Raw genomic sequence first — 72,089 nt, forward strand, 5'->3', positions numbered from 1 at the left:
GATTTCGAGAGAGAAGTCAGTGAGTAAAGGAACAAACACTTGGTATGCAATTTTGTGCAATCATCAGGATGAATTCAAGGATGTATTGAGGTGAATCGACACATGTATTTGTCATTGGAAATAGTGATGTTCAATACTCCTTGGGAAATTTTGTGTGTGAGTTTCCTTGTTAGATTTGACATTCACTCTCACAGCTAGAAGTCTCGTACTTTCCTGGCTGTACCGCACACTTCACGACACCGTTCATGAGAGAAGCAATGTAAGATTCCTCCCTCCAGCTTTTGAGATGTAAAGGTGTAAGAACCTCCCCTTATATTCTTATAATCATTCCCCTCTCTGAAATAGAAGAAAGATCTTGTTTTAACTTGTTTTGGCCTAGAGAGTGAAAATATCTAGAGAGTGAAAAAATCTTGTTTTAACTTGTTTTTGGCCTAGAGAGTGAAAATATCTAGAGAGAGGTAATTCAAAATTGAGATATCTTTGGATACAAAAATTCTCCTAGTGTCTAAAATGGATTCCCCTCAAACTGAAGTTCAAAATAAACTTTCCAATGTGCATTAGGAATTAACTAAAAAAAGTATAAGGGACCTTAGTCAGGGTCTACATTTTCAGAAATTTTTGGATTATGGTCCAATTAAGGTTCCAATGGGCCAATTGGATTAATCCAAGTGTTGGGATGAGATAAATCCAAAGAATACAAGGAAATACCCAAAAATGAGTAAATGCTCACATAAGATGAAGAGTTGACTGAGTACAAGGTTTATTAGTTAAAAATTAAGAGATATTACTAAAAAAAATGAGATATTTTGGAGAAATGATCCATTTTTGACACCTTGGTAAGGAGAGGGGGACCTTTGAGGTAGGTGCCTTTTTCACATGTGTGGATGGGTTTTTAATTCAAAAAAATGTGATATTTTTATCTCTCCTCTCTCTTGGATCAAACTAAATCAAAAAGGGAGCCAAACTGGTCCAAATCTTGTCCAAATTGAGTCAAATTGAAGCTAGAAAATTCTAGAACCCATTTGGACTTGGTTAGTGGCCTCCTTCACCTATAAATAGACCCTCATTCCTTTGTATTTTCATATTGGAGCTATACCATGCCAGTATTATATTAAAATAAACATATTTTCTATTATCCCTTAATTTTCCTCTACTTTTGGGGAGCTTGAAGCTTCTCTCTCTCATTCAACAACTCTTGGAGTTCTCTTCTCCTCTTGCTAACCAATTGATTGGTTGGGGGCTTCACTACTAAAGAAAGAATCAGGTAAGATGGATTTTATGATTTTTTTTCAATTTCCTCAAATGACTTCTTCTTCTCAACCCCTCTCAAGCTTGAGAAGCTTTCTAAATGATTGTTTTAATTAAAATCAAGCTTTCCCCAAGAGTCTTGATATTTAAATAAGAGAAAGTTAATCATTATGCTTATTTGTAATGCCTTCTTTAAGTAAATCTCTCTCTCAAAAAGAATAGTCATCTCTATGGCTAATTCTTTAACAAAAGAATGTTTCTCAAAGATAATCTCTTATTTCAAAACTAAACTCTAGGCTTGATGAGTTAGAGATTAAGAAAATGATATTTTCATGATTTTATGCTATTAAAATAATGGTTAATTCTTTTAGATTGCTTATGAGTAGTTGAAAAACTACTTTAACTCATTCTAAATGAGAAATGAATTATCCTAAGAAATTGGGAAAAGAGGAATGTTGAAATTAGCCTAATCTAGTGGGATAATCATAATTATGTTTATAATTATGGTTAAAATTATGATTTAAATTCAAGCTTAAAAGTGAAACTTCTATCATATTTTCATTACAAGCTTTTATTCTTTTAGAAAAAATTGAGAATTATCAGTAATAGCAGCGAGGCTATGGTAAATTTTTTAGAAAATAATACATATCTTATTTTTATGCATAATGCTAAAAGAGGACTGCCTACCATATTCTAGGATTAGACATCCTATGCAAAAAGAATGATTTTTCATCATATTCATGGAAAATAATTTTTTTAGTATTTATGCATAAATATTTAATTAAGAGAAAAGAGGAATTTTTGGTAAATTTATTTTTATGCAAAAAGAGGAATTCCCATAATATTCAAGATCCAAACGATTGAATGTTAAAAGAGGAGTTTTTGGCATAGTTGAAATTATAAGTATTTATCAAAAGTGAAATTTTGAGTATTATTATTTTTATTGAGAAATATGGGTAGAATTGATTTTTATAAATCCCATGAATCTTTTATTCAAAAAGAAGAATATTGAATATATCTTACTTGAGAAATTTAAGAAAGAATGTGAAAATATCCATCGAGAAAACTTGGATAATTCTTATTCAGAAAAGGGAATCTGGAATCCCTAGGAGGATTGAGGATCCAATGAGTAAACGGAAGTTTAGAATTAGTTCTCATTAATGAAGCTTAAAGAATGAAAATGCAATACGTAAATGCTCTTTCTGAGTTTTAACTCTTCAATTCTAATAAGGTTTATTTTCTCTTTTTAAACCTTCAACAACACTGATACTTAGATTTAATGGGATCGAGAAAAAGTACCTTTAACTAGGTCAAGCAATTAGTAGAAACTTAGAAAAGTCTTATCAATATTGAAAGTAGAGAAACTGTACTAAAAGTGGATGTGATAAGATGTGATGTGGATCTGAATAGATGAGATGGATGTGATGAGATGTGATGTGGATCTGAATGAATGTTAATGGATGAGATGGGATGTAAATGGATGTGATGAATGTAAATGGATGTGATGGGATGTAAATGGATCTGAATGAATGTAAATGGATGCGATGTGATGAGATATGAATGTGATGTGATAAGATGTGAATGTGATGTGATGAACGTAAATGGATGTGATGGGATGTAAATGGATACGATGTGATGAGATGAGCTGTGGATGAGATGTGATGTGATGTAAATGGATGTGGATGTGGATGTGGATGTGGATGTGGATGTGGATGTGGATGTGGATGTGGATGTGAATGTGAATGTGATGAGATGTGATGAGATGTGAATAGTTGTGATGAGATGTGAGTGAGATGTGATGATATGTGAATGGATGTGATGTGATGTAAATGGATGAGAATGAGATGTGATGATATGTGAATGAGTGTGAGATGAGATGTGAATGAATGGCTGGATGTGGATGAATGTGATGTGATATGGATAGATGTGGATGTGATGGATGTGATGTGATATGGATAGATGTGGATGTGATGTAATGTGGATGGAATGAAGTGATGTGATGTGGATGGAATGAATGTGAAGTGATGTGGATGGATGTGAACGAGATGTGATAAGATGAGGATGGATGTGACGAGATGTGAATGAATGTGATGTGATGTAAATGGATGTGAATGGGAGTGATGAGATGTGAATGGATGTGATGAGATATGAGTGGATGTGATGAGATGTGAATGGATGTGAATGGGAGTGATGAGATGTGAATGGATGTGATGAGATGTGAGTGGATGTGATGAGATGTGAATGGATGTGATGATATGTGAATGGATGTGAATGAATGTGAATGTGATGTAATGAGATGAGAATGTGATGTAATGAGATGTGGATGCATGTGATGATATGTGAATGGATGTGACGAGATGTGAATATGATGTGATGGATGTGATGAGATGTGAATGTGATGTAATGAGATGAGAATGTGATGTAATGAGATGTGGATGGATGTGATGATATGTGAATGGATGTGACGAGATGTGAATGTGATGTGATGGATGTGATGAGATGTGAATGTGATGTGACGAGATGTGAATGTGATGTGATGGATGTGATGAGATGTGAATGGGTGTGATGATATGTGAATGGATGTGATGAGATGTGAATGTGATGTAATGAGATAAGAACGTAATGAAATGGGATATGGATGGATGTGATGATATGTGAATGGATGTGACAAGATGTGAATGAGATGTGATGGATGTGATGAGATGTGATGAGATGTGGATAGATGTAAATAGATGTGAATGTGATGTAATGATATGTGAATGGATGTGATGTGATGTGAATGGATGTGATGAGATGTGATGAGATGTGGATGGATGTGAATGGATGTGATGTGGATCTAAATGGATGTAAATGGATGTGATGTGATGTGGATGGATGTGATGTGATGTGATGTAAATAGATGTGATGTGATGTGGATCTGAATGGATGTAAATGGATGTGATGTGATGTGGATGGATGTGATGTGATGTGATGTAAATAGATGTGATGTGATGTGGATCTGAATGGATGTAGATGGATGTGATGAGATGTGATGTGGATCTAAATGAATGTAAATGGATGTGATGAGATGTGATGTGGATGAATGTGATGTGATGTGGATAGATATGATGAGATGTAATATGATGTGATTGGATGAGAATGGATGAAGGATGAGAATGGATGAATATGATGAGAATGGATAGATATGATGAGATGTAATATGATGTGATTGGATGAGAATGGATGAATATGATGAGAATGGATAGATATGATGAGATGTAATATGATATGATTGGATGAGAATGGATGAAGGATGATGGGAATAGATATGACTGGATGTGGAATAAGCAATGTGAATTGATGTAGAAGAATGTGGAATAACCGGAAATGATGTGGACAATGTGGAAAGATGAGAGTTCGTTAGAAACTTTATTTATGAAACCTAATTTTAAAAGACTGTTTTATGTCAAGAATGCTAGGGAAGCATTTTGACTATCTTGTCAATTATGCTCATAATAACGACCTAAGTGAAAGTTGCAACAGCTGATGGAGAGTCATTGGAGGACGTCTCATGTGGCATGGTCGGCCGAGGTCTTGACCAGCCTCAGTTCGATTTAAATGGTGAGCTTCCAATACAGTGGATGAGGAACCAAGGAAGCGGCCTATGAGTGAAACACTAGGTGACCTGCGAAGTGCTGACCATATGGTGCTCGGGCTCTGGGTCACCAAAGATACCCACACGTGCGTCGAGGAAGAAAATGGAACAATGAGTTGGAGTTGTTTTTTGAATTCGGGTATGGATCTGGTTGTTTTGCCTTGCTGGTCTTCAACGGATGAGCCCATGGCTCTTTTATATGGATCTGTTGGTTGATCTTGCTGATCTTCAACGGAGAATCCATCTAGATTTTTCTTATGTGATTATATTTCCGGGTACTATGAGCTAGGAACTATTGAAAAGGCCCCTGAGTGAACAGGTTGTGAGCATTCTCGTTGCCAATGATGCCATAGGTACACCGATGAAGGATTGATTGAAAATTAGAATATTTTATTTAAATTCAAAGATAAATTTTAGATAAATTTATTTTATCTATGAGAAATATTTAAATGGTAAAAGAGGAATTCCTACGACATTTGGAATTCAATCATTTAGGTGGGAAAAGAGAAATTCCTAGCATATTGGAATTATTGGATATTTTATTTAAATTCAAAGATGAATTTTAGATAAATTTATTTTATCTATGAGAAATATTTAAATGGTAAAAGAGGAATTCCTATGACATTTGGAATTCAATCATTTAGATGGGAAAAGAGAAATTCCTAGCATATTGAATTAATGGATATTTTATTTTTGATGAATTTATTTTATGAGAAATATTTGATGATAAAAGAGGAATTCCCATGATATTGGAATGCAAATAATCAAATGCAACAAGAGGAATTCCCATGATAATTGAGGTTCAAGAAATTAAATGAGAAAAAGAGAAATTTTTAGTATAATTCAATTTATGATTATTTATCAAAAGTGGAAATATGGTAGAATTGATTTTTGTAAATCCCATGAATTCTTCTATTCCAGAAGAGGAATATTGAATATGATTCATTTGAGAAATTGAGAAAGAATATGGAAATAGTCGTCGAGAAAAAGAACCTTTATCTAGGCCAAGCAATTGGCAGAAATTTAGAAAAAGTCCCATTATCGGTATCAAAGTAGTAAAAACTACTAAATGGGAATAGGATGTGATAAGATGTAAATGAGATGTCAATGGATGTGATAAGATGTAAATGGGATACGATAGGATGTGAATGGATGTGATAAGATGAAAATAAGATGCGATAAAATGTGAATGGGATGTGATAGGATGTGGTGTGATAAAAATAAATGGGGATGAGATGTGAAGTAAATGGATGTGGATGAGAATGATGAGATGAGAGGATATGTGAAAGGGTGAGATGGGAAGTACATGAATGTGGATGAGAATGATGAGATGAGAGGATATGTGAAAGGGTGAGATGGAAAGTACATGGATGTGGATGTGGATGAGAATGATGAGATGAGAGGATATGTGAAAGGGTGAGATGGGAAGTACATGAATGTGGATGAGAATGATGAGATGAGAGGATATGTGAAAGGGTGAGATGGAAAGTACATGGATGTGGATGTGGATGTGGATGTAGATGTGTATGTGGAAAGAATGGATGTGCATGTGTATGTGAAAGAATGGATGTAGATGTGTATGTGAAAGAAGGGATGTGGATGTGTATGTAAAAGAATGGATGTGGATATGTATGCGAAAGAAGGGATGTGGATGTGTATGTGAAAGAATGGATGTGGATGGGTATGTAAAAGAATGGATGTGGATATGTATGCGAAAGAAGGGATGTGGATGTGTATGTAAAAGAATGGATGTGGATATGTATGCGAAAGAAGGGATGTGGATGTGTATGTGAAAGAATGGATGTGGATGTGGATGTGTATGGATAGATGTGGGTAGTCATACATGTGAACAATTGGATGGATGTGGATGAATGAGACATGAGGTGTATGAATGAGACATGGTGTGGATAGATGAGATGTGATGTAATGTGGATAGAATGTATGGAATGGGATGGCGATGAGAATGAATGTGATGGATATGAATGAATGTGATGTGATGGATGTGATGTAAATGTGATGGCGATGAGAATGAATGTGATGTGATGGATGTGATGTAAATGAATGTGATGGACGTGAATAGATGTGATGTGATGTGAATCGGGATGTGAATGAATAAGATATGATGTCATGTGAATCAGGATGTGAATGAATGAGATGTGATGTTTTGTGAATCGGGATGTGAATGAATGAGATGTGACGTCAAAGATAGCTGAATCTGTGACGTCAAAGACAACTGAATCTGTGAAAAAGGCAATTTCATATTGGGTGTGTAAGTGGTGTGACTAGCTTTAAGTTTGCATGAATATCTGGCTAAGGGGCCTGGAAACTCTTTTCCCTGGTACCCAGGACAAAACCTAACCAAATTCCTAATTGGATCCCATCACTATAGTGGTTGGGCGGTTGGCTAACCCATGGGACTGGACTGATGGATCCCTAAAATGAGACTCAATTCTGTTATGGTACGATAGATGAAGTAAATCCCGGATAGAAATTTTTCTATGGAAAAGAATCAACGGCTATGCCTCTCAATGAGGAAAAAAGCATTGGTCTCTATGATCCAAGTGCAAGTCTTTTCCTTGATCTGACCATGGGACTTACGGGTTCAGTCGGATTAGTTCAGTTAGTTAAGGCTCTTGACTACGTTAGAGTAAAAATATCTGTGGAGGAATCGCTCGTGCTTTCCGGGCGAGGGAAGTTTTTTCGGATTCGGTTTTGAAAGAACCGAGGGATTAGTCTCTTGTCCGGATATCTGTGGGCGAGGCCCTGAGTGAGAGACCCTGCCCTGCGCAAGAAGTGCTACTCTCGCTTCTAGCACCCCCGAATTAGTTGCGCGGAGGGGGCATGGATTTTTCAAAAAGCTATAAGCCTCCCTACCCCGCAACTCGTTTAAGCATAAGTTCTGAGTATGGCAAAGGGGTAGTGATCCCTGCATGTGGCAGCATTCACTTTCTTGAGATTAACACACACTCTAAGTTTTCCATTCTTCTTGGACATGACCACAATGGGTAAGACCCATTATGAGTGTTCAATCTCATAGATGAATCCACACTTAAAGAGTTTTGAGTTTTCCATTCTTCTTGGGCACAACCACAGTGGGTGAGACCCATTCTGAGTGTTCAATCTTGTAAATGAATCCACGCTTAATGAGTTTATTGATCTCTTCCTTAACAATGCTTGCATATATTGGGATTCATTGGATAGGGTCATTGTTGGATTGGTTTAGCTTTGGGTACCATGGGGATGGTGTGTTGTACCACCTCTACAGGAACTCCCTTCATGTCATGGTATGTCCACGCAAAGCAGTCCCTATACTCCTTGAGGAGAGCTATAAGTTCAGCCTCCTTGGCCTTATTTAAGTCCTTGGGTTTGTCGATAGGCTGAGGATCTTCTCTTTAGCCAAGTCTACTTCTTTGACCTCTACAAGCCCGTCATAGACTCCTCCACTCTCGCTTGTGGGGTTACATTTGGCATTATCAAACACTAACTTGCATTCCCCTATGATGTATGACTTGTAATGCTCAAGTGTTGGGAATAAATCAGGCTCATTTTCCTTTCTTTTGTTAGCTGCTTTAGCTCTACAGCCTTAGCCTTAACCTTAGCCTCTCATTCGTTCTATGCAAGTTCACAATTTTGCTTTTCTTTCCTTAGCCTTAGCTCCTTTAGCTCTGTAGCCTTAGCCTTAGCTGCTTTAGCTCTGTAGCCTTAGCTACTTTGGCTCTACAGCCTTAGCCTTAGCCTTAGCCTCTCATTCGTTCTATGCAAGTTCACAATTTTGCTTTTCTTTCCTTAGCCTTAGCTGCTTTAGCTCTGTAGCCTTAGCCTCTCATTTATTCTATGTGAGTTCACGATTTTGTTTCCTTCTAGCTGAGAAACTTGGTTTTGGTTCATCAAAGACTTCCACCTTAATTGGGGGTGGTCTACAATGCTTGACCTTTTGTAACTTCTCCTCAATCGTCTATAAACTTTCGATGTAAGTCAAGTGCACCCATGTACTGGAGCCATTGAGCAGTTGTTCTTTCTTGTAACTGCATAACATTTACATCTCCACCATCTTCAGAGATGCTCCTTGGCATCTTGACGAACTTCATACCTTTATTTAGATTGGGAATCCGTAGTATCAGATTTGGAGCTACTCCCTGTAGTTTATTTCGATGTTGTGGGCTCTATTTTTCTTATGGGATTGAGGAGTTGGTGTCACTTTCAGTCTCTCTTTCAGACCCCTCACCATTATTGGTGCTTGAGCTTTAGTCATCCCATGTGGACTCAAGTTCACTATAAGAAATCCCCTCTGTATCAAAAGGTAGAGCACGAATCATTAGTAGGGGCACAACCTTAGGGAGCTCCTCACCATCAGATGTAACCCATGTAAATCCTCTAGCTCTCTATCTATTGATTGTAGCCATCATATGTATTTAGTTTAGATCATGTTCATATAACCCATGTAAATCCTCTAGCTCTCTATCTATTGATTCTAGCCATCATATGTATTTAGTTTAGATCATGTTCAGGCTCAATAGCTTGGTTTTTTAGCATCTTTATAGGGTGGGTTGTTCCCTACATCGGTCTCTTCTCTAAAGTATAGCATTATTGCAATGGGGCTGAATAAGTGGTGGTGTCTGAATAATTTTCAAAAAGTCCTCCACTACCCATAGGATTTATATGGCTCATAAGTTCAACCTTGATGGAATCATCAAATTGGAGGTAGACATTGTTCTTAGACGACCAGTCATGTACTATCTTTGCTTGAAAGATCCCTGCCCCCTCAACGCAACGAATTCAGGGGTGCTAGCAGCGGAAGTAGCACTTCTTGCACAGGTTAGAGTCTCCCACTCGGGGCCTCGCCCACGGATATTCGGACAAGAGACTAATCCCTCGGTTCTTCCAAAACCAAATCCAAAAAAACTTCCCTCGCCCAACAGACATAGGCGATTCCATCAGGAAAAATCTATTCTAACGTAGTCAAGAGCCTTAACTAACCAAACTGATCCGACCGAACCTATAAGTCACATGGTGAGATTAAGGAAGAGACTTGCACTTGGATCGTAGAGACCAACACTTTTTTCCTCATCAAGAGGCACATCCATTGATTCTTTTCCATAGAACAACGGTTATCCGGGATTTTACTTCAACTATCGTAACATAACAGAATTGAGTCTCATTTTAGGGATCCATCAGTCCAGCCTAACCCCATCCAATCCCATGGGTTAGCCAACCGCCCAACCACCGTAGTGAGATAGGATCTAATTAGAAATTTGGTTATGTTTTGCCCCAGGTATCAGGGAAAAGAGTTCCCAGGCCCCCTAGCCGACGCTTCAAGCAAACTTCAAGATAGTCACACCACTTACACACCCACCAATATGAAATTACATGTTTCACAGATTCAACTGTCTTTAAAACAATCTTTTAATGAAACCATAGTATCACTGATCATAATCCTCCCTCTTTTACCATTTAAATATAATTACCATAATTTTTTCATTTCTTAATTATTTAATTATACATAAACTTAAAAATTAGTTTTCCATTGAATGTGACAAAAACCATTCTTTTAACATAGGATATTCAATCCTAGAATATGATAGGAAGTCCTCTTTTCACGTTATGCATAAGAATGAATTATGCATCAATTTCTTAAAAAATTTGCATAGCTCCGCTGCTATTACTGGTAATTTTTAATTTTTATGAAAAGAATAAGACATAGTAAAATAATTATGATAGTATAACTATCTTTTAGCATTAAATATAATTTATGGATTTATCCCATAATATTACCATATTTTTCAAGAATATAAGTATAAAAATTATTTTCTTAAACCTCTAGCTTCACAAGCCTAGAGTTTGATTTGTGAATAGAGAATTTCTCCATGAGAAGCATTAATTGAATATAGAATAGGTCATAGGAATGACCATTCTTTGGGGGAGAGAGAGATATGCCTCAAAAAAACATTTTAATTTAAGCATAAATAAAAACTTTATGTGTTTAATCACTAAATCCATTAGAGAGCTTCGATTGCATTAAAGAGCCATTCAATTGAATACTTCTCAAGCTTGAGAGAGGTTGAGAAGTGAGAAACATTTAGAGATTAAGAAAAAGACCATAAATCACACTTTACCTCTTATTTTGCTTGATTCTTTAGTCTAAGGAGAGGCCCCCAACCAATCAATTGGTTTAGTATGTTGATGAAGACTCCAAAGAAGGTTGAAGAGAGAGAGAAACTCCATTCTCTCCAAATTGTAGACGATTTTTAGAGGATAATAGAAAATATCATTATTTCAATATAATACTGGCATGGTATAGTTCACACACTTTTTTTTACAAAGGGCTAAGGATCTATTTATAGGTGAGGGAGGCCTCTAACCAAGTCCAACTAGTTTCTAGAATTTTCCAGGTTTAGTTTGGCTGAATTTGGACAAGATTTGGACCAGTTTGGCTCCCTTTTTGATTTGGTTTGATCCATGAGAGAGGAGAGATAAAAATATCTTATTATTTTTTAGTTTAAAAGTCCTCCACACATGTGAAATAGGTGCCTCCTTGAAGAGCCCCCTTCTCCTTTACCAAGGTGTCAAAAATGTATCATTATACCCAAAATATCTCATTTTTTTAGTAATATTCATAGTTTTTTACTAATAAACCTTGTACTCAGTCAACTCTTCATCTTATGTGGGCATTTACTCATTTTTGGGTATTTTTCTTTTATAAATTGGATTTATCTCATCCCCACACTGGATTGATCCTATTGGCCCATAGGAACCTTAATTGGACCATAATCCAAAATTTTTTGAAAATCTAGACCCTTAGGCTAAGGTCCTTTATACCTATTTTCAATTAATTCCAATTGTACACTGGAAAGTTCTTTTTGAATTTCTATTTCAGGGGAAACTATTTTAGACAATAGGAGGATTTTTATATCCAAAAATATCTCAATTTTAGATTACCTCCCTCTAGACATTTTCTCTCTCCAAGCCAAAACAGGTAAAAGAGGATCTTTCTTTTATTTCAAAGAGGGGAATAATTATAAGATCAGAAGGGGAGGTTCTTACACCTGTACACCTCAAAAGCTAGAGGGAGGAATCTTACACTTTTTGGATAGATACTCAAGCTATAATCAAATTTCGATCGCACCTAAGGACCAAGCCACAATAGCCTTTGTCACTGAGCATGGTGTATATGCTTACAGAGTTATGCCATTCGATCTAACCAATACACCAGCCACGTTCCAAAGACTTATGAATACTGCTTTTAAGGACTTCTTAAGAAAGTTTCTCAAAGCTTTCTTGGATGATTTATGCATTCAATCTTCTTGGAAAGATCACCTAGCATGCCTAAAAAGGGTGTTTGAAAGGTGTTGATTTTATCGCATATCCTTAAACCATTATAAATGTTAATTTTGGGTGAAACACAGAGTTATTCTTGGGCATATAGTGTCCAAAATTGAGATTTCCACTGATGAGAGAAAAATCAAGGCATCTTGGAATTACCCCCACCAACAAACTACAAAGGGAGTCCAGAGATTCATGGGCCATGTCGGCTACTACCATCAATTTATTATTTTCTATACAAAAATAGCTCATCCTTTGTACAAGCTATTGATTGTATTTATATATGGATCGAGGAGTGTCAACAAGCTTATGATGCACTGAAGCAAGCCTTGGTGAGTGTTCCAATCTTGTGAACACCTAACTGGGATCTCATCTTTCATGTACACATTGATAACTCTAATTTCACAATTGGATGTATCCTAGTATAACCAGGGAAACACAAATTTGACTATCCTAATAGTTTTGCAAGTCAGTAACTAGATGATGTTGAAATCAACTACACCACCACTAAGTGTGAAGGGTTAGCAATGGTTTATGCTATAAATAAATTTCAGTATTACCTTCTTGTGCTAACAAATTTGTTTTCTATGTTGACCATCAAGCCTTTGTTGTATCTGGTAAACAAACCATGCTCCACAGGAAGGATCACAAGATGGTTTTTTATTCTTCATAGGCAACGTTAAAGCACGAAAAATACTCCAATTGGGGTATTGGTGGCCCACGCTCTTCAAAGATTATGCATTATTTGTCAAGGGATGTGATGAGTGCCAATGTTGTGAAAAGCCATAGAAGAAGGACATGATGCCACTGCATCCTGTGAGAGTTAACCAACCTTTTAAAAAATGGGGCGTAGATTTCATTGGCCCTATTAGTCGTGCTACACGTGGCACACAAGCACGCTTCATCATTGTTGCCATAGATTATGGAACCAAATGGGCTAAAGCAAGAGCTTCACCAAAAGAGGATGCCATGGAGACGGCTAAGTTTCTCTATGAGAACATTATTACCCACTTTTGGATGTCCATTTGAGCTAGTGAGTGATCAAGGTAAGCATTTCATCAATGATGTAATAAAAAATCTCACTAACACGTTCATGATTGCTCATCATAAGTCAATACCATATTACCCACAGACAAATGGCCAAGAAGAGAGCACCAACAAGGTTCTTATTTCAATACTGTGATAAAGACTATTGAAGCTCGATGCACTGACTAGAAGTCTAAGCTCACAGTAGCTTTATGGGCTTATCGTCGCACATCATACAAAGTTGCAATTGGTTACACGCCTTTTAAGATGGTGTGTGGACTTGAGATAGTAATGCCTTGGGAGTTCATGATCCCTAGCTTAAGGGTACTTATAAGTGAAAAGCTTGATGGTAATGAATTGGCTGACCGGTTATTTGTTTTATAATAACTTACAAAGGAGAAACAAATTGCAGTGTAAAACATGCTGAGAGAAAAGGACCAAAGAAAGAAGTGGCTTGACCAAAATCTCAAGGACAAGGAGATCGAGGTAGGAGATCTTGTCCGTATGGTCTGTAGTGAAAAGAAAAGGCCTAAATATACTAGAAAGGGACCATTTAGGGTTTGCAAAGCTACTCCGCAATGTACTGTGCATGTTAAGACTCTTGACGGAGTTGAAACTCTTGGTTTCCTTAATGGTAGTAAGTTTAAAAAATACTATGGACCTCTTACCGACCGAAGAATCCTTACATGCTTCTCATGAAAGCTGCCAAGGAAAGGACCGCTCAAAAGAAGACCCAAGCCCAAGAGGAGGAAAGGGAAAGATGAGCCAAATTGCAATAACGTCGAGAAGAAAACCTTAAACCTACTGCACAAGCCTTTGTGGGAGAGGTTGAAGGAGACACAGAGGAACACATAGCACCTCTACAAACATCCATTCAATTGCACAATCCTTTGTGGGAGAGGCTGAAGGAGACACAAAGGAGAACATAGTACCTCTATAAACATCCATTCAATTTCCTAGCCCTTATGGTAAAGTTCTTTATAATACATTACTTGATACGGGGGCTAGTCACAATATAATTTCCTTCAATGCATGGAACCAATTGGGAAAACCCGAACTCATAGATACCTCCTTAAAGGTGAAAGGTATCCATAGTAGAAATACCTGTTGAAATTAGAGTAATGTGATGAGCTATGGTGGATCAAATACTAGAATCAACATCATTAACAAAGTGATTAGCAAATAATTAAGACATGATTAGTGAGTAATTAACAAATAATTAAGACATGATTAGTGAGTAATTAACAAATAGCTTAATGTAGGCATGGATAATCAAAAACTAGCAAATTCTCATTAGGCCAATGCCTCAATTTCTAGTGTTTACATCAAAGCATCAAATCCCACTGATTTCTCCTTGATTCACTCCACCTCTTTTGCTTGATTCTCTCCACCTCTCCCAGAATATCTCCACACTTCCTAAATCTTCTCATGCTATCCTTTATTCTCTCCTAGTAGATTCTTCTCACCTTTTCACAGGTTCTCTCACATTTACAGATTCTCTTTTACAGCCTCTAACCAAGGGCTTGTTCCCGCACACACCCTATTCACTTATATATTTCAACACCTCCCCTCAAGTGAATACTCCTAGTACACCTAGACCCTATACCAAGTTTCCCTCTTACTTGATAGTCCGCGAGACCAGTGCCTAGCACACCTCCCCTCAAGCTAACTTAGCACACCTGGACCCTATACCAAGTTTCTCTCTTACTTGATAGCCCGCGACCAATGCCTCAAGTCCCTAAACTCATAGTCCTTGACACTCTCTCTCTCTATGTGTCCAAGGCTTACTATAAGTGCCCGCGACCTTGACTAAAGTGCTCACACATACATCTATCCACCACGTGGCCTACATCATCGGTGGCTCAGAGGTGGTTTTACTTTGTTGGGGCAGATTACATTGGGTTGTGGGGTCTCTCTCTCTCTCTCTCTCTCTCTCTCTCTCTCTCTCTCTCTCTCTCTCTCTCTCTCTCTCTGAGATTTTCACATGGCTCCTGACTCTTTGGAGCCTCACATCTTCTCTTGTCTTCAGTCTTCTTGTCGTGGCAGCTTCTCTTCAAGCGTCCATGTCTTCCTCTTCTTTCAGTCTTCTTGTGGGCAGCTTCTCTTCTCGTGTCCGTCTTCCTTCAGTGCTTCCTCTAGATCTTCTTCTCGATGTGGATCTTCCTCTTGGAAAGAGATGTTCTTCTTCTTTCATGGCTGGGGCCATGAGCTTGTCTGTCAGGTCTTCTTGCTCCATGTGAGCAACATGTTTAAACATTTTGTTGACAGTTCTTTTGGGCTTTTGAAATTTATCTTGTGTCATTATGCAATGCGAACCCAAATTTATGTCATTATGTAATGCAAACTCAAATTTATGCGGGAGGTCTTACCTCTTGCATTATTCTGGACAAGGGCAGTGTCTGATCCCATTTTTACACTGATGCAATGTACCCAATATATAATGCGTATAGCATTCATTCTTATGCACATTTCCAAATGCAACTCTAGCTGTGAATAATCTTGAATTTGAGTGAGATTTACAGGCATTAACCAAGGGTTAAATGCAAAATGATGATTATCACAAATTTATCAACATAATTTTACCATTAAAGGGTAACCAATTTGTACGGAATGGTTGGAGTATCAAACCAACTCCGAATTGCAATCTGAAGTTATAGGGATCTGTATCAGATACCTAATGGTTAATTTGAACCCTCAATTGTACCAAAATATAGTGATTAGCACTGATTAGCAAATTAATCCTCTATTTTGTGTGCAAAAAACAGAGTATGCAAGGAGTCCAAATTTGGTGCCTTAGACTTCAAATGAGCTCAAATGCTTTCAAGGCCATCAATAGCAATGAGTCTGGTAGAGGATTAAGCCAAGAAACACAAGATTTGACCAAACATTGAATGCTTAATCTCTGTTTTACCAAAGTCACCTGCAGATTTGATGAAGAGCTTGGATCTCATTGTAGACTTGATCAAATTGAATTCTGACTTCACCAGCTTGTAGAGCATGCTTGAAAACCCCTAGAGCTATGAGGACTTAGAGCAATTTGATTGGATGAAGACAAGATCTGTAAATTTCTCAAAAAAAACTACGCTGAAGAAAAACGTGATTTCTCCTTCGTTCGGGCGACGGTTTGTGCTTCTGTTTTGACTGGCTGGAGCTCCTATGGGTTGGCTATGTATGGCTAGAAGCAATGGGCCTAATTTTAAGTGTGCAAGGAGAGGGAGCTCCTCCACTGGTTGGGGGTACAGAGGTGAGTTGAAAAAAGAGGGAAAATTATAATTAGCTACTAATCCTAATTAGCAAAATGATTAGAAAGATGATGGGCTCACAAAATGATGGATTCTAGGCTTAGCTCTGATACCATGTTAAAATTAGAGCAATGTGATGAGCTATGGTGGATCAAATACTAGAATCAACATCATTAACAAAGTGATTAGCAAATAATTAAGACATGATTAGTGTGAGTAATTAACAAATAGCTTAATGTAGGCATGGATAATCAAAAACCAGCAAATTCTCATTAGGCCAATGCCTCAATTTATAGTGTTTACATCAAAGCATCAAATCCCAATGATTTCTCCTTGATTCACTCCACCTCTTTTGCTTGATTCTCTTCACCTCTCCCAGAATATCTCCACACTTACTAAATCTTCTCATGCTACCCTTTATGCTCTCCCAGTAGATTCTTCTCACCTTTTCATAGGTTCTCTCACATTTACAGATTCTCTTTTACAGCCTCTAACCAAGGGCTTGTTCCCACACACACCCTATTCACTTGTATATTTCAACAATACCAAGGTTCTTGGGCTATTACAAATAGAGATATTCTATGATGGCAATAAGCAACTGGTGGGAGACTTCTTGGTTGTGCCTGTTAAAACATTCCCTAAACCAATAATACTTAGATGTAAGTGGATGAAGGCTGCAGGATGTATGATTGACTAGTCATGATAGGGTGTGTCTGTGGGTGAAACCACAGCTGAAAAACTTACTCTCCCCTTGCAACCTCTCACTATTATCAAGGGACGCAACAAGGAGGAAGCTTCAACATCCACAAAATCTATGGAAACCCCCTCCACTTCAACGTCCACTATTCAAAAAACTCTTGATTATTCTATCTCCACACAAAAAACACCTGCATATCATAAGAATGAACACATGTGACGAGTTATAAAGTAGCAACCCAAATCTACCTTGAAATGGGTTCCCAAGATTTTTCCATCCATACCACCTCAACTAACCAAGCAAGGATGACCTCAACACAAGAATCGCACAGGAAGTCCAAGTTATACAAGTTACCCCAAAATGGATCCCCAAACGCTTATTAAAAGCTCAAGGCTACCATGAGGGTAACCATTGTATTTGGATACCAAAACATCAAATTATAGCACTAGTCTCACTACTGCCACTTACAAATTCCCAAAACTCCTCATCAATAATGAATAAAGGCTTCAATAGCTCAAATGCCAACAAAGGGAAAACTATTGTAAATGAACCTTCACCACCAATGCCCCAAAAATGTGTGGATCCCAAAGAGAAACCCTATCACACGAGACATGGTAATTGATGGTGAAGCTTCTATATCACTAAAGGTTACAAAACCATTGTTGGCTATCCAAACCCCAACCCCATTAATTTCCCTAGAGTGACCCACTATGTAAATGTCAACTCCATTGTTCATCTATAAGGGTGAACCCATAACCTCATCTATAAGGGTGAACCCATAAGCTCCATCCAGTCTTATGAGAGCCCTTTGCTCACCATTAAAGCTAGAAGTTGACATGCCACAATAAGTAACAAAGGGAGCACCTAGCCAAAAAACACTGATGGAGCAAAGTTGGAAGAAATGGTTACAAAAAAGCTACAATATCTTTCGACGAGATCACGGTATGATAGAAAGCATGAAGGGAGGACTTATGCTAATATCATTACTTTTACCCTCCACCTTTTGCTCCTTGACAAAGTTCATGTCCATATCAAGAGGGAGGCTGTTTGAAAAATATACCCCATGAACAATATGGCTTGCACCAACATGTATAATAATATAGCACCTATACACATACTAAATATATGACTAACCATTAAAAAAAAGATAATGAGAAAGAGCGCATGTCAAAACAAGATAATGAAGTACGGCTCTGTTATAGGCCGCCGTGAGCATGGACTTTTCGTGGACCGACACAAGTGACTCTATCCAGGACCTGGATTGCCAAGAATGGTACTATCGTGAGGGGAGCTAAGTATTTCTCCTTTCCAGACCCACTCATGCTATTTTTATGCACCCCTAGGGGAGAGATGTTGTGGAGCCACCTTTGTGGACCTATTCTACCTACAGTTCCATTCCCTTTCACCATGCATTACATGTAGGCACCGCATGTTATACGTAACGTGTCCTACTTATGTTGCCACTGTAGAAATTGTTTTAGGCGCTATGGGACATGACTATCGTAGTCCAAGGTAGGAGAGACACCACAACGACATGATTACGTGAGTGTATGTTACCCAATAAGAGGACCCTATCAAGATAGAACTACACAAGAACAACTTGTAGATCAGGGAAGGAGGGTAAGAACTTATGGACTTACACTGTCATTTATGGCAGCAATATTTCTACTTCCTTGTCCCTTAGGGAGCATGGTGGGTAATTTCCTAGACAGCTTAGCTCAACGAATAGCTACTTAGCCCACTTACCTACAGTACCCATGCTATATCACAATGAGGATGCACTTATACCATTGCCTAGCTTACCAGAGGACACATATATATATGAAGCACACCCAAGTGAGGGTGAAAATCAATGTAGTGACGAAGAATCAGAGCATGCTTACATACTATGGTTATCTAACGATGAGCTTGATTTATAGGTTATTAAGGTGCAGTCATCTAGACCAGATCTAGATTTACAACATGCAGTGGATGTATATGGACATGATTTACCTCTCATTGCCCGGGTGTATTCCAACCCATCCTCACCTTTTGCTATTGTTTTAATCTTTTTTATGATTCTCCATTTAGCGTTTGTTTAAGTGCTTGCTTGCATCGTTAAATAAGTAATTGGTCTTTGTAGGGTGGTGCCCTACTTTTATATTTTTAAAATCAAAATGAAAACTTATAATAATCACTTTTAACAGTTTCATTTATGAGGCTAGATAATAGCTAGAGATGGTTTCACCAAAGTGATAGTGTGTCGAGAGACTAAGGTCATAACTAGAGGCATGCATTTTATTCCATCTTAGTTTAGATCGATTTTGGACCAACCTTAATATTACCCTTATCTTAACTAGAAAATTTGACCAATTGTAAAAATATTTCGTCATTGCTTGATTGATCTTTGCATTATTCTTGATGTTTCCGTAAGAACAACTTCCTCGCTATACCATCTTGCCTTGCAAACCTCCCAAAACCTTCAACATTTCCAACGCCAACATGCAACTAGAAATAGCTTTAATGAATCTTCATCGACATATTATGAGGACGGACTCTATTAGGAAGGGAGGCATGCTAACCCTCATTGGACACCTCTCCAGCGTCGACGTCATCCATTGGCAACCGTCACTTCATTTGGTTGTTGACATTAAAAATGCTAACATTGTATATTTTACATGTGCGATCACCACTTGTCTATAAAAGGCATGCCACGAGATTAATTATGGAGATTGCATTATTAGATTAAGTGTTTGCACAAGCCTAGGTGACCCTGAATAGCCATGGACCTATATTTTAAGTATGCCCGACCAAGGTGTGAAGGATGGGGGCCAAGATAAGGGTCAATTTGTATTCTCTCCATTCATTCTCTTATGCAACTATAATAGAATGCTCTTCTTCTCTACTCTCTTTCTCTCTTGTGTGTCTTGCTTGCTTTCCTAATTCAATTAGAGCTAATATATACTCATTATGTATGTGTGAGTGAATGTGAGAGAGGGAGATTGAGTGAGAGGAGGGTCGAGCTTGTGCAGTGGGCAACATTGGAGTGGAGCTTTAGAGTATGACTACATGGCAACATCATCTCCTACAAGAATCTAAGCACAAGCGTTCGAGGTGAGTAACACACCTTGCCCATATAATTGTGAGCTAGGTTATAGAAGATTAACTTCTCGATTTGAGCTATTTTATGCTCCCAAGTGCGATTGCAAAGCCCCATGACCTTGCTTAGTTCCTTCACTCTTTCTATGGTACAAGGGATTCCCAAGGTCTATGGTAAAAAGGTATCATCATAATCTATGCCCTTCTTTTGAGCATAACCCTTTGTAACAAGCCTTGCCTTGTCAACGCTACCACATCAACTTTATGCTTAAGATTATAAACCTACTTCATACCAATGACCTTTTTACCATGAGGCAAATCTGCTAAATACTGTCATTTTTGAGGATTGAGTCATACTCATCTTGCATGGCCTACATCCAATGATCATTTTCCTATGCTTTCTCAAGGAAAACAAGTTCCTCTTCCATGCATATATTGGCAATGAGAGCATGATCCACAAAAGAATAAGATGCATGATGATGAGAACCTACACGTGTCTCCTGCTACGTAAGGGAATAACTAATTTGTTGTCTCATAATGTCTGCTTCACTAGCCATTTTAGCATACTCTTGGATGCTTGTATGGCTACCCTTTCCTTATCCACTACATCATCCACAATTGCCTCATCATCAATAGGATGATCTATGGGCTGAAATTTGAGTTGATTTTTCTAGCCGGTATGGGTTGATTTGTAGTGAGCAATTATTTGCAACACATATAGCTGCTCGAAATTGTACAAAGGTAGGAGTGTATGAAAGACATCATGTAAATATACATTTTGTTGTTTTTTAACATAAGAGCATGGGCTAAATTGAGTTCTCAACAAAGACAACATCTCTACTTACCAAAGTCTCTTTGTGGCCGGATGGTAGAGTCTATACCCTTTGCATGCTGAGTTGTATCCCACAAAAATACATTTATCACCTTATCATCCAACTTATTGTTGGAAATCATGGATCTAGGACTAGGCTAGCCTATGGAGGCTCAAACATAATGCTAAACATGATTATAAACAAATGACAAAAGCAATACAAAGCAACACAAGATGCACTTACTTGACCAAGAGATTGTGTACTTGAGAATGAATTGTTGTGTGACATTACATTGAAATGACCCTTTATATAGGTCCAAGTACCATATGGGCTTTGCCTTTGCATGTGGGATAACTCCTAGCCTTCACCACATTCATCCACATCCCTTTGACCTTGTCTATGATATGACATAGATCACTTTTTCTAACACCCTTCCTTGATCATGGCATATCATAATGCCCTTCCTTGCTTCAAACATTACATGAAAGAAAAACCTTAACTCATAAGGAGTATAGCTCTACAGTACATAAAAGAAATTAGCATCGCTCATAAGGAGCATAGCTTCTACATTGCGAAAAGAAAATGACATGACATGAAAAACATTCCTCTCCCATACCCCATCATCATCATAGCATCATCATCATCATATCCATGGGCATCATCATCATCATTTGTTGGTCATGGAGACCCAACATCCCCCCTTGAGGGCTACATGGCCTACTGAGAGATATTGTGAGCATCATAGAAACACATAACCTACACAATCGGTGGTTAGAGGTGTCCATACATAAACATTTGGATAAGAGAGGGCATAATTCATTCGTCATTATGACATGACATAATAATCAACATAGACAGCATCTTGTTCATCTTCATTGACATCTTCATCTTTGTCTCCATCCATTTTTGCGTCTTCATCTGCATCTTTATTTTTGCATAGCATCTTCTTCGTCCTGACATTGCTCATAGACTGTGCGTGCATTCCCATCCTTGAGGCAACTTCATAATGCATAGAATTTTCCAAAAAAAGAGGTAAAAGAACATCCTTTTTAAGTGCCATAGGAACAACCTCTTAAAGGTTTTTTTAAACCTTAGTCTCATTAAATAGAGAATAAATCCTTTATTTTCAAATGAAAACGGCCAGATTTGATTCCACCGGCGGTCCCGTTTATTGCTGCGCTGATTCCGGATCTGTCCACGCTGCGCTCTCTGATCTGGTCAACTGCATCGCCTGCTTCTCTTCAAGCACTTCCTCTGTTTGTCGTCACTAGGAGCTGTGCAACTCAGTCGCCGTCGTCAGCAGCCACAGCAAGTCCTCAGTTCCCTCACGAACAGCAGCAGTTCTCCTCTCTCACACCTGTGGTGGCTGCTGCCACCTTCTCTGCGCCTGCTCTGCAGATCACCCCCGAGGCGTCCTCTTTGCAGTGGATGAGGGTCACTATCTTTCTGATCTTCTGCCACCTCAAAGATCTCCACTATACGTGGCTGCCATTTTGAGCTGCTCTGAAATTCTCTCTGGAGATCTAGTGCAAACCTAATGAGAAAGCTATAGTGTAACCCTAATAACACATGGTGGAGAGACCTAATCTTGAATAGAGAAAAATGCTCACTACTAATGCAAGAGGAAAACAATGGAAACCCTAAATGAAGACTAATGCAATCTTGTTAAGTAACGCTTCACTTATGGGCATCACTTCACAAGAGAAATAACCCTAATGCAAAGCTCTAAAACTAAGTAAGGTCTTAATCACCTCGTAATCCTAGACCCACCATTAATCTAAACACTAACCTAAGCTCTGATACCATGTTGGAAATCATGGATCTAGGACTAGGCTAGCCTATGGAGGCTCAAACATAATGCTAAACATGATTATAAACAAATGACAAAAGCAATACAAAGCAACACAAGATGCACTTACTTGACCAAGAGATTGTGTACTTGAGAATGAATTGTTGTGTGACATTACATTGAAATGACCCTTTATATAGGTCCAAGTACCATATGGGCTTTGCCTTTGCATGTGGGATAACTCCTAGCCTTCACCACATTCATCCACATCCCTTTGACCTTGTCTATGATATGACATAGATCACTTTTTCTAACACTTATTACATTGTTGCTCAGGAGCAAGAGCATAAGCATGACAACCAGAAACATGAAAATGAGCCACAAAGGGCTTCATGCCATTCTAAACTTCACAAGGGGTGCAAAGACTTGGTGGGACATCTATTTAACACATAAGTGGCATACATAATTGCCTTTAACCAAAAAACATGAGGCAAATCTTGGCCTTTAACCATGCAACATGCCATCTCCATGAGAAATATGCTCTTCCTCTCTATCACACCATTTTACTGAGGTGAATAAGGCACTGTGTATTGATGTTTTATGCCTCTTTCAACAATATACATATATATGAAACTCAAGCATGTAAAAACCTTTAACTTTACATTCAATCAATGAACCCAAGTGTGCCTAGAATAGTCATCATTAAATTCACAAAGTAGAGATGTTGCTTGATCGATGGTGTCCTCATGAGACCGCATACATCACTATGTATAAGCTGTAATTTTTGAATAGCCCTAGTTGTCCACCTTTAAAGGAATGATAACATTTTTCCCAAAATGCACCCCTTATATACATGTTTTATAGGGACCTCAAGATTTGGAAACTCTAACACCATCTCTTATCACCTTTTAATGTGAAACAAATTGCCAAAATTCAAGTGAACAAAGAGTGGGTATGCCATAGCTCCACATCACTCATAGCACATGTGTTAGTAATAACTGGGCAAGAATTTTGTGCCAATCTCTATCTATCCACCTACAAATCCTATAGCTTAGCATACGAGATACCATAGTGATGTCTCCATCACTTTGGTCATGAACTCTACACCTATCATCAACAAATCTGACCATAGGCCTACCCTAGCAATGGTAAAGATTAATAAAGCAAGTTTTTTTTAATGACTAGCACAAATAAGACTTCTAAGAGAGTGATTATCCTACCATTTTCAGTAGTGAGAACAACCTTCCCAACTTCTTTTACTAGATACGAGGAGTTTCTTGCATATATGAGTATGCCTCCTTAAGGAGTAGAATCAAGGGAGGAAAATAAATCACGTTGAGAAGTAATGTGCTAGAACCACTATCAAAGTACCAGACATGATTCTGACATGCATACATCATGGATAAAAGGATCATAACTACAATGCACAATGAATGCCCAATTATCATGCACATAGTTTGATGACTCCTTCTTTTCAACACTTGGCATGTTGATGCAACAACCACACCATGCATGGCTCCTTCTCTAGCCTTTTTTGTATTCATTAATATAATGTCATGGCTCTCAATAGTAGTTACATTTTCCTTTCTTCTTAGGCTTACCCCCCCCCCCTTCTCGACATTCTTTCCAAAAAATTGTGTTGATTCTATCTTTGCCACCTTGAGAAAAGGCTTTAGCTGGTAGCAAATTCTTGATCTTCCACACACCTATTATAGTTCAATTTTGCCTAGATTTCTTTGCAAAACCAACTCACTAAAAGTAAGGAGGGAGTTGGGGTTACCCTTTATCATGAGCCAAAGTCTAGATATAAAACCCTAGTATGAATCTAATAGAGCTATGAGAATTATAAACACTAAAGACTGTCCTGATAGGCCTCATACATACATGCTCCTCCCTTAAATATTTAATCCTTATGATGACAAACTCATCCATTAAATCTCCCTCATTCATATGCTTGGACTCTAGCTGGTTACATAAATAAGCCATTCGTGCCTCCTACGCACTTAGTAAAGCATAACAAGCACATCCCAAGCATGCTTCACACATTTATATGCTTGGACTCTAACTAGTTACATAAGTAAGCCACTTGTGCCTTGTTACGCACATGGGGTAAAGAATAATAAGCACATCCCACGCATGCTTCATAGTTTTACATTTGTGAATATGAGGAATAATGCTCCTTTTTACTAAAAGTGCCACTAATACATATGCATATGCATCCCAGCCATCCCATTTAGCTTATTTCACTATGGGAGGTGCAAAGGCATATCACATTTATATTTGAACTAGTGTCGCCATATCCAAAGTACTTATACTATCCTGTGCTTAATGAGATAGGGCATGCCTCAATGCCAATGATGATGTTTCAAATCCCTTTAACAACCAATACATAACACATCGTACATGACCACAAAGGGTAGTTGCTCCCATTTAGTATCCACAATGGAAAGCATCCCAAAAACATCATTGCCTTGTTAGTACGTATTTAATGCCCACCTCTCAGCATGTATCTCACATTAATGTATGGTGCACATTTGTACAGCCCCCATTATGAGGAGAAGCCATTGGTGCACATATCTTTAGTGGGAACCCTAGCCTAGATGCTAGAAGGGATCGTAGTGGTGACCATTAATGGTTAGGAGATGATGAGGGGTACAAGCATTAGCTGGGGTCCCATGAATATTCCCATGAATATTCCCTCAGATACTAATTCCATCATTAGTAAGGCGATAGTGGGTTGGGCTTCATTATGGGTATGCGGGCGGTGAGCCGTGTCAATGTAGCATAGCCGTCCACATCTTAGATGCATCCACCGCACTACCTATGAACGGACATAGTTTGCACAAGCTAAGGTATCCAATGCTTGTGAACATATATTCCCTATACTCTCAGTATGCCCACCATCCAGACTCTATCTAGATCGCCATCTAAGGTCTGCACTAAAGCGCACAGGTGGACAACACCATCATATTATACCTATCTCTTATTTGGTATAATCAAAATTTTAAAATTCTTTCCATTGTCTCCGTTGTGTTATCTAGTGTGTACTTTCTCTTGCTATATCTCTCTCCGCTGTATCATATTCTTACATGCTTGTCATTTTAGCCTAACACAGAATGTAAAAACCTGTAAAGTGTAAAAAAAATTTGCTGAGTGTAGAGTGTGGAAACAATACTTAGCAAGACTACAAAAATCGATGATAATGTTAATGATGATATTGAAGATGAGCTTGAAGGTGTGATGTCAAAGACAAGGACGGTCCTAGATTTGCATAGTAATTCCTACTGCCTGCTGTGTAGAATACCCAAAATTGAACAACAAAAATTAAACTAACACTCCTTTAGATGCTTGCAGAAATTTTACATGCAAACAAGACCCGAGACACACCCAAACTGACACTCCTCTCTAGGATGCCTATGAAAACTTTATAGCATGCAAACGAGCCCCCAAGACACACTCAAAAACTTGCTAAAAGTGTGTTAACATATTTATTACATAGTCAATAGAACACTATAGGAGGGTATACCTTCTCCACCTAAGAGGATAGCTCAATCTGAAACAATCAAAAGAGAAACTCAAGGAGAAGATGACAAGGGGTGAGTGCAAAGAGAACTTGCTCTGGTACCAATTATTGGATGAGAGATCAAAGTAGTAACACACACATAGATGCAACACAAGGAAGAAGAGACGAGAAAAAAGAGACAAATGGAAGCACAATTCTCAAAGTAGATTGATAAGAATGAGTGAAGGATAAGTGAAGTGGCATGATAAGGTCATTTACACACACTCATAAGAGTGCATATATATGCTCGGGGGGAAACCCCTCCTAAAGTGAGCCTCGAACCATTATTAGCTTACGTCCACTTTGCCTTAGTAAGAATTAGAACAATAATTCTTCACTTGTGGAAATGTATACTTATAGTTTTGACTTAAAAACTATGCACTAGGCACTACTAGAAGAATCAAGCATCGGCGCTAGGCGGTGATGAAACTTATTGTGTTTACATAATGAGAAACATGAACGAGCACTAAACATTGAATATTATTCTTTAAGGAAAGATCAACATGAGAGGAGGTGCATGTAAGGGGCTTGTAACAAGAGGTGATGTGAGAGAGTTATCATATTTACATAATGAGAAACATGAATGAAAGCCAAACATTGACTATTATTCTTTAAGCAAAGCTTAACATGAGAGGAGGTGTATGTAAGAGGCTTCTAACAAGAGGTGCATGAGAAGATGTGCATGTAAGGGGGATTTAAGTGCCTTTCAATGATGAAAAGCAGAGGCCATGATGTCAATAATAGTTAGTTATGGTTCCCCATTGTTGCCTACTCTAGGTAAAGAGCGTTGCTAGAGATGGTGCCCTTAAGGTTGTCAAGTTAAGGTTAATATGATGGTATACAATAATACAAACTAAGACACATAATATAATAATGCAAACTAAAACACATAAGGTATATAACAATACAAACTAAGACACATAATACAATAATACAAACTGAGGCACACTTAAGGTTGTCAAGTTAAGGTTAATATGATGGTATACAATAATACAAACTAAGACACATAATACAATAATATAAACTAAGACACACTTAAGGTATACAATAATACAAACTAAGACACACTTAAGCCATATAATAATACAAACTAAGACACATAAAAATGTATTTATCTTTTCTCTAACATCCAAATGATTGAGCATAAATAAACCTCATGCCTATAAGAGCACAATGCACCATCCGAACTTGAATAGATTTGAGAATTGACTTTGTTGCCTCCTCTTACCTTATGCAGTAGTAGTTGACAAATTGATGTGGATAGCCACATACTTAAAACAAGAAGACGAGATAGAACTTGTAGCAGCTCTCAAGGAATATAGAGATTTATTTGCTTGGAGCTATGGTGATTTGAAAGGAGTCCCTCCATAGGTTTTCCATCACATAATAACCAAGATCTACCAAAAGGTGCTTGAGCCATAAACACTCGCTTATAAAATTTGCCATGTACTTAGCCTCATAGATCAAAGTGGCCACTGTCATTTACTAAGCCATAATATACATGAACTACCAAGGTGAAAGCAAAACCCACTAGTGGACAGTTGCGTGTTGAGTGCGTGTCATAATATCTAACCCAATCTAAATCAGTGAAAGCATGCAGCTAAACATCACCCCCTTAGCATAGAATAGGCCAAGGGATTAAGTGCCATGTAAGTACCTAAATACTATCTTAGCAGCCTGCCAATGCTTACTCTAGGGGTGTGCATAAACTTGCTCAGCCTAGCCTCAATAGTATATTTATAAAGTGATGCATCAAATGGTTCACCTACATCCTGAGACTAAGCCCAACACCTATCTCTACTAGTGTACCAACAAGCTTATCGTATTCTCAAGAGACCAAGTAAGCAACCTCTTTGACTACAACATCACAATACCATCATCACACTACATAAATTGTATGCCTAAATAATAATGCAACAAGCCCAAATGTGTCATCTCAAATGACACATGTAATTCATCCCTAAAGGCTAAAATCTTCTCCTCAATTGGACTATGACAAAAACCATTTGCCACCAAGTATGCATTTATCTTCTCATACTATTCTCTAGGAGCTTGCTTAAGATCATATAAAGCTTTTCTTAACATACATACTTTAGACTCCTATCTTTTCTCAACAAAACCATGAGGTTAAGATACATAAAAATCCTCATGCAAATCACCATTAAAGAAGGAAATCTTGATATCCAAGTGATTTACCTTCCAACCATGATGTATGTCTAGTGTAATAATACACATGATTGTAGTTATATAAGATGTGGGTGCAATGGTCTCATCATAATCTATGCCCTTGTCCTTGAGCAACCCTTTTCAACAATAAGCCTTGCCTTTTAGTTGTCATCAATGCCCTTCCCTCCTGAGCATAACCCTTTGCAATAATAAGCCTTTCCTTATCAATGCTACCATCAACTTTAGGTTAAGCTTATAAACCCACTTTGTAACAACTGGACTTTTTACCATAAGGCAAATCTACTAAATACCATGTGTTATCTTTGAGGGTTGAGTCGTACTCATCTTGCATGGCCTACATCCACAATGTCATTTCCTATGCTTTCTTTAAGGAAATAAGTTCCTCTTTATTGCATATATTGACAATGAGAGCATGATCCACAAAAGAATAAGATACATGATGAGAACATACATGTATCCTGCTAGGTAAAGGATAAGATACATGATGAGAACCTACACGTATCCTGCTATAGAAGCATGGGTTGAATTGAGTTTCTTAACAAAGACAACATCTCTACTCACCAAAATCTAAACTAAACAAACATTATATGCCAATCTCTCATACATGTCCAACTTGTAAATCCCATGGCTTAGAGTACTCGGATACCACAATGATGTCTCCATCACTCTTGTCTCATGAACTGTACACCTATCAAAAAATCTAACCTCTAGGTCTCCCCTAGTAATGGCAGAGACTCACAACAAGTTCTTTTTGATACCTAGGACAAACAAGACTACTAAGAGAGTGATTATCCCACCATTTGCAGTAGTGAGAGAACAACCTTACCAACTCCTTTTACTAGATATGAGTAGTTGCACTGAGAAGTAATGTGCTTGATAGCACTGCTATAAAAGTACTAGGCATGCGGACTTATCACTGATATGCATACATCATGGACATAAGGATCATAAATGCAGTGCACAACCAATCATCCTGTGTATAGTTTGTGGACTCTTTTCTAACACTTGGCTCTAATGCATCAGCCCATAGATATGTTTGACTCCTTCTTCTTCTCCTTCTCCAACCTTTTTTTACATTCATTGATATAATGGCCTAGCTTCTAATAGTAGTTGCATTTTCCTTTCTTCTTAGGCTTATCACCCCCCTTCTTAGCATCCTTACCATTAGACTTAGTTGATTTTGCCTTTGGCTATAGCTGCCTTGAGAAAAGGCTTTGCCTTTACCTTTTTGGCCACAACAAATGCTTGATCTCCCACACGTATACTAGTTCAGTTTTACGGAGACTGCTCTTCTTGTTGCAAAATAAACAAGAAGAAATTCATCAAAAGTAAGGAAATTAGGGTTACCCTTCATTATGAGCCAAAGAGTAGACGTAAAACCCTAGTATGAATCTGGTTACTGTGAGTACAATAGATACCAAAGAAATGTCTGGATAGGCCTCATCAAACTACTCCCTGCTCTGCAGAATGTAAATATCCTAACTACCTACTATCAATGCCTATTAAATATGTAATTAATATGTCTACTAGTAGATCACTAATGATTAAGGAAACCTACAAAGTATATGAAAAATTACAGAGTATAGAGTGTGGAAATGATACCTAGTAGGAATGTAGAAATCAATGATAATGTTGACGATTCTGTAAGCTATTGAAGATGATCTTGAAGATGTAATATCAAAGATGACGACGGCCCTACCTACACACTAAATTCTACTATTGCTGCTACTATGTAGAAACCCAAAGTCAGACAAAAATAATTTGAACTAACACTACCTCGAGATGCCTAGAAAACCCTTATAGCATGCGAATGAGACTTGAAACACGCCTAAAATACTTTGAAATGTGTAAAAACCCTATTGTCGTAGTTACCTTCTCCACTTGAGAGAATAGATCAATCTGAGACAATCAAAAGATCATCTTAAGGAGAAAATGACAAGGGAGTGAGAGCTAATAGAACCTACTCTGATACTAATTATTGGAGTGGAGATCAAAGTAACAACATACACACATAGATGCAGCAAGTAAGAAGAGCTAGATAGAAGCACAACACTCAAAGTCAATTGATGAGAATGAGTGAAGTATAAGTGAAGTGACATGATAAGGTCACTTACACACACTCATAAGAGTGCATACACACGCTCGCGAAAATAAACTCCTAAAGAGAGGGAAACAGTGTCCCGGTTCGTTATTAGCCTATGTCCACACATCACTACTTATAACCAAGATGAGTGATTTGATAGAGAATGTTGCCTTTGTAATGATCCTTAGTCGATTGGATGTTCAATTAGATGTTATGAGAGACTTTACTTTTTGACTCCTCTAATTGGAGGTACATGTGGAACTTGAGATAGTGGATCATTGCTACCTGTATTGTGGATGATAGTGTTATCGCCTAAGGCAAGGCTTGTTTTGTAAAGGGTTATGATCAAGAGAAGGGTATATATTATGATGAGACCTGTGCACCCATGTCTCTTATGATGACTATAATCAGGTGTATTATTGCACCCATGTCTCTTATGATGACTATGATCAGGGGTGTATTATTGCACCCATGTCTCTTATGATGACTATGATCAGGGGTGTATTATTGCATGTACAACAAATCATGGTTGGAATGTACATTAGTTAGATATCAATATATTTTCTCACACCTAAACTTCACACTGTCAATTTTAACCCATCAAATACATCTCATACTCAAGTCAAACCTTGCTAATTTTAACCCATCAAACACATATCACAATCAAGTTATCAAACCCTAGCATTAGGCAAAACCCTATAAAAGTCAAATTGTCCTTTTCAATGGCACGAGTCTGTGCAACCTACTCTTATGCTATTAAAATTATGTTACAAATATTTAGGGAGAGAACCCTAGCATGCATGAAGCTTAGCCAAAATCAGGGAAACATTCAAGGCATATTCCTCTGCAGGTTTTGAATCAACAAATCCAATTCCAGAGATCTAATTTTATTTACATTACATACAGATCAGAACATGATGGATTGTTGGCTGCACGTGAGGTGTTGGATTGAGAAGAAAAGGCCTCCAAGATTTGGTCCTAAAACTCAGAGATGGTACCGCAAGGAAAAACAGATGGATCACACATTTGTTGCCTTTATTGAGAACATGGTTGGCACTAGATCTATTGTCAAGGTTTGGTCAAATCATGGGGGTATGTTAGAAAAACAGTCCCCCCCCCCGGGGTTGCACTACTAAGGCCATGATGGAGGCTTGCTTATTGTTAGGGCATTAGATCTCGTGGGATCAGTCTTGTTTCTTGTGTGAGGATGAAAGATGGGAATTTCTTTGTAAAATCTTGAATGAGGTTAAAAAAGAGTAGAGAGTTGAGTCTTTGGGGGTGATGTATGCCGGATTTTGAACAAATAATATAAATAAATATTATTGTTCCCAAAAAACAAATTGTGTTACAAATCTCCTCCATCACATGTACCTTCTCTAGAAATAGAAAAAGTAAGCAACCAACCATTTTTAAGCTTCAACGTGCACATCAAATATGTGAATTCTTCATCACCTTCTACAAGCCATCTACATTAAGCATGTTTTCTATCTCCTTCAAGTCGTCTACATCAAGAATGTTTTTTGCTCTAAAAAAATCAAATTTTTCGTAGTTTCTTCTTAGCCTTTTTAATTTTTCTTTCAATGTGGATGCTCCACACATATTGGTAGAGCCTAGTCTAGCTAGGAATTTCCTTTTGTAGGTTTCAGTTTGTTCAAAACCTTGGTTCAAACCTATTTTCAAACCCATATATAGAATTTTATGTCTTTTTTAAAACCATGGTTTTTTCTTTCTCTCCTAGATCTATGCATCTGCTTCGTATGATTCAGTGTATTGGGCCCATATCCACACTCTATTTTTTCAATCTATTTGGCATAGGTTTCAAATCTTCGTTGTTAACTCTTTTCTCCAAACTGTGCAAATTTTATCTAAGTTCCATGAAGGGAGGAATGCTATGAAAGAGGTCGAAGACCTTTGTGATCCCAAGGGCCTCAACACCCCTGAGAAATATTTGATCCTCACAAAATTTTAGATCTCATAGTCCTTACCCATGCTCACCTTACTAGTTTAGCATAGGGTAAATGGATGCCCAAAATAGGGTTTCCCTCATGGTGCTCAAAAAGCTTGACCAAGTACAACCCACCATTTGGATAGAAGGTCAATTGTGCTCAAATGAAATTGGTTACCCAACAACAAGCCCTCATGGGCATCCAAAAGCTTCATGAAGCACAACCAACCACCAATTAGGTAGAAGGTCATATGTATTACATGCTTATGCCATGTATTTGGCAAAGATATCCATTGCTAGTAGGCAAAGAGCTACTAGAACAACATCATGTGTATGAGAAGGTCATGCTAAACATCCCCATCTACTATTTAGGGGGAGGGCAGTGCATTTGCAACAAGTTTAGGCCAAAATTTTGAAGTTTTCTAGTTTGCAAGGGGTGGCCAGAGCTTATAAATAATATTTAGGGCAAGACATTGCTCATGAAAGGGGCATTGTTTGATGAGAAGAGTTTTCCCCCCACGATCATGGTGGGTAGATGTCAAGGGGATGGTAGGCCATTACAGCAACCTAGATTAGTGTAGGAATTACCCTTGGCATGTGTCATCATTAAAGGAGGATGCCATAGACATAATGCAATAATTGGCATGTGTTGGAGCACCAATAAAAGAGGAGGATGCCATAGACATCTTATCTTGGGGGGTGCACTACTAAGAAACCCTATGTATCACGTGCATTGCATTCAAAGGCTATTAAAAAAAAACTAGTGATAAGGGTTGGGGGAGCAATTACCTTATGAAAGTGTCAAATCAACAAATGTCACATGAGTGGGCCAAATGGGTCATAAGGTATGACCACTACATCTTTGGTTAGGCATTGGATGGCATGGTTGTCGAGGCTTATGGTGCCAACCTTGGAACCCGAACATAGGGGTTCTCCGTATACCCAATGCAATGACATGACTATTGTTGGGCTTGAACTAGGGCTTGAGGCTGGTTCTGATACTATTTAGCTTAGGAGATTGTGGTGTGAACGACAAGGTTTTTGGAACCAGACCCTCCACTCATAGAAGCCTAGAGCTTCTAAAACCTTGAAGGGGATCCAACAAACAACAAGGCTTAGGTTAACTCTTTTGATCGAAACTCTTGCTTGGCATATTTCTGCTCATATGTTGTCTTCTAGCTAAAGCTATCAAATCTTTGCTTGGGCATTGTATATTGCTTGGCTACACTCAAAAGAGGGCATTGTATATTGCTTGGCTACACTCAAAAGAGGGCAAGAAAATCCCCTAGGAGTGTTAGTAGTGACAAGGTCACAAAAAGGACCTAGAAGATAAATGGCATAGAAAATATCTGATTTGGAAACACATCAAAATCAAGAATAATGGGTGGGGCAGAAGAAAGTCCAAGATAACATCACCAAGCTTGTGTAGAACGCACATGGGTGATCTATTCAATGTAAGAAAGCCCACATCTACAAGGACAAGTTGTGGAAAATCCGGGAGAAGAATCTAGACAAGAAGAAAGAAGAAATCCCCATAGGAAAAAGGCCACAAAGGTAGCTGGAATGTAATAGATGTAAAGAAACAAGATAGCCAAAAGGAGCCCAAAGCCACGTGGATTGATAAAACCTCCTTGTAAGAGAATCTAGGTTACAGATACGTAGACAAGAGGTAAATGGAACATGGACTGAAAAAGGTTAAGAAAGAAGGAATCTAGAAAGGGGGCAAAAGCAAGGAGCTGGTACTATGGACTAGCATTGCAATGGACACAATACCTACTAATGAACTGATTAAAGAGCTTGCTCATAGCATTTGGATTCAATCCCATGTTAATACTTTCCTGGCCTTGTTCTCCCTTAAGCCCCAATTCTAGAATTCCCAAAGCGTGTCATCTTTGGCTTCAAAATCCTTCTTATGTCTTTCCTCCCTTTCTTGGATCTCATTTTCCATCTTTGTTAGTTCCATTCTAGAAGAGTTGAGGGCTTCATTAAGCTTGTCCAAGGTGTTGTGTTCTTTGGCTCCTTTGTAGGTTCTCCCTAGGTTATTGTTTGCTTGCTTGTTGAGCTCTTTTATGGTTTCCTTATCCTTCTTTTGAAGACTCAAAAAAGCAACTGAAGAAGACAACAACTCTTGTTGGACATGGGGGCAAATAGGCCCTCTTTTGGTAATTGGGAAGAAATCCAACAATTTATAGAACAACCAGACAAACTAGCAGCCCCTTAAGAAGAGAGCATGACAGAGTCAAAATTAGCAAAGCCGCAACAAGTATCGTGCCGAAGGAAACACGAGTAACCAACTACAGGATCGTGAGAGAAAGTGGAGCGATCTCCTGACTGGCAGCCCTGGGTAAACGAGTAGAAGCCCATGCAAAGGGAGACACTACTAGGACCACTTACCAATGGATTAGGTTGGCCAAAGCCCTTCCCAATATTCCAAAAGACCTCCATATGGATTAGCTGGGATCATTTTTTAAAAAAAAGAGCAAAACTAGAGAGCCTAAAAGTCAAATTTATTATGATGATACCATCCCCCCAGAATATTCCAAGCCACATGCTTTTGTTGCACAAATGGTTGTAATGGTCATGTAAAGGACACAAATCAGATTTTCGAATGCCATAATAATAGAAGTGGAACACAAAAGACCAAAAGAGAAAACAAGATTAGGATGCAAAAGATATTATAAGCCTAAATATAGAGCCAAAAGAAAAATTGACTTTGTATATAGAGGCATCAATGATTCATTCAGTTGAATCACAACTACGGAAGCGTGGGAAACAAAAAAAAATGATTCTAGATTTGGTGGAGTTGTTTTGCTATTTTGAAAATTTTCTTCCTGTATTTTAAAGGCCAAAGCAAAGGTTCAACTGATGGTATAGTGTCCACCGGGCATGCAAGTGTTGGGGCAAGAGAACAGACCCCATAGTTCTCACCCACTAATGAGTAGCACAACTATTCTTGACCAAAAAACCAAGCATCATGAATTGAAGGGACAAGGTTTGCATGACTAAACAAGGTAGAAATAACCTCCCTGTTCAGTATCCCTTCTAGGAGCTAAAAGCTACTTCCAACCAAGAGTAGCTATTTGATGCATCAAGCAAGGACTCCTCCATATATATATATATACAAGGATCAACTTCTACATGACCACATAGCCAACTAGCCAAGAAGGAAAAAATTTCATTAAAATCGTATTCTATTAGCCCATTTTCATTGTGCTGATCCCAACTTGTTGGCTTGACATTGACATGAATTATTTTTCAGATGTATTGGCATTCACTGGACATTGACAGCTTATCCCTGCTGTTGTTCATAGTGCTTACATTATCAGTCTCTTTCTTACTCAGCTGAGCTATTTTGGCTCTGAATTAGTCCCCTACTATTGCTGCTGCTTCCATTCAGTCAGCTTCAACACCCCAACTTTCCCATATTGCTCTAGTGCCATGGGTGATGTGTTAATTGAAGAGGATGTAGCCATTACCAACAGTAGTTGGACACACGCTGCCTCTGATCATGCATCTTATTTTACTGATTCCGCCCTTGTTACTTCTGCATTACATGAGGAGCCACCTTTTCTTCTTGATGCATTGGAAGATGATCATTGGGTTACAATCATGCATTCAGCCTTTGCTGCTCTACTGTGACATTCAGCAGGTTGAACAGAAATTGGTCTTGATGATTTGCTCATGACATTATACATAGCATTTGATGTTTAGACATTGGGCTTTTTCACTATTTAAGTATCCAGTTCATAGCAATCGAGGGGGGTGTCCTGCTACCTCCAACGAAGCTTTTGATGCTGCTCCTTATCAGCAAACTATCGGATGCCTTATTACATATGCAGTACATGTCTGGAAATTCAGTATGCAGTGTCACACTTGAGAAAATTTTAGCATTGCCCCAGCTTCGGCATTGGCAAGAAGTGGAGCAGAAGTGTGTTTTCTTTATGCTTTCCACCTACACTATAGCTATTGGCAAGAAGTGGAGCACAACTGTGTTTTCTTTATGCTTTCCACCTACACTATAGCTATTGGGAATCATGTTCTGACATTAAGGTGTCCACCAATAGTGGCAATTATTTTTGACAGTACCCACTTCAAGTTGTGAAGCTGAGTACAATGCAACATTTACAGTAATTGAGGAATGTGTATGGCTTCGCTATCTATTGGGCAGATCTTGGTATTGGGAAGTTGTCTTCTACCACCATATTTCACTGATACTCAGAGCGTATATGCACTCGTGCGGATACAACACAATCAGGTGCATTATCATTATGTCAGGGCTGGCTCCATGCAGGAGAGATTACCTTGACCTATGTGCCTACATAGGCCAAGAGTAGCAAATGGGCTTACCAAGTCCCTTTTCAGATTCATTTGCTACAACCGGTACACATTCACACCATTCACTTTAGGGGTTTTTGTTAGCCTGGTTACCCTGGAAGTCCCTAGTGTGAACATCCCTACACACGGGAACTTTTTACCCTATGTTGGTAGGGGTATTTTCTTGTGTGAACACACTCTTGTGTGTTAGCCACATCAGCCCCATAGGGCTAGGGCTTCTATTTGTACTCTTGTATTCCACTCATTTCTTATCAATATAATTGAGTACTTTCCAACATCAAGCTTCATCTCTCTCGCTCTTTAAGCTTGTCTGTTCACTGTGTGTGCATGTGTGTCTGTGTGAGTGTGCAGAGCATCTTCTCATCCAACAATCTACACTCACCTGAGCCTAGGTTAAGACCGACAGTGCTAGAAGTAAAGAGGGAGAGAGAAAGAGAGAGAAAGAGAGAGAGAGAGTGAGGTGAGAGGTCCTTAGTGATCACCAAAGGTGGTGAGAATACATGGCCGCACCCAGAGAGGTCCGCACTTAACCCCAAGTACATACTAATCAAAAGAAGGTGGTCCTAGCACAAGTCCATGCACATGGAAGGAAAAGGGCCTACCATACATGGCCCCACACCCCTAACCACCACGAGGATGCAGCTCTAAATGAAGAACTTTAATGGCCTCTAATCTCAATGAAGGTCTTTGAGATCCCGACTTTCGTTAAGCAGGTAGCAGGTAGATCTTTACGAAATGCAGGCAGCAGTCAGGTAGATCTTTACGAAATAGTCAAATACTCCCACAGCCAGAGATTCATCACTTTTAAAGATATGCCAAATATCAGGTTTTGGAAGCCTTTTGAGATCATGCACTACTTCCCCACAGGCCCCTCATCACATCGTTCTATGAGATCGGTAGCATCTTTGAAACAAATGCGGGTTGTTAAATCTCAACCCATGTCTACTACTTTCTAAGTTCCTTATGGGCCCAAATTCCATATAAAACCCTTTTCCAAGGGTGCTGCACACAACCTACATAAAAAGAGAGTCAGCCCCATGTCCATGCATGACACTTACAATATATACACGTGCTTTTCATGTAATAGACACATAGTCACCACTCTTTCAAGAACCTACATTAAGCCTCATTGTCGCCGATAGCATTCCAAGTACATTTCTGGATGGGGGGACCATGGCACTGGCCCATGGTACAACCCATTACGTGGATCCTCCTCAAATTAGTAGGAACCCCCAAACACCTCATCTTTGACCACACCAGCTCTTGGTCTACCTTGCCTCTATTACTAGTGCTCGCTAATGCCAGATCCCTCAAACCACAAAGATCACCTAGTTCCATTGTCACTATGGGCAAAGTCCGCCACCACAATGCCTCGATAATCTTGACTCCCCAAGAAAAAGGATGTTAAGTAAATGTCAAAGAAAGCAAAATGAGAAAGAAAACAATTAAATTGGAGAAGTCTTCTTGTTAGAAGAGTGCACACACACGAGCACAGCTTTAGTCCATTACCCATGCACATCACCTGCATATTTCACTATGAGAATCATAAATTTTTCACATATCACATCTCACTAGTCGCACACACACACACACACATGCACCTACACCTACCTTGTCAATGCCAACTGCCTTTGAATGGGAGGACCATACCATGGTGGTGCAAGCTTGGCCCATGGTATAACCCATCGCCTACAAAACCCTCGGCCTTCCAAACGAGCTTCAATGCATACAACCTCCTCTTCCAGTCCACTTCCAAACGAGCTTCAATGCATACAACCTCCTCTTCCTCTTCCACTTCCACACCAACATAACCTCACTCTTGTATTTACCATGAAGAAGACTAATCTCTAAGCATCACGCTATGAAATCCAGGCATAATATCTTATCACACCAAGATGTCTCACACCTTAATTTACCCATGCAAATAATTCCATATGGTAGTCTTGGCCCTCACTTTGTCAATCACAAGGTGCATACCTCTTGTTAACAATCCAAAAATGGGATTGATCATGGTGAAGGACATAGATTAAGCAACATAATTAAGGTGGATTAAACCACACTAAGAACTCCATATTAAGAGAGAGAGAGAGATTGCACACTCAACACTCAATTCTATTCCCTTGCATATCACAATGAACCATACAATGATATAGGCCCTCTAGCCTTATCCCACTTTACACATCATCATCCATGTGGCACTCCCTTTTCCACTCTTTTGGTCAACACTCACACACCATTCAATATTACATGTGGCATTCCTATCTCACCACAATATCTTGCACCTTTAGGGTGCTTTCCCACATACACACAACACCGCGATTACATCTCTCAACACCCCCTCTTAATCGAGGTGTAATCGCTACCTCTCAACACTCCCCCTCAATGATACATTGGAGTGTCCCCATCAACCAAACATGTGTGTGCGTGTCTCTACCATCTTAGACACCAAGTCCATTTTCAGCCGACTCGCTCACAGCAACGGAACCACCGAGTCCGATTTGAACGTAGAAGTTCGGGTGGGAACCAACCCATGCGCATGCACCTCACACGTGCATCGCTCATGCACACATCACAACAACCATTTTGAGCTTCTCGGTGAGCTTGGGCATGGTTACCCTCATACCATGGGTGAATACACATCTTGTTTTGAGCATGCAGGCTCGGGCACGGTTGCCCTCATATACATGGGTGAAACAAATACAATCCTTTTTATGCCGTGTGCAAGGGTAGGGTACCCACAAAATACAAAAAATAATGATCAACATGCATGGCTTTTGCCACCACAGCCGATATTTGCCCGCTATTTCAGCCGATATTTGCTCGCTATTTCAGGGTTAGAGAGATTTTCCAAAGAAAATGTTTCAAAACCGTCCCAAAACATTGCATGTGAACAAAGGCAGCTATGGTTTGGCCATGCTATCTTCCCTTGCCTCACTACCACCAATACAAGATTTGCTCAATAACATCGTCTCTTTTGGCATTCACGGTTGCTCGCTTGACCCCAAACTACTACAAAAAGTGTGCATACACCATTCCCTCACTCTCGTCATACGTCCAAGTACATTTCTAGGGACAAAGGTGGCCAAACGACATGGTGCAACCCATCGCCTGGATTCCCTAAAAAGTGCATGCATAAGTGGTTGTTCTTTCATTATTTTAGACAACAACCCATTCTTGTCACACCAATACAAGATATGCTAAATAGCATCATCTCTTTTCGCATTCACGGTTGCTCACTTGACCTCAAACTACTACAAAAAGTGTGCATACACCATTCCCTCACTCTCGACATACGTCCAAGTACATTTCTAGGGGCCAAAAGACATGGTGCAACCCATTGCCTAGATTCCCTAAAAAAATTCATGCATAAGTGGTTGTTCTTCCATCCTTTTAGACAAAACCCATTCTCGTCACACCAATCCCTCAAACAACAAACCTTGGAATGAAAAGGTCCCTTATTTTTTTTCTCAACCAAAGTGAAGAAAGCAGAAATAAGAGTCAAAGAAAGCAAAAGTTAGATCTTTTTCATGGAGGATAATACACATGGGCACCACCTTCAACCCTCATAGCCCATGGAGGACAATACACATGGGCACACCTTCAGCCCTCATAACCATGAATCCCACCTATATTATCACAAGGGTTTTGCACTTCATAAACACATCTTGTAGACATAGGCACTCACAAGAGCTAGCACTTGCACCAAGCCTCATCATCGACATCCATCTAGGTACGTCTTTGTATGGGGGGGGGGCATGGTGGACAAAAGCCTGGTCCATGGTAGAACACGTTGCCTTTTTGAGCATATAGTAGGAGCCTCCAAAGATATTCAAGAAAACGACTCTTGCGGTGTCCATTGGACCATTTTCCTCTTCTTCGACTACCTTCACCATCACAATAAGAACCTCACCATCAAAGGGCAACAAGTAGCCCAATCTCTAGTTCCACCCTAAGATTTGGGGTTCACCTTCCTTATAGCCCATGTATGATGCTACATGCATTACTCACAAGGGCTTTACACTTCACAAGCACACCTTGCAACCAAACTCTATCTCCAACATGCCCTGAAGCATGTGGATTATGGTCTTGTCACACAGACTACATCTTTGACCATCCACTCCTCTCTGGAATTCACAACCTTGTCTAAGATCCTGTTTGATACTTTATAAGGGAGGACCAAAAAAAGGGGGGGGGGGACCTCGGACTCTAGGCACTCTTGAATTGAATGGCCTCACCTAGATGCGAGCTTGGACTCTTGACCTTTGGACTTTTAGGGTGGTTACAAATAGACTAGCGCCCAATCTATCCGCTAGCCAACAAGGTACGTTGACTAGACCACCATGTTGTGGTCACAATTAAAGCAAACATGGGCAATCGATTTCGCGTTGGCCTGGTGGTGCATGTCCAATGGCGTTCTTTAGAGTCCATAATCCTCGGCAAAATTTTTGAATCAAGACATCAACCTTCTCACTTTTTTTGCCCCCCTTTTTTTGTTTATCTAAAAGGGGGCGCTTGCCCAATGACAACAGCTATTTTGGCTACCTAAAAAACCCGACGATAGCACCCGATGGAGGTATTGGGCTCGAATCTACCAGCACCCACCAACACTAGTGATGGAGGTGGTGTTGGGCTTTAATCTACGAGTTGTGGATGGCATTCTAATTTCTTTTTTTTGAATTTTTGGTGACTACTAGAAGGGAACAAAATATTCCATGAGGACCCTTCATATCCTCTGGGCAAGGTAACAATCAGGTGTCCAGTTTGAGGATCGAACTCGATATCTCCAAGTTACAAGCCTCCCCCATCAACCACCAGAACAAGCACTACTAGAACATCCGGCATTCTAATCTTCCTCTTGGGAAGTCTGTGACGCTCTTTAATTGACAATTGGCGCTCAAGGAGCTCTCTCATCTCGAATGCGTGGTTTTTCGCCGTATGCAGATGGCAGACGTGGACAACAAATCGAGCTGCTTGTTAGCTCCATATCCGAGGTTGCCACACACCCCTCTTAGTAAGCCGCCATCATGCAGCTTTCCATGCCATGGGGCAAAGAAAGGGTTTGCCTTTTGTTGCACAAACTCTTCTCAGGGTATCAAATTCTTACATGAGGCTGGCACCATTGAAGAGCGCCAACAATCCACATGGGGTACCATTGATCGCCTTCAAATTGCATCCCTGCTGGACAGCTCCATGTCCTTGCCACAAGGTAACCTCCTGTACGACCTTGTCATCAGTAGAGGGCTTGAACAAGATTTGTTCCTAGCAAACCTCCTTATCAGCATGTACGGCAGATGTGGAGCTCTGCATGATGCCCGTGCAGTGTTCGACTACATGTTGAATCGCAACGTCATCTCCTGGACGGCTTTGATGGCATGCTATGTGAAGAGAGGGCATGACATGGAGGCCCTTCGACTTTTCCGAGAGATGAATCATGCAGGAATGGAGGCTAATAGGGTAACTTTCTTAACCATCTTGAGTGGTTGTGGTAATCTAGGCTCACTAGCAGAGGGTAGGATGATTCATGCATGTGTTGTTGAATGGGGATTCCAGTCTGATATTGCTGTCGGAACTGCTCTTGTCAACATGTATGACAAATGTGGTGCTGTAGAAGAGGCAAGCACTTCATTTGACAAAATGCATTTGTGCAACGTGGTGACGTGGACTTCAGTTATTGCTGCATATGCTAGGCATGAACATAATAAGGAGGCGCTTTTCCTGTTCTGGCGTATGCAACGAGAAGGTGTGGAGCCAAATGAGCTTACCTTTATGACTATTCTAAGTGCTTGCACAAGCCAAACTGCGGTGTACCAAGGTAGGCTGATCCATGCACTAGTTCTCCTCTGTGGACTTGATTTGGACGTAGGGGTAGGGACTGCCCTTCTTACCATGTATGGTAAATGTGGTGCCATTAGGGATGCGGCTGCAGTGTTTGGCAAACTTCAACCACGCAACTTAATATCTTGGACAGCTATGATGACTGCTTATGCAGAGCATGAATGGCACGAAGAATCTTTGATAGTTTTTCAACAAATGCAGCTAGAAGGTATTAAGCCAGACAAGGTTACCTTCACTGTTGCTCTTAATGCTTGTGCCAGCCTTCCATCTCTTGTTGAAGGGAGACAGACTCACACAAGCATTATTTACATTGGTTTGGAGTCTGATGTTCTTGTTGTGACAGCTCTTGTTGATATGTATGGCAAAAGTGGGGCTTTAGATGATGCATATTCTGTGTTTCATAAAGTGCATCAGCGTGATGCTGTTTTGTGGAGTGCAATGATTGCTGGCTGCATCCTGAAAGGGGATAGAAAGGAGGCCCTCCAGCTTTTCCAACAAATGCAGGAGGACGATGTGAAACCAGATGAAGTCACTTTTCTAAACGTTTTAGGTGCGTGTTGCAACCCTGAAGCACTAGGAGAGGGTAGGATTATACACTCATGCTTTATACATAGCGGATTTTCTTTATATATTGTGGGAAGCAGCCTTATCACTATGTATGGAAGCTGTGGAGCTCTAGTAGATGCACAAATAGTTTTCCAGGCCATGCATCACCCTGATGTGGTTGCTTGGAATGCTATCACAGCTGCTTATGTTCAGCGCGGGGATAGTGAGACGGCCCTTGAGCTTTTCTCAAGAATGCAGCTGGAAGGTTATGATGCAGATGAGATCACCTTTATCAGTGTTCTAAGTGCATGTTCTGGCTTAGCAGCATTAAGAGAAGGTAGGAACATACATGCTCTTATTATTGAAGCTGGGTTCCAGTCATATTCTCTTGTGGAAAATGGTCTTATTAATTTCTATGGCAAGTGCGGGGCTTTGGAGGATGTCTGTGTGGTGTTTGACAAGTTGTGTTCGCACAACGTGGTCTCATGGACGGTGGTTTTGACTGCTTATGCTCAGCAAGGGCTTGGCAAAGAAGCTTTAGAACTATTTGATCAAATGCAGCAGGAGGGAGTGAAGCCAGATGAAGTTACATTTATAAGCTTGCTGTCTGCTTGCTGTCATGCAGGGCTGGTCAATGAGGGCCATAGCTGCTTTGTCTCATTGAGTGAGGATTATGGTGTGAGACCAACAGTAGAGCATTTTGTTTGTTTAGTTGACCTTCTTGGTCGGGCCGGGCGGCTGGGTGAGGCTGAGGATTGCATTTCCAAAATCCCTCTTGAAATCAATGCTGCACATTGGTCATCTTTGCTCAGTGCATCCACAGTTCATAATGATTCAGCGCTAGGAAGACGAGCTGCAACTTACATGCTTGATCTGGATCCTTGTGTTGCACCTCCGTGTGTATGGATTGCAAAATTGTATTCACCTGACAGCTTGTGGGATGAGGGTGAGATGCAGGAAACTTTTTGATAAGGAGCGGGTGTTAAGACAAAGCTGATTGTCTACAAATGGAGAAAATTCGGTTCCTTCTTGTCATCGTATAGGTGAGATCACAAACTACCAAAGTGATAAACAGCAAATTGTTCTCCAGTCCAAAAAGTTCGGAGATCTCTGTGTTTCTTGGCAGCTTTCTGCTTCATAAGACTCAAGGGATGCCAGAGCTTGTAAAAGCTTGGCATTTAGGGTTTTTTGCTAAAATTGGTCTTCTGAGCCAAAATTGAAGGGTATGTACCTTTTGCATTTTGGGGCTTTTCCCGAAATTGGCCATCTGCAAAAAAATTTAGCAAATTAGAAGAGCCTAGAATGTTCGAATTTTGAGGCTTTCCCAAAAATCGACATTTTCTTGCAAAATCGATGTCTCATGCATCAGTTATCATCACCGCCATGGATACGAGAGGCATTAGAACCGTCCTGCATCATCTCGGCAGCACCGAGATTCGGCATCAGCACTACTCAACTCCACCAAAGCAGCCTAGGCCTTGCCAATACTTCCCTGCATGCGGCTCCACCAACATTGACTTCCTCTACGGGCTCCACGTACTGAAGGATTCTCTCACCGAGAGAGATTATTTTTTCATGATTATTTATGTGTAAATGTCAAGGGTTTTCTTCCTAGGATGCCCCATGAAATTTGAATTAAACAAATCTTGTGTGTGTTTTCTCTCTTTTATGTTTGTAATGCCTTATTTTATAAAAGGCTCCATTCTTATGTTTTCCTTGTTTTGAGTGACAGGGATATATAGTTATGGAAGCTGAAGAATCTTATGTGTGGTCAAACTCCATGTGATTTGTTGTGTCATGTCAGGTATGGCCACTATGATCTTTTGCATCACGTGGTGCCGGTGAGCCCAAATCACCTTAAGTATGAAAGCTATTCCTCATAACACCACCCTAACTCCAAAGCAGGGATTGTTGGGTATTCGGAGTCTCTTGTGTGTGAACACTCCCTATGAGTGTTAGCGTGTTGGGTATTCGGAGTCTCTTGTGTGTGAACACTCCCTATGAGTGTTAGCGTGTGTGAACAATGATGTCATTGGTTTAGCCAAGTGTCATTGCCCCATTAATAGAGTGTCGAGAAAGATAAGACATTCAAGCTATAAAAGCTTGTACATGGTGTAAGCTTCAATATATCTAATCAACAAGATTATCGAGTCGTGCAACATATCCTCTCTAGTGCTGTTATCTCTCTATCTCTTTTCTCTCTATCACTCTGCACAAACAGTAGCCATGGTGGACATTTTTCATCCTCAGCTTAGGCTTGTATAACCCTAAACCTGTCTTCAGAAGCAAGGGAGCCAGAAACGATTGAGACTTCAAGTAAACTAGACACAACAATTTTCAAGGCTCATAAATAGTCTGTTAGGTGTTCCAAGGAAACTCCTTCAACTCTAGTACCAAGTGTCAGGGGTGTGAAAATTATGTCTCCACCAGGGTCGAATTAGTCAATTGGTTGCGCATCGAATAAAAAATGTTAGTACACTTGTTTTCTGAAGTGGCAGCTGTTCATACTATGCTGGATGAAGTGTCGCCCACTGCAGTCATGACTCCAGAAGGCTACAGCATCACATGACAACTCCTGGAGCAGCAAGCTTTGTACATGAGGCACAGACAGATCTGGGGGCTGCCTCTATAGGAAGAGAAAAGATGGGAATTGGGATGCCTTTTGTTGGGACCCCATTCGATATTGGGGTAATCTTCTTGTCTTATGTACACACGCCCCAGGATTTTGGGCCCTCGTCCGGCTTGATCACCATGGCCAACCCACAGAGACGCCATCCTCAGTTTAAAAAGTTTCATAACAATTTATTTTTACAGGGCTGGCACCACCTTTGTCAGAATATGCAGCGGAAATGATATCCAAACTTGGGTAGACAAGAGCAAGTAGACTGCAGAAAATAATCAGCACAAGAAACACTGAGAGATGTGTGTAAACTCTTCTCTATACACAAGATCCCGGAGATAACTGAATGAGAAAGTGGAGGAGGATGGGGGGCAATATATACAAGCCCATGAGGGCAGTCGGCCAGCACTAAAAAGTGCCCACGACTAGACAAATGTCCACGACTGCTGAAAAACAGCAGTCGGCCAGCATCTGGTGCCCCACGTCTGCACAGAACAAGTCGGCCAGCACTCAGACAGCCCACGACTGCTACAGATGCAGTCGGCCAGCTTCAGAGTGCTCCTGGCATCACCTGGCAGCCCTCCAGCCACTAGGAAAAAATGGGAAAAATAGGGAAAAAATACGGGGAGTGTGGAAAAATGATATACGGGCGGGCACACCCACAACAGAGGCCCTGGTGTATACAAATAGACAGGAGATGACTTCTAACACCCCCTCTCAGCTCCTGGCTGTGTAACCAACCCCAGGGAGCTGGAGTGCCGCCTGAGCGTAGCCTGAGGTAGAGACTTCGTGAAGAGGTCCGCCGCATTGTCCTCCGTCGAACAATAAAGTAGCAAGATGTCACCCGCCAAGATCTTCTCACGAACAAAGTGATACTGTATCTCTATATGCTTGGTCCGGGCATGGCAACCTCCTGTGATGACTGAGGTGGATCAACTGGAGTGGTAGACTGGGAATCATCATCAGACTCTGGATCTCCAAGAAGTGGCGGCTCCTCGACAGTGGATGCTGGAACATGCTCGTCAAAGACCACATCCCGGCTGACAACAATCTCGTTCCTCTCTGGATCATACAACCTGTATCCCTTGGAAAGAGAGTTATACCCCACAAATACCAGCTTGCGGGACTTGGAGTCAAGCTTCCCCCTCTGCTTCTTCGGAATATGTACATACGCGTCACTCCCAAAGACACGGAAGTGCGAGACATCGGGTTTCCTGCCAAAATATGCCTCAAATGGAGTCATATGGGGTACAGAAGTCGTCGGAGAGCGGTTAATGGTATGGACAGCTGTCGCCACACCTCACCCCAAAGTGGACGAGGAAGATCTCGATGCTCCAGCATGGTCCTCGCCATCTCCACCACAGTCCTGTTCTTACGTTCAACAACTCCATTCTCCGAAGGCGATCCGGTATTGGCCAATTCCCTCTTGATGCCATGATCTGCACAAAACCGAAAGAATACAGTCGAGGAGAATTCCCCTCCTTTGTCAGCCCTGAGAGTCTTGACCTGAAATCCAGACTCTTTCTCCACCATCACGTGCCAATCCTTGAACCGAGCAAAAGCCTGGTCCTTCTGTGAAAGAAAGTAGACCCACGTGAATCTGGTACAATCATCAACAAGCAGCATGAAGTAGAGAGATCCTCCCAAGGATGGTCAGCTGTGGTCCACACAAGTCAGTGTGAATCAACTCCAAAGGTTTCGAAGCCCGCCTGGAAGCCTGCTTCGGAAAGGATTCCCTGTGCTGCTTACCACGTATGCAAGAACTGCAGCGTCCTTGCCTACTACCAACATCTGGCAAGCCAACCACCATCTGGTCCCGGAAGGCGCGCCGCAAAGCATCCACATTTAAGTGGCCAAAACGAAAGTGCCACAAGTCTCCGACCTGAGAGCCTGTCAGTGAGGAGAGTGCAGAGAGTTTGTAGATACCGTTCTCCACACCGCCTTCCCAAACAACTTTGCCTGTCTCACGGTCCCTTAGAGCAACTGAATGCTCCTCAAATTCCACCCGAAAGCCAGTCTTGCATACCTCATGCACTGACAAAAGATGAAAGCCCAGAGCAGGGACATAAAGAACACGGGAAGCATGCTTGCCCCCCTTGCCGTCGGGAATGATCTCCATCCGGCCCTCACTATGAATCGGAATAGTGGAGTTATCACCAATAAAGATACGACCTGACTGCCGCTTCAGATCCAGGAAGAAGTCACGGGATGGAGTCATGTGCCTGGAAGCACCACTGTCGAGAATCCATTCCCGAGTATCCTTTGCGGTGAAGCCAACTGCCTCCTCGCTCGAAGACGATGAATCATCGGAGTCCACCATCTCCAAGTGCACAAATGCCGGAGTCTTCGCAGCTGAGGCTGAGGACTCAGCACTCTTCCCTGTCCGCTTAGGGCACTTCCTCCAGTAGTGGCCTTTCTCGCCACAATCATTGCAAGATCTTTCGGCCTTCAGCTTCTCTCGTTCTGGATCAGGCTTCTTCTCGGAAGACTTATCTGGTGAAGCCTTCCCTTTGCCCTTGTTGGTATTACGGCCTTTCGACCGTTGGCCAGTTAAGGCCTCTGAACCTCCGCCGTGAGGAGGGTTCGCAAAACGTTCCTCCTGGTCCAAGACCATTGGCACAAGCTCCTCCCAAGTAATGGTGCTGAGCCTGCCACTCGTGATCAACGAGGAATAGAAAGCGGAATACTGACCAGGCAAGTGAGAAAGTAACGTGATGGCCATATCTTCGGACGATATCTCTTTCCCAGCTTGAAGGACTTCCTGCTGAAGGGCCTGCAGCTTGTTAATTATTTCTGGCATCGTCGAAGACTTTGCAGGGTTCATAACCCGCATCTGCACTTCCAAGGATATCCGCTTCATGGGTGACACCCTGTTGTACAAAGAAGCCAAGTGCTCCCATATGCCTCTCGCCAGCGTCATGTGCTTCACATGGTTGATCACCTGTGGTGTGCAATTGAGGAATATAAATGACCGGACCCTGGCGTTGACACGGTCCCACATTTGTGCCTGTGCCTCTCGGTCCTTCCTCGCGGATAAAACCTCCCCTTCCTCAGCTTCCGGCCTTGGCACCCCTTTGATAATAAAATCAGCAAGATCATATGACTCCAGAACTGACTCCATCATGACCTTCCAGATGCCATAATTGGACCCGTCCAACTGCCGATCCACTGGGAACGTGGGAAGAGTCGGAATCTTCACGTGCTTCTCTGCCATCTCGAGTAAATCCGCCATCTCGGAGAGTAACCTGAAAGGGTGGGTGGGTGGGAAAAAATCTGAAAATCAGAATATATGCAAGTGGCTGTCCAGCCCCTCTGCCCGCCTTCCTCTTGCACCTTCACTTCCCGTTCAGCCCGAAACAGTCCACCGATCAGCAACCTGTTGCTCCCCCTCTTGCTCAGAAAAACGCCCAAGATCTGCTAGAGCCTAGGGCTCTGATACCATGTCAGAATATGCAGCGGAAATGATATCCAAACTTGGGTAGACAAGAGCAAGTAGACTGCAGAAAATAATCAGCACAAGAAACACTGAGAGATGTGTGTAAACTCTTCTCTATACACAAGATCCCGGAGATAACTGAATGAGAAAGTGGAGGAGGATGGGGGGCAATATATACAAGCCCATGAGGGCAGTCGGCCAGCACTAAAAAGTGCCCACGACTAGACAAATGTCCACGACTGCTGAAAAACAGCAGTCGGCCAGCATCTGGTGCCCCACGTCTGCACAGAACAAGTCGGCCAGCACTCAGACAGCCCACGACTGCTACAGATGCAGTCGGCCAGCTTCAGAGTGCTCCTGGCATCACCTGGCAGCCCTCCAGCCACTAGGAAAAAATGGGAAAAATAGGGAAAAAATACGGGGAGTGTGGAAAAATGATATACGGGCGGGCACACCCACAACAGAGGCCCTGGTGTATACAAATAGACAGGAGATGACTTCTAACAACCTTTTCTGCCTACACCAGGTGAAGGCTAGCGGGCCTTATTTGCTGCCATTAAAGATAATGGGAGGCTTTTGACTTTCATTCACCGGGGGTGGGGGTGGGGGTGGGGGGGGAGAGAGAGAGAGAGAGATTTACAGGCTGCTTTATGTGCAAGAGAGGAAGCTTCTATTGTTCCATAGGAAAAGAAGAGTTGAGGAGCAATTTTACCTGATTTTAATCACAAAATGATTTGAAACCCAGTTTTTTAGTTACTGAAGTTCATGCAATGATCACAAGAATACCTCATAGCTATGAATGTCTTTTATTAGTACCCTGTTATCTGTAAAGGTCTGTCTGAACAATCATGATTCTCAAATTTCAGATTGACCTCCTTTTGTTGAGCTGGACAATGATACAAGGCCCTTTCAAGACTGCCTGTGGTCCCATATAGCATTTAAGAACATCCGTAAGGCACATGAGAATACTAATTGGGGCTTCTGTAGCCATTTGAGTTTTTTTTTTTCACTAATAAAATATTCCACACATTTGATGCACGTCTCCCTAAGTTCCATAGAAGCTGTATATAGCACAGTATGGAGACTGATAAATGTCTCCTGACTTTGCGCCTACACTTGATGTGGGAGCAGTTCCTCCACTTGTAGACAATCTCTGCACATAAGCCACCCTGGATGCAAAGCTCCTACAAAAAAATTAATTAGCAAGGTTAAGACCTTATTCTACAAAATGTGGACGAGATTAATGCCTAGTTCTACACAGAAACTCGGTGGGGATAAAATTTATGTACAAGTTTTGGCCATTCCACAACAGTTTGTATAACAAAGCTATTGTCCATCATGTGTAGATTTTGCGGAAGTCCTCACACAAAACCATTGCTTTATATCGTTTGCATTGAGAAAGCCTCTTTCATTTAGGTGAATTAACAGGTTAACAGGCATTAACATTTTGTGGGGAATACGGGAAAGGCTTTACTTGTAAAATGCAGGGCATGCAATTTGTATGCATAAATTCACATGAGACTTAAGAAAGAACGCTGCTTGATTGTGCAAAAATTCATGTGCTCACTCACATGAGACTCGGATATGTTTGTGGAAATATAAAAAAGAGAGCTACTTGAATGTGCAAAAATGTGGTGTGTAAGCTTACGTGCCCACTCACATGAGACATCAATGTGTTGTTTTTTTATTGGAAAGAAAGGAGTGAGAATGATGCTTGAATGTGTAAAAATTTTACACTCACAATGGAGAAGCAGATATTGAAGCCCCTTTTCATAAGAGGGTTGCAAAAGATGCAGAATTTGCAAATGTTTCATAAATATAGGTCAGAAACAAACAAAAACTAATCACTCACTCCTTTCCCACAAAGCTTGTCATTTGTGCTAAGAGCCAGGGAATGTCATTCGGGGTCTTCTGGGCCTTTTGAATGGGTGTCGCTGAGACATGGCCTCGAGGGGAGAAGAACTCCCAAGTGGGTTGGGGCTGTCCCCTTGCAGTGTCTTGTCCTTCCAAGAAGTAATGCCTGCCCACAGCTGGGTTCCCCGGCAGAGTGGACAAAACAGCACTGACATTGGACAATACCCACTTGGACCCATCATATCTGTTCATGTAAAGAGAAAATTCCAACTATGGGTGGTTACTATCCATGAGGCTGATTGCAATTCTGAATGTAAAATGTTGAAGATTAGGGGTGCACTGTTAATCTTTTTGAGCACTTGCCTGTAAATTTGGAAACCCTGGCCAAAGAAGGAGGCCAGCAATGCATGGCCTGGTGGGACCATGATGCTTGCAGGCGTGCTGGTGGACGGGATTTGAACCTGTGACCAAAACCGGTATTGGGCCCTGTATGGTACTCTCACATATGCCCCTTCCATCTGACAATGGCCTGCTGGGGCAGCCCCTCCCAAGGTGTTTATCCTCTGAGCATAGGACACCATGCTTAAAGGTCCATTGCCACTGTGTGAAGTAGCCCTCAACAGCAAACTTGGAATGTCCTTCTTTGGATTAGCAGCAGCAACACTTGATATCATCTTAACTGCAATCAAGGTAGATTAGCACTATTAATCTTGCATTATTGCAACAACATCAGCGATTGAGAAATCTACAAGGAACGATTTGTACCATAGAGAATCTCTGGCAAATTGTGTAGTTAATAGCCAAATTAACCAAAAAGTTAAGAAGTTTTCATGCTCAGCATAATCAGGCATAATGCTTCACATGGCTTCAAAGGTCATGCTAAGAGTTGATCAAAATTTGACATAGTTTTCATGGGAACGCATGATTAATGTTTGAAACAATTAATCTGTTTGATATTGACAATGTGATTAGGAGTTACAAAGTATGCATGTTCACAACCTACCATTGCAGTCTTCTTGAGATGGTATGCTCTATAGAGTGATTAGGACTCAAATTAAAAGCGCTCAAAACTATGCATGTTGAAACATCCCACAATTGCATTAATCTAACTGTATGGTGACAAGGGCATGATCATGCGTGCATATTTGAAACGATGAACAAAATGATTTTATATGTTGTATAATAATAAGAGCATAGTTAAAGCTAAAACTAACTGTGCTTTAAACAACAGATCTTTAGAGTAATCAGGCATGAGAAGGAGATTAAAGATTGTGCATGTATGTTGGTTTGTGCAGTGATTAAGTCTTATCAAGGGTTGAAATCATCTCTTGTGAAGACATCACTTCTAAGAAAACCCCGTAACATGGGAAAAAAAATAACGTGTTAGATGTTTTTGTGAAATATATATTGGATAAATCTACGACAAACTTTCACAAACTGACTATAAGTCAAATACATGAGAAGAAAAGAAAAATTACAAAGTGTCAACCTTGCCTAATTATAAAAGATAATATGTATGTTATGATGGACTGTGTATGTCTTTTGTATACTGCATAGATGGTATGTTTTGGTGGCCCTCTTGCTGCCAACAAGGCTTAGAATTTGGCTTCATATTATTATTTTTAAGTTAAAAAACTATAAACTTCCCTCCATCCCTTATGCATACAGGCAATTTTATCCTTTTTTTTTGGGGGGGGGAGGGGGGGGGGGGGCAACAATCCTTTGGGTGACTTGAAGTGTAAATACTACAGATAAACCTTATTTAAAAACCATCTCATGTGAATGCAAGCAATAACCATAACCTTTTTTTTTAGTGACAATCTAGGCCAACGAGACTGGGTTTTAGATTTTGCAAATTTGGGGTTCATTTATTTTTGCAAAGAGATTAGGGATTGCGCTTACATGTGGCTGTGCTTGTAGGTATGGAGCTCTCATTGTCTGCAGGGGAGGCAAGAAGAGAGAAAGTCGGTTTCCCGCCTCCTCCATCCGGGTGTGGGAGAAAATAATGGTAGCCCCATCTGCTCTTATAATGCACTTTGTTATCTTCATCAGAAGTGTAGGCAAACAGCTCAGCTTCTGCTCCTTGGTACTCATATGATAACCCATTTACTGCTGATAAATGTGAATAAGAGCATTGGTAGATCTGCACACCCTTGCCTACAAAGGACAGAATTGGGCTGATCCACAGCAAAAACAAAATAATTCAAAACTCATAATCACGGTCATAATGGCAACTCTAGATCATAATTCACGTAATTATATACAATTCTGATCAGTTGCACCATTGCTCATTAAGAGATTAGATGCTAATCAACAACTCTGGATCATAATTAACATACTTGTATGCAATTTTGATAAGCTGTACCATTAATCTAGGTCCTCTTTAGGTTCATAATCACGATCATGATCCCAACTCTAGATAACAATTGAGCTGATTGTATGCAACGCTGCATCAGCTGTACCATTGGTAATGAGAGTTTAGGTGCTAATCAGGTCTAAAATCAGAAGGTTTTGTAGACTCACTCATTCCCATCAGGCGGTACAATAGAAGTATATTGATCTTGCGAGGTTGCCAAGGTGAAGATAAGGCCCAATATTGTGCTCCAAATTGCGGATAATTGTCTGTGGGAAGCCATTAATTTGACTTTAAGAGATGCTAAACAGTGTAAAGCAAAAGGCGTACCGTTAGTGATAGGCTTAGCAATAATCATCATAATATAAACATGTCTGTGGGAGATTCACGTACTGGTGGTATGCAGTCGCATTTGCTTCTGGGCAGAATAGGGTGGCGGCCAAGCCAAGCAAATCTTGTGGGACCCATTCACACCACCCTCTCCACTACCTAGCACTCACTGATTAAGCTTTGAGCTTGTCCACCACTTCTGTTGGTGGGATGGTTTTATAATTATTGGTCTATTAAAAAAAAAAACAAAAATGTTAGGTAGTGTAATGTTTTATCCTTTCATTGGAGTTTTATTATTGAAAAGCTTAAAACAAGCTTTCCTCTTAAAGACATCAAATCCAAAAAGCTTGTTGTGACCCTTGCAATACAAAACTTTCCTTTGTTATTGAAAAGCTTAAAACAACCTTAAAGCCAAAACTTTCCTTAGTTATTGAAAAGCTTAAAACAACCTTAAAGCCTCTTAAAGACATCAAATCCAAAACAACAAAGGAACCCTTAGAAATCAATCGCCTAGCCTTGCAAATTAATAAGTGGAATGAAGAGGAGCCATTATGTGTGGCCCCATCCTTCAAATTATAAGTTTAACCATCCTTAATTTGATCCTCTATATATGCCCCTCATGACTTGATCTCTAGACCTTGGCCAAGGGTAGTAAGGTTCTTCATTGAAATGTAAAGTTATTGTTTATTAAAAGTGGCACATTACACCATACTAACATTATTGTCCACACATAAGACCTTAGCACATTACACCCTCATTTTACCAAGATCTATATCCCATTATTCTCTAATAATCTAAGCTTTTTCATAGTTTAAAAACATTAGGTAAGGATAACTTACTATTTCACTAGGTTTTAGACTTGGACCTTGCGGCTCCTCCCTTGTTTGTTCAACCTCCACCAACCCCCATGTTTCATTGGTAGTGCACCCCTCCATGAGTACATGCACAAATGCTTGGTGTATTTGCTTCGATTCAAACATTAAAACTTCAAATGAGATGGTGATCTCTTTGCATATACTTAGATAGCTCTCTCTCTCTCTCTCTCTCTCTCTCTCTCTCTCTCTATCCACCACAAGCAATTTTCAAATTAGTTTTGTATAGAGAGGGAAGAGGTGTTGGGTTGGGGAGGGGGGCTAGGCTAGGTTGGGGAACAATACCTTCATCTATAAATGTTGAGCTTATATATATATATATATATATATATATATATATATATATGCAAGGAGATGGGTGCATGTGAAAGACGCACACGATTAGAGAGAGAGAGAGAGAGAGAGAGAGAGAGAGAGAGAAGGGACTTGAAGGTTTTTGGTTCTTTTTTCACTTTTTTTATAATTTTTAAAATGAGAGAGAGAGAGAGAGAGAGAGAGAGAGAGAGAGAGAGAGGGGGGGGGAAAGAAAATCCAAGCCCCATTGGAGGTGGCAAGCTCACCATTTTGTATGGAATTTAAAGAAAAAAACCCAAACCCTGTACAAAGTGGTGAGCTTGCCACTTTCGATGGGGCTTGAGTTTTCTTTTCCCAGTCTCTCTCTCTCTCTCTCTCTCTCTCTCTCTCTCTCTCTCTCTTCTACAATCAAATTTTAGAAAATCAAAAAAGAAAAAAAGAAAAAAGAAAACCTAAGCCATATCACACCGGTGGTGGTGAGCTTGTTGCCACGGGATGGGGCCTGGGTTTTTTCTCTCAGAAAGCTTGGGTTTTTTTTTTGACAAAAACTGTCTTCACCATCTTGTAGAGCACCCTTGAAAACCCCTAGGGCTAAGAGGAATTAGAGCCATTGCATCTGTGGAAGACAAGATCTCCAATTTCTTTAGAAAAAGATGAGCTGGAAAAATCGTGATTTTCTCTTGCTTGCGTCGGTTGCATCGGCGGCGGTTTCATGAATTTCTATGGAACCGACTGGGTATGGCTATGTGTGGCTAAGAGCTTTTGCCCTAATGTTTCTCCTAGAGGGAGATCAAACCCCTCCACTGCCTGGGGGTGTAGAGACTACTTGAAAAAGAGGTTAAAAAATCTAATTATCTACTAATCCTCATTAGCCAAGTGATTAGCAAGATAATGGGCTCATAAACTTGATGGATTCTAGGCTAGGCTCTGATACCATGTTAAATTTGCAACAATGTGATGAGCTATGGTGGATCATATGCTAGAATCAACTGAAATAAAAAAACTAAATGGGTTGTATGCTCGGGGGGTTCACCTTTAAAAAATGTTGCATATCACGTGCGTTCAAGAGGTAATAAAAAACCCCCTCTACTTACATGTCACAGGCTAATAAAATGACCCCTCTTTCTTAAGAAACTTACAACTTTTTTTCAAAATTGGATAAAAAAGCCCCTCCTGTATATGTAAACCTGTAACTTTTTGGAATTTAAATACCCCTCTTAGATGAACTGACGTGCTACACTTACATACTTTTAGGTGAACCCCCCGGGGTTGTATGCAGAGAAGCTTATGGGTGGCAAACAAAGAAACAATTCAAGACTTGGAGAAAAAGATTGATGCTTTAAGGAGAAAGGACACAGCATTGGGGCCACGTAAAAGAAGAAGGCAACTTTGCAACATAGAGAAAATGAAACTTGGAAGTGGAGGGATGAAGAAGCGAGTATAGACTGTAAGGTAATGTTAACTCTTGTTTCATATATATTTCTCTTTTTAGATTAGGTTCTTTGTTTAAAACTAGACATAATTAATCAGATTTGATGTTATTCTATTTTTAGATCTTTACTTCATCCAGAGTCCAAAGTACATTCCGAAGCTGGAGTTCATTATAGTCATTTGGTACCAAAAGGAATAGTGGAAGAGATGTTGTATCAAAAGAAGTTTCAAAAAATCAATGAGAAGCATGTGTCTTCTTTTATGAACAAGAACCAGCTCAATGTAACTCAGGTGCAAGCAATGCTGGATGAGACTGGCATCTCTCAGAAAGCATATAGTATACTGTTTAAGGCACTAGCAGAGAAATTTCAAAGAAGTAAGAAGCATAAATGTTCGTTACTTCCAAAACCAAGGCAAGTAAAGTCTGCACGAGAACATGTGAACTCAGAGGTGTTTGAGAAGCTTGGTTCACGAGTACATTTTGAAGCAACATTCGTCTGCTAAAGACAGAGAGGTACTCTTTAACCATCACAACAATATTTTCTTTGATCTTGAAGCTTTGCTTAGGTACGGAGTTCAGTTCTTTGAGATTAGTCAAGAAGAATGTGAAGGAGTTCTAAAATTTGTTTTGAACCTGGATGAGTGTGAGATTTTAAAGAACAGAAAAATGGAGAGGGTTACTATCACTCTAATGAATAGGGCCTTACACACATCTATTACAAAAGATGATGCAAGATATTTCAGTGGTTCAATCAGAGAATAACATATTGCCGTTTGGATCTTTTGAGGTATCTTCTTTATCATTGAATATAACTGTGTATTACGTTGAAATAATTTAAACACGAAACTTGTATTAAACATGAGCTTCTTCCTAATGACACAGGTGGATAAAGAAGACTTTGAAATTTTACATTGGGTGTTTTATCAAAATACAATTCCATCACTGATTAGTGAGCAAAGAAATGGAAAGGCCCTTCATGTGCCTGGGTTCGGTGACTATAAAGTGGAATGGCACATGGTGGCTGGTGATTTGAAGACTCTAAAATGCATGTATAACATAAGTAAAGGTGCAAATGCAAAGAGTCCATGTCTATATTGCATGTCAAGTGCCAAGAATTTAGATCGTGTACTATGGAACAAAGCTCCTGATAGGCATTTAAAAGATAAAGATTTCAAAGCAGTGATTGATATTCCTCTATCCAGAGTGCACATATGCACATTGTATGCACTTTGTAGGATTGTAGAGAAGCTGGTGTATTTGTACATATGCTTTGCATGGACGTTAAATGTAAGACCCCTGACCCCACTGCGCAACGAATTTGGGGGTGCTAGCAGCGGAAGTAGCACTTCTTGCACGGGGCAGGGTCCCACACTCGGGGCCTCACCCACGGATATCCAGACAAGAGACTAATCTATCGGTTCTTCCAAAACCGAACTCGAAAAAACTTCCCTTGCCCGGAAAGCACGGGCGATTCCTCCAGGATAACTTTTCTCTAATGTAGTCAAAAGCCTGAACTAACTGAACTGATCTGATCGAACCCGTAAGTCCCATAGTCACATCAGGGAAAAGATTGTACTTGGATCATAGAGACCAACGCTTTTTTACTCATTGAGAGGCATAGCCATTGATTCTTTTCCATAGAGTAATTTTTATCTAGGATTTACCTCATCTATCGTACTATACAAAAATTGAGTCTCGATTTACGGATCAATCAATCCAGCCTAACCCCATCAGTCCCATGGGTTAGCAACCTGCCCAACCACTGTAGTGATGGGATCCAATTAGGAATTTGGTTAGGTTTTGTCCCGGGTACCAGGGAAAAGAGTTCCCAGGCCCCCTAGCCGGATATTCATGCAAACATAAAACTAGTTACACCACTTACACACCCAATATGAACTTGCCTTTTTCATAGATTCAACAATCTTTAAAACAATCATTTAATGAAACCATAGTATTACTGATCATAATCCTCTAATTATCCAGCTGAATCCTAATTTCCAATTCATTCCTTCATCGGTGTACCTATGGCATCATTGGCAACCATAACGCTCACCACCTGTTCACTCAGGGGCCTTTTCAATAATTCCTAGCTCATAGTACCCGACAATATAATCACATAAAAATATCCAGATGGAATCTCCGTTGAAGATCAGCAAGATCAACCAAGAGATCCATATAAAAGAGCCATGGACTCATCCGTTGAGGACCAGCAAGTTTAATCAACCAGTTCCATGCCAGAATTCAGAAAACAACTCTTACTCCTTATTCCAATATCTTCCCCGACGTACTTGTGGGTATCTTCGACGACCCAGAGCCCGAGCACCGTATGGTCAACACCCTCTAGGATCGTTTGCAGGTCACCTAGCGCTTCACTCATAGGCTGCTTCCTTGGTCCCTCATCCACTGTACCGAAAGCTCACCATTTAAATCAAAGCGAGGCTGGTCAAGACCTCGGCCGACCTTGCCACGCAACTTTAACAGATAGGTCTCCACGACCTCAGTCACAAGACGATCAAAATGCTTTCCCAGCATTCTTGACATAAAACAATCATTTAAAAACAGATTTCACATAAAACTACAGTTCCAACAATATTTTCATCTTTTCTCATTACTCCGCATCCTTTCACATTAAACCCCATCTTTTCTCATCTTACCACAATTTTATTTTGTTCATCGATCCCTATCACGTCACATCATTCTCACATCAAATCATATCCAATCGCATCATCCACACATCAAATCACATCCGATCGCATCATCCACACATCAATCCACATCATCCATACATCCATTCCACATCTTCCATACATCCATCCACATCAATCCACACATTAATCCACATCATCCAAACATCCATCCACATCAATCCACATCAATTTATATCATCCACTCATCAATCCACATCATCCACATCAATCCACATCATCCATACATCAATCCACATCATTCATACACATCAATCCACATCAATCCATATTATCCACATTATCCACACATCCATCCACATTCATTTCATAAGCATTCCCATTCTCATCTAATCACTTCTTTTTCTATCTCATCACTTATTTCCTCATTTATTCTCATTTATTCTCATCAATCCACATCATTCATACACATCAATCCACATCAATCCATATTATCCACATTATCCACACATCCATCCACATTCATTTCATAAGCATTCCCATTCTCATCTAATCACTTCTTTTTCTATCTCATCACTTATTTCCTCATTTATTCTCATCAGATCTCATCTACTTGCATCTACCCATACATCTCATCACTTCACCACTTATCGTTCATTCACATCCAGATCCACATCACATCACATCTATTCACATCATCCCTTATCATTCATTCACATCCCGATTCACATGTTTACATCCTGATTCACATGCTATCACATTCATTCACATCCCTTATCATTCATATCTATCCAATTTATATCACATCTCATCACCTTAATTCTCATTCATATCCATCACATTTACATCCACATGTATTCTCCCACATGCATCCACATCCATACTTATCACATACACATCCACATCTATCCTTTCACATACATCCACTTCCATACTTATCACATACACATCCACATCCATCCTTTCACATACATCCACATCCATTCTTTCACATACATCCACTTCTACTCTTCACATACATCCACTTCTATTCTTCACATACATCCACATCCATCCTTTCACATACATACATCCATATCCATTCTTTCACATACATCCACATCCATACTTATCACATACATATCCACATCTATCCTTTCACATACATCCACATCCAATCTTTCACATACATCCACTTCTACTCTTCACATACATCCACATCTATTCTTCACATACATCCACATCCATCCTTTCATATACACACATCCACATCCATTCTTTCACATACATCCACTTCTACTCTTCACATACATCCACTTCTATTCTTCACATACATCCACATCCATTCTTTCACATATATCCACTTCTATTCTTCACATACATCCACATCCATTCTTTCACATACATCCACTTCTATTCTTTCACATACATCCACATCCATTCTTTCACATACATCCACTTCTATTCTTCACATACATCCACATCCATCCATCCATTCATTCACATTTATCTGATTCTTCACATCACATCTATCCATCCCTTCATTCACATTTATTTGATTCACATCACATCTATCCATCTATTCATTCATATTTATCTAATTCACATCACTTCTATCCATCTATTCATTCACATTTATTGGATTGACATCACATCTATCCATCCATTCATTCTTTTATAAAAATCAACTTCAGTGGGAATAACACTTTTATAAAAATCTCTTTATACATCTATTTATGCATAAATTCAATTTTAAGGAAAATAACACTTTCGAAATAAAATAAAAATAAATTTCTTTATGCATCTTTCTATGCATAAGATCAAAATTGATGAGAATAACCCTTTTAAAATAAAAAATAAATTCTTTATGCATCATTCTACGCATAAAATCAAAATTGATGAGAATAACTCTTTTGAAATAAAAGTAAATTCTTTATGCATCTTTCTATGCATAAAATCAAAATTGAGGAGAATAACTCTTTTGAAATAAAAATAAATTCTTTATGCATCTGTCTATGCATAAAATAAAAATTGATGAAAATAACTCTTTTGAAATAAAAATAAATTTCTTTATTTATCTTTCTATGCATGAAATCAAAATTGAGGAGAATAACTCTTTTGAAATAAAAATAAATTCTTTATGCATCTTTCTATATGCATAAAATCAAAATTGATGAAAATAACTCTTTTGAAATAAAAATAAATTTCTTTATGCATCTTTCTATGCATAAAATCAAAATTGATGAGAATAACTCTTTTGAAATAAAAATAAATTCTTTATGCATCTTTCTATGCATAAAATAAAAAACTGATGAAAATAACTCTTTTGAAATAAAAATAAATTTCTTTATGCATCTTTCTATGCATAAAAGCAAAATTGAGAAAAATAACTCTTTTGAAATAAAAATAAATTCTTTATGCATCTTTCTATGCATAAAATCAAAATTGATGAAAATAACTCTTTTGAAATAAAAATAAATTTCTTTATGCATCTTTCTATGCATAAAAGCAAAATTGAGGAGAACAACTCTTTTGAAATAAAAATAAATTCTTTATGCATCTTTCTATGCATAAAATCAAAATTGATGAAAATAACTCTTTTGAAATAAAAATAAATTTCTTTATGCATCTTTCTACGCATAAAATCAAAATTGAGGAGAATAACTCTTTTGAAATAAAAATAAATTCTTTATGCATTTTTCTATGCATAAAATCAAAATTGAGGAGAATAACTCTTTTGAAATAAAAATAAATTCTTTATGCATCTTTCTATGCATAAAATCAAAATTGATGAAAATAACTCTTTTGAAATAAAAATAATTTTCTTTATGCATCTTTCTATGCATAAAATCAAAATTGAGGAGAATAACTCTTTTGAAATAAAAATAAATTCTTTATCCATCTTTCTATGCATAAAATCAAAATTGATGAAAATAACTCTTTTGAAATAAAAATAAATTTCTTTATGCATCTTTCTATGTATAAAATCAAAATTGAGGAGAATAACTCTTTTGAAATAAAAATAAATTTCTTTATGCATCTTTCTATGCATAAAATCAAAATTGACGAGAATAACTCTTTTGACACAAAAAATAAATTCTTTATGCATCTTTCTACGCATAAAATCAAAATTGAGGAGAATAACTATTTTGAAATAAAAATAAATTTCTTTATGCATCTTTCTATGCATAAAATCAAAATTGATGAAAATAACTCTTTTGAAGTAAAAATAAATTTCTTTATGCATCTTTCTATGCATAAAATCAAAATTACACTTTTAGAATACACAATTGGTGGGGATTACTCTTTTTGGATAATAAAAGATAAAACTTATTTCACCAAATTTTAAAAAATTTTGCCATAACCTCTTTTGTATGGCTGACCATTTTTTAAATTTTTTAAAATTACTTAAAAATTATCCCCAAATGGTTTTAAGCACTCTAAACTAATCAAATTTCACTTTTAAAAGAGAAATAATATGAAAAGTTTAATTCCAACAATTAGATTACTTAACTAGGATAAAGAAGGACTGAATTTAAGAATGAGAGAGGGGGAAAGCCTTTCCAGCAAGGCATAGCATCAGATTATCATTTCAAAGATAATAAAAAATTAGAAAACCATTAAAAGAATAAAGAAAAAGTAAGATTTCTAACTTACATGAAATTCTGGGAGCTTTCCTTTGGCTTGATGGTTTGAGGGATCTACTCTTGTTTGCAACAAGAGTGGCCACTAATTCTTTAGAAGAGGGAATGGTGAAAACTTAATGAATTATTAAGAAATTCATAGTTCTTGACTCTGGGGTGGAGTAGAGTAACAGTGCATAAAACACTATTAACCATTTACAAAGGGGGATGCTTCATCTATAGGAAAAAGTGAGCCTCTAACCAAGAAAACTGATTCTAGAATTTGTCCAGATCAATTTGGTCAAATTTTGACCATTTTTAGGTCAGTTTAGCTCACTTTTTGGATCTAGCTGAAGTAGGAGAGAGGAGAGATGAAAATATCTCATTATTTGTGAGTTTAAAACTCAACCACACATGTGAAATAGGTGCCTCCTTCATGAGGGGAATTCCCCCACACTGAGGTGTCAAAAATGCATCATTTCTCTAAATATCTCTTCTTTTTTAACTAATATCCTTGTCCTTAGTCAACTCTTCATCTTATGTGAGTATTTACTCATTTTTGGGGGGGATTTTCTTTATTTCTTCTATTTATCTCCTTCCTACATTTGGATTAATCTAATTGGCCCCTCAGAACCTTAATCTAAAATTTTTCGAAAATCTGGGCCCTCAGGATAAGGCCTTTTGAACAGATTATAATTGATTTATAATGCACCTTCTGAAAATCCTTTTGAACTTTTGTTTCGAGGGAATTTATTTTAATAAGAAGAGATATTTTTCTATCCAAAAATATCTAAAAATTGAATAACCTCTCTGTAGAACATTTTCTCTCTCTAGGCCAAAACAGGGTAAAACAGGATCTTTCTTTTATTTCAGAGAGAGGAATAATTATAAGATCAGAAGGGGAGGTATACTGTATAAGATTTACTCGTATATACTGCCAGTAAAGAGCTATAGTTATACCCTCGATATATATGGGTAGTCACGGTCCTTGGAACTATAAGGTAAATTCCATCATATCTAGGCCTCAAGCAAGTCAGGGATTCCATACAATTGCGGTACTTCCATCTGAATACCTAATTACCAATTTATGAATTTCAGTTTGAATATCGATTTGTATGAATTTTATCACACATTTACAACCTTTTATTGCTTTTTCATAAATTTTTGACATTTGTGGCTTCTCGGTTGATCCTCATTAGCCAAATTGCTCTGATACTAGCTGTAAGATCCCTAACTCCACTGCGCAACAAATTTGGGGGTGCTAGCAGCGGAAGTAGCACTTCTTGCACGGGGCAGGGTCCCACACTCGGGGCCTCGCCCACGGATATCCAAACAAGAGACTAATCCATCGGTTCTTCCAAAACCGAACTCGGAAAAACTTCCCTTGCCTGGAAAGCACGGGCGATTCCTCCAGGATAACTTTTCTCTTACGTAGTCAAAAGCCTGAACTAACTGAACTGATCTGACCAAACCCGTAAGTCCCATAGTCACATCAGGGAAAAGATTGTACTTGGATCATAGATACCAATGCTTTTTTCCTCATTGAGAGGCATAGCCATTGATTCTTTTCCATAGAACAATTTTTATCCAGGATTTACCTCATCTATCGTACTATACAGAAATTGAGTCTCGATTTACGAATCCATGAGTTCAACCTAGCCCCATCCAGTCCCATGGATTACCAACCACTGTAGTGATGGGATCTAATTAGGAATTTGGTTAGGTTTTGTCCCGGGTACCAGGGAAAAGAGTTCCCAAGCCCCCTAGCCGGATATTCATGCAAACATAAAACTAGTCACACCACTTACATACCCAATATGAACTTGCCTTTTTCATAGATTCAACAATCTTTAAAACAATCATTTAATGAAACCATAGTGTTACTGATCATAATCCTCTATTATCCATTTGAATCCTAATTTCCAATTCATTCCTTCATCGGTGTACCTATGGCATCATTGACAACCAGAACACTCACCACCTGTTCACTCAGGGACCTTTTCAATAGTTCCTAGCTCATAGTACTCGACAATATAATCACATAAAAATATCTAGATGGAATCTCCGTTAAAGATCAGCAAGATCAACCAACAGATCCATATAAAAGAGCCATGGACTCATCCGTTTTGAGGACCAGCAAGGTTAATCAACCAGATCCATGCCCGAATTCAGAAAACAACTCTTACTCCTTGTTCCAATATCTTCCCCGACGTACTTGTGGGTATCTTCGACGACCCAGAGCCCGAGCACCGTATGGTCAGCACCCTCTAGGATCCTTTGCAGGTCACCTAGCACTTCACTCATAGGCCGCTTCCTTGGTTCCTCATCCACTATATCGGAAGCTCACCATTTAAATGAAACGGAGGCTGGTCAAGACCTCGCCCGACCTTGCTACGGGAGATGTCCTCTGATGACTCTCCATCAGCAGTTGCAACTTTAACAGATAGGTCTCCATGATCTCATTCACAGATAGGTCTCCATGACCTCATTCACAAGACGGTCAAAATGCTTTCCCAGCATTCTTGACATGAAACAGTCAAGATTTCACATACAATTACAGTTCCAACAATATTTTCATTTTTTTTATTACTCCACATCCTTTCACATTAGACCCCATCTTTTTATTACTCTGCATCCTTTCACATTAGACCCCATCTTTTCTCATCTTACCATAATTTTATTTTCTTCATCGATCCCTATCACATCACATCATTTTCACATCAAATCACATCCAATCGCATCATCCACACATCAATCCACATCATCCATCCACATCATCCACATCAATCCACATCATCCATACATCCATCCACATCAATCCACATTATCCAAACATCCATCCACATCTTCCATACATCCATCCACATCAATCCACATGTCAATCCACATCATCCAAACATCCATCCACATCAATCCACATCAATTTATATCATCCACATCACATCTATCCATCCATTCATTCTTTTATAAAAATCAACTTCAGTGGGAATAACACTTTTATAAAAATCTCTTTATACATCTATTTATGCATAAATTCAATTTTAAGAAAAATAACACTTTTAAAATAAAATAAAAATAAATTCCTTTATGCATCTTTCTATGCATAAAATCAAAATTAATGAGAATAACTCTTTTGAAATAAAAATAAATTCTTTATGCATCTTTCTATGCATAAAATCAAAATTGATGAGAATAACTCTTTTGAAATAAAAGTAAATTCTTTATGCATCTTTCTATGCATAAAATCAAAATTGAGGAGAATAACTCTTTTGAAATAAAAATAAATTCTTTATGCATCTTTCTATGCATAAAACCAAAATTGATGAAAATAACTCTTTTGAAATAAAAAAAAATTCTTTATTTATATTTCTATGCATAAAATCAAAATTAAGGAGAATAACTCTTTTGAAATAAAAATAAATTCTTTATGCATCTTTCTATGCATAAAATCAAAATTGATGAAAATAACTCTTTTGAAAAAAAAATTCTTGATGCATTTTTCTATGCATAAAATCAAAATTGAGGAGAATAACTCTTTTGAAATAAAAATAAATTCTTTATGCATCTTTCTATGGATAAAATCAACATTGATGAAAATAACTCTTTTGAAAAAAAAAATCTTTATGCATCTTTCTATGCATAAAATCAAAATTGAGGAGAATAACTCTTTTGAAATAAAAATAAATTCTTTATGCATCTTTCTATGCATAAAATCAAAATTGATGAAAATAGCTCTTTTAAAATTAAAAAAAAAATTCTTTATGCATCTTTTTATGCATAAAATCAAAATTGAGGAGAATAACTCTTTTGAAATAAAAATAAATTCTTTATGCATCTTTCTACGCATAAAATCAAAATTAAGGAGAATAATTCTTTTGAAATAAAAAAAAAATTCTTTATGCATCGAGTAGAGTAACAGTGCATAAAACACTATTAACCATTTTCAAAGGGGGAGGCTTCATTTAAAGGAAAAAGTGAGCCATTAACCAAGCAAACTAATTCTAGAATTTTTCAGATCAGTTTGGTCAATTTTTGACCATTTTTAAGTCAGTTTAGCTCACTTTTTGGATCTAGTTGAAGCAGGAGAGAGGAGAGATAAAAATATCTCATTATTTGTGAGTTTAAAACTCAACCACACATGTGAAATAGGTGCCTCCTTCATGAGGGGAATTTCCCCACATTGAGGTGTCAAAAATGTATCATTTCTCTAAATATCTCTTCTTTTTTAACTAATATCCTTGTTCTTAGTCAACTCTTCATCTTATGTGAGTATTTACTCATTTTTGGGGGGATTTTCTTTATTTCTTCTATTTATCTCCTTCCTACATTTGGATTAATCAAATTGGCCCATCAGAACCTTAATCTAATTTTTTTAAAAATTTTGGACCCTCAGGATAAGGCCTTTTGAACAGATTATAATTTATTTCTAATGCACCTTCTGAAAAACTTTTTGAACTTCTGTTTCGGGGAAATTTATTTTAATCAGAGGAGATATTTTTTCATCCAAAAATATCTAAAAATTTAATAATCTCTCTCTAGAATATTTTCTCTCTCTAGACCAAAACAGGGTAAAACAGGATCTTTTTTTTATTTCAGAGAGGGGAATAATTATAAGATCATAAGGGGAGGTTCTTACACCTGCACACCTCAAAAGTCGGAGGGAGAAATCTTACATTAAAGCCTAAAAGGGAATCTCTAAAAGCAATCAAAGCAATAGAAAAAGTACTATCAGACATTGGCTTGCATGGGAGGCATGTTAAAATTGAGGAGGACGACAAGCGGTCATAAGGGGGCAGCAAAGAAAACCATCAATAGGTGGTGTGAAAGCTAAAAGATTTTTGTCATACTGCCTCAAAGACTGTCGAGATAAAAACAAGCAAAAGATGTTTAATCAATGGAAAGATCTACATAATGCAGTCAAGGACATTGGAAATGAAGGTTCAATCCAAAATCGGAAGGCAGGATGTGTGGATTTCACTTGACAAGATCTTTGCATTCATGGAGAAGAAGAGCTGGAGCAATAGTGAGATAAAATTATTTGAAAACATATTAGAGACTTGGAGGAAGGCATTCATTGCAGGATGGAGTGATCAACATGTAACTCATTACAACATGTAACTCATTACATGGTAAGAACTTTTAAAAGTGCTGCAATCTCAATACTATGAGACCAACTAATACATACATCTGATTTTTTTCTGTTGTCATTGATTGCAGCATATATTATATAATTATACACCATATTTCGCAAAGACATACGGTTCATTGTCAATATGGACAACTCAAGGCATGGAGAAGTCACATTACTTGGCAAGAACATGTTACTTTAAGCACACTAGACATGGTGGAGGCAAGAATCGAGCCAATAGTATTTTAGAGTTACATCAATGGACTCACAGGAAATTGATTCACAAAGCAAAACAAAAAGACACATTCAAGTCCTCATCATTGACACGTGCAATACAATTGATTTAATAAAGAAAAGCGACAATGTGCTTGGAATCAGTCAACTGCTGCGAGAGAGCGCCATCAGTTGTGGCATCGCTCAAGAGTCAGGGTTGGGAGAAGGTGGTCTAGATGAGGTGGGCTTGATCTTCTTCAGTGGTCTTCTTTCTTCATCTTCCTTTTCCTCTTGTTCCTCTTCATCTGCCCGAGAGATCTATTTTTGGCATCTGCACTGTTGGAGGCAATAGTTCCGACCGGCTTTTTCTTGTCCTTATTAGATATCTTTTTCCATATGGATGCAATGTGTCTGGGTCTATAATTCCCGCTACAATAGCATGCGCTGTATATGACAAGTAGTAGGGGCATCTTAGTGCTTGGCAACCATACCCCTAAACCAAACACCCGCAATGCAAATTGTTTCTCGTCTCGACAAGCACCACCTTCTCAGCATTTAAAGGCACTTCGTGTCCACCACAAAACCTGGATAGTACTTTGAATGCGAATAAAGGGAATTTTGCATTGTCTTTTGAGAACTCCTTGTGAAATATAATGATCTACGTATTAAAATTGTAATCATCATGACTCATGCCACTACTTGCTGTTGTCAATTTTAAGCAAGTGTCGTAAATTGCACGTACCTTTTGATGATTCAAATGTCTTATATATTGAGCGAGACCAACATCCTTTCGATGACCTGTTGACTTTGAAGTGGAAGCTCTGGATCTTAAGCCTGCTGCTCTCTTCAAGAAATCATCATCGTATACAAAAACCTGGTACCAATGTTATATGTTTAATTCACATAATCGACAAAGTCCACGTAAATCAAATTCTTATAGTTTGAAAAATCTTTGGCACTATTACCTGGTCATTTTCATCACCCTCAAGCATGGATCTTGTCCACAAAGGGATCGTGGACTTACTGTCTTCATGCACGCTTGGTGCCAAAAATTTACCCATATCTGCCAAACCAAGACAGTCGGCAATTGCTACAGCCTCCTCCTCGGAAGAGGCAATTGGGTTTCATATGTCCTAGCTTCATCGAACATCTTCTTTAATATCTCCTTGCCAGGCAGGTACTCGGAGTCCTGGACTACAGAATCAACTAGTAGATAATTGTCAACTTCTTCCTCTATCCAGCCCATGTCTGCTTCACTAAAATTTGCTAAGGTAGCCAAGCAATAGTCTTCACGAATATTGAAATGTTGCATAATGTCTGTTAATAATACATAATCAACTTGGGCTGCCATAGTAAAGCTGGGCAAGGAAGGTAGTGACAACTCCCCCTGTTCATTCTCATCAAAAGGTGCTAATTCAAAGGGGATAAGGGATGCATTAGCCTCAAAGGTTTCCTTTTCGGCCTCTGCTGGGTCTATAGCCACCTCTTCCTCAACCCCATCATCCTCGATCGGCACTTGAGTGCTTGCCAAAGTCACTATCTCAGGCTCCGAGTCCTCAGTAAGAAGATGCAGAAAACAAAGAAAACCATAACTAAATTGGAGCAGGCGACACTTCTTTGAGTGTATTGGGCATTTCTCCTCTACTCTATTGTTGCAGCAGCTGGGAATCTTTTCAAGACAATGGCTAAGCCTCCTCTTCATGACTTTGTCTGTTGCAAAATCAGATGGATGAACATATCGTTCACCATCGGACATAACAATATTGGCAGAAACAGTGTCTTCATACTCTTGCTCTCTCACGGGGTCATCGAGAACAATCCTACAAGAATTAATGATGTTCTCAAGAGAAAGTTCCTTGTTGAACATTGAAGACAACTCCGGGATACGCTCCACTAGTTGAGCCATGATATACATGAATCACCAAAGTGAAAGCAAAACCCACTAGTGGACACTCGTGTGTCGTAACATCCAGCCCAATCCGAATCACTAAAAGCATGCAACTGTGACTCACCCCCCTTTGGATAAAATAATCCAAAATACTGAGTGCCCTGCAAATAGTAGAAAACCACCTGACAGCCTGCCAATGCTTTGTACCTGGGCTATGCATAAATCTGCTCAACTGTGAGACTGCATATTGTATATCTGGCCTCATGTTGTGTACATAAAGAAGGGATCCAACAGCCTGCTGATACAAACTAGCATCAAAAGAGTTCTGCATCTTGAAGACTAAGTCGAGTACCTGTCTCCATAGGTGTAGCCACAGGTTTACAGTATTTAAGATTAAACCTCTTCAATAGCTTTTGTATATATTTAGACTGCAGCATAACAATGCCATCATTGCGCTGCATAAACTGAATTTCCAAATAATGATGCAAGGGTCCCAAATCTGACATCTCAAACGATGACTGCAAATCGGCCTTAAAGGCTAAAATCTTATCTATATTGGGTCCCATGAGCAGCATGTCATCAACGTATAGAATGATGACCAAAAATGTGTCCTTACTCCTTTTCACATAGAGGTTACTCTTTGTTGGACTATTGCAAAAATCATTTGCAACCAACTATGCATGAATCTTCTCATACCATGCTCTAGGAGCTTGCTTAAGTCCATAAAGAGCCTTTTTCAACTTGCATACTTTAGACTCTTCCCCTTTCACATCAAAACCAAAAGGCTGCGATACATACACCTCCTCATGTAAATCACCATTCAAGAATGCAATCTTAATGTCCAACTGATGTACATTCCACCCATGATGTGATGCCAAAGCAATGAGACGCCTAATGGTAGTCATACGAGATGTGGGTGCAAAGGTATCATCATAAAATCAATGCCCTTTTGCTGGGCATACCCCTTTGCAAACAAGTCTGCTGGCCTTATAGCGATCAATGCTACCATCTGCTTTGCGTTTTAACTTGTAAACACACTTAGTACCAATGGCCTTCTTGCCATGGGGTATATCTGTCAAATACCACGTGTCATTCTTGAGTATAGAGTTATACTCATCCTGTATAGCATGCATCCAATGATCATCATCCTGTGCTTCCTCAAAGGAAACAAGTTCCTCCTCATTACATAAAGTAGAAATGAGAACATGATCCACATGAGAATAATCTACATGATGAGAACCAGCGCAAGTTCTGCTAGGTAAAGAAGCTGCCAACTTGCTATCCCTCAATGTCTGCATAAGCCATTTTGGCATACGCCTAGATTCTTCTATGGCTTCTCTCTCCTCATCCATTACATCCTCAATAATTGCCTCATCAAAAGGCTGATTTGCAAGCTTATTTTGCACCTACAAAGGCTGAATTTCAGCACTTGGTTGAGCATTCAATTGCTCTACATATGGCTGCCCTCCATTAAACAAAGGTAGGAGCAAATCAAACATGTCCTGTGAGCATACATTCTGCTGTTTTTTACATGAAAGCATGGGCTGAACTAAGTTTTTGACAAAAACAACATCTCTACTTAACGAAAATCCTCTTTGAGAGACCGGATGGTAGAGTCTATATCCCTTTCTTTCTGAATTGTATCCCACAAATATGCATTTAACTGCCTTATCATCAAGCTTACTGTGTTGTTGCTCAGGCAGCACAAGAGAATAAGCAAGACAACCAAAAACACACAAATAAGCCACAGAAGGCTTCCTGCCATGCCAAGCTTCATAAGGAGTTTTAGATTACAGCAAGGCCTTAGTAGGGCATTTGTTTAGCACATAGTTTGCGCACATAGTTGCCTTTAACCAAAAACCATGATCCATGTTGTACTGCTTATGCGAGAAAAACTACCCAACCCTAAAGCTTGACCCCCCTTACTTAAATAAAATTAAAAATAAAAACCATTTACCCTGCCCCCTTTTCTAGCTTTTTAGTTTTAAAACAATTATACCCCCTCGCCTCCCTCCCCTTCATCTCTATATTATCTTAAGGAAGAGTTTCACAAAGCTGCCACATGGTAAGAATTTGGAGGTTC

The 72,089-nt window shown here is 39.3% G+C and overlaps 2 protein-coding genes and 1 pseudogene across 9 annotated transcripts; 2 read left to right on the forward strand and 1 right to left on the reverse strand.

The window, feature by feature from the left end:
- Positions 1–41,698: 41,698 nt before the first annotated feature.
- On the forward strand, positions 41,699–53,285 carry LOC147636696 (pentatricopeptide repeat-containing protein At3g26782, mitochondrial-like). 4 transcript variants are annotated; one of them, XM_086800180.1, is made up of 3 exons: positions 41,699–42,412; positions 45,072–45,143; positions 53,170–53,285. In XM_086800180.1, the coding sequence occupies exons 1-2, from the start codon at positions 41,894–41,896 to the stop codon at positions 45,123–45,125; spliced, it is 573 nt and encodes a 190-aa protein (XP_086656306.1). In that variant the 5' UTR covers positions 41,699–41,893; the 3' UTR covers positions 45,126–45,143; positions 53,170–53,285. The 4 variants fall into 4 exon arrangements, with proteins under 4 accessions (XP_086656306.1, XP_086656305.1, XP_086656307.1 ...); XM_086800179.1 differs by lacking the exons at positions 45,072–45,143; positions 53,170–53,285 and adding an exon at positions 50,262–50,362; XM_086800181.1 differs by lacking the exons at positions 45,072–45,143; positions 53,170–53,285 and adding an exon at positions 42,567–42,704.
- Positions 42,637–45,064, forward strand: LOC147636697 (pentatricopeptide repeat-containing protein At4g13650 pseudogene; annotated as a pseudogene). Its single transcript, XR_015266196.1, has 2 exons — positions 42,637–42,770; positions 42,871–45,064. The product of XR_015266196.1 is annotated as a pentatricopeptide repeat-containing protein At4g13650 pseudogene (transcript).
- On the reverse strand, positions 50,188–54,129 carry LOC147636698 (uncharacterized). Of its 4 annotated transcripts, none has more exons than XM_086800176.1 (6): positions 53,996–54,129; positions 53,773–53,905; positions 53,152–53,426; positions 51,613–51,928; positions 51,248–51,493; positions 50,188–50,579 (listed from the first exon to the last, which is right to left on the reverse strand). In XM_086800176.1, exons 1-6 carry the CDS (start codon positions 54,012–54,014, stop codon positions 50,441–50,443), a joined length of 1,128 nt encoding a protein of 375 aa, XP_086656302.1. In that variant the 5' UTR covers positions 54,015–54,129; the 3' UTR covers positions 50,188–50,440. The 4 variants fall into 4 exon arrangements, with proteins under 4 accessions (XP_086656302.1, XP_086656304.1, XP_086656301.1 ...); XM_086800178.1 differs by lacking the exon at positions 53,996–54,129 and adding an exon at positions 53,589–53,705 and having other exon boundaries at positions 53,773–53,973; XM_086800175.1 differs by lacking the exon at positions 53,996–54,129 and having other exon boundaries at positions 53,773–53,974.
- Between the last annotated feature and the right edge of the window lie 17,960 nt (positions 54,130–72,089).

Source organism: Cibotium barometz, chromosome 7 (genome assembly GCF_041138505.1).
Source record: "Cibotium barometz isolate CiBa-2024 chromosome 7, ASM4113850v1, whole genome shotgun sequence".
NCBI lineage: Eukaryota > Viridiplantae > Streptophyta > Polypodiopsida > Cyatheales > Cibotiaceae > Cibotium > Cibotium barometz.

Coding starts and splice junctions, on each gene's coding strand:
- LOC147636696 (XM_086800179.1), top strand. CDS start 41,894: ATGCAGATGGCAGACGTGGACAACAAATCGAGCTGCTTGTTAGCTCCA. Junction 42,413..50,261: donor CAGGAATGGAGGCTAATAGG/GTAACTTTCTTA, acceptor CTCAAATTTCAG/ATTGACCTCCTTTTGTTGAG.
- LOC147636698 (XM_086800175.1), bottom strand. CDS start 53,963: ATGATGATTATTGCTAAGCCTATCACTAACGGTACGCCTTTTGCTTTA. Junction 53,427..53,772: donor GTACCGCCTGATGGGAATGA/GTGAGTCTACAA, acceptor GCTGTGGATCAG/CCCAATTCTGTCCTTTGTAG. Junction 51,929..53,151: donor ACCTACAAGCACAGCCACAT/GTAAGCGCAATC, acceptor CCTTGATTGCAG/TTAAGATGATATCAAGTGTT.